At 34.5% G+C, this 54,790-nt stretch overlaps 2 protein-coding genes and 3 non-coding genes across 5 annotated transcripts; all 5 read left to right on the top strand.

Moving 5' to 3' along the window:
• Positions 1-6,215: 6,215 nt before the first annotated feature.
• Positions 6,216-18,366, top strand: LOC132560403 (TPR repeat-containing protein DDB_G0287407-like). Its single transcript, XM_060225070.1, has 12 exons — positions 6,216-6,485; positions 7,015-7,191; positions 9,456-9,593; positions 10,281-10,319; positions 10,926-11,118; positions 11,851-12,000; positions 12,411-12,643; positions 14,395-14,550; positions 14,889-14,993; positions 17,055-17,122; positions 17,829-17,913; positions 18,277-18,366. The coding sequence occupies exons 1-12, from the start codon at positions 6,216-6,218 to the stop codon at positions 18,364-18,366; spliced, it is 1,704 nt and encodes a 567-aa protein (XP_060081053.1).
• Positions 18,367-18,619: 253 nt separating this feature from the next.
• Positions 18,620-35,637, top strand: LOC132560399 (nephrocystin-3-like). The gene is made up of 16 exons (XM_060225065.1): positions 18,620-18,756; positions 19,273-19,335; positions 19,737-19,785; positions 20,370-20,521; positions 21,447-21,651; positions 22,531-22,626; positions 24,627-24,769; positions 25,216-25,324; positions 26,543-26,692; positions 27,749-27,867; positions 30,590-30,734; positions 31,642-31,756; positions 32,402-32,648; positions 33,194-33,419; positions 34,990-35,208; positions 35,563-35,637. Exons 1-16 carry the CDS (start codon positions 18,620-18,622, stop codon positions 35,629-35,631), a joined length of 2,244 nt encoding a protein of 747 aa, XP_060081048.1. The 3' UTR covers positions 35,632-35,637.
• A 6,994-nt stretch (positions 35,638-42,631) lies between these two features.
• On the top strand, positions 42,632-42,703 carry Trnah-gug (transfer RNA histidin (anticodon GUG)). The gene has a single exon. It is a non-coding gene; the product is annotated as a tRNA-His (tRNA).
• Positions 42,704-43,992: 1,289 nt separating this feature from the next.
• Positions 43,993-44,064, top strand: Trnah-gug (transfer RNA histidin (anticodon GUG)). The gene has a single exon. It is a non-coding gene; the product is annotated as a tRNA-His (tRNA).
• Positions 44,065-44,896: 832 nt separating this feature from the next.
• On the top strand, positions 44,897-44,968 carry Trnah-gug (transfer RNA histidin (anticodon GUG)). The gene has a single exon. It is a non-coding gene; the product is annotated as a tRNA-His (tRNA).
• Positions 44,969-54,790: the final 9,822 nt, after the last annotated feature.

Raw genomic sequence — 54,790 nt, 5'->3', positions numbered from 1 at the left:
ACAACAGAACAATGGTCATGAATTTATCACAACAGAACAGTCATGATTTTTTCGCAACAGAACTCAACAATGTCTGTTAACATATCACAACAGGGGAATGTTTTTAACCAAACACAACAGAACAATGACCGTGAACTTACCACAACAGAACAATGACCGTGAACCTACCACATCAGAACAATTACCGTAAAATTACCACAACAGTACAATGACCGTGAACTTACCACAATAGTACAATGACCTTGAACTTACCACAACAGAACAACTGTCGTGAACTTACCACAACAGTACAATGACCGTGAACTTACCACAATAGAACAATGACCGTGAACTTACCACAACAGAACAATGACCGTGCACTTAAAACAAACAGAACAATGACCGTGAACTTACCACAACAGAACAATGACCGTGAACTTACCACAATTGTACAATGACCGTGAACTTACCACAATAGAACAATGACCGTGAACTTACCACAACAGAACAATGACCGTGCACTTAAAACAAATAGAACAATGACCGTGAACTTACCACAACAGAACTGCCGTGAACTTACCACAACAGAACAATGACCGTGAACTTACCATAACTGTACAATGACCGTGAACTTAACACAACAGAACAATGACCGTGAACTTACCACAATAGAACAATGACCGTGAACTTACCACAAGAGAACAACTGCCGTGAACTTACCACAACAGAACAATGACCGTGAACTTACCACAACAGAACAATGACCGTGAATTTACCACAACAGAACAATGACCGTGAACTTACCACAACAGAACAATGACCGTGAACTTACCACAACAGAACAATGACCGTGAACTTACCACAACAGAACAATGACCGTGAACTTACCACAACAGAACAATGATCGTGTACTTACCACAACAGAACAACTGCCGTGAACTTACCACAACATAACAATGACCGGGAACTTACCACAACAGAACAATGACCGTGAACTTACCACAACAGAACAATGACCGTGAACTTACCACAACAGAATAATGACCGTGAACTTACCACAACAGAACAATGACCGTGAACTTACCACAACAGAACAATGACCGTGAACTTACCACAACAAAACAGCCGTGAACATTTAACAATAATACAACGACTGCGAACAAAGCACTACAGAGCAGCAGCTCGAACCTAATACAATATAAATGACTTCACAGTTTAGTCTTGCCATCTAGTCGATTCATTTTGGCAGAAGCCATGAGATCTGTCATGATATACGAAGTATAATTTTGCTCAATCACGTTATTTGTAAGAATGTCCATTGACGTGCCAAACTATTAAGTCACAATACGTCCTCAATAGTAGACGAAAAACATAAAATATGAATTCTAGTAAAACCGATCTTGAATATCTTTCATTTATCAAGGTGTGATCAAAATCTCCAACTTCACATCGTACGGTTTTTCAAAATATTCGAACTTGCGTAGCGATAGTGCTTTCTAGAACAGACTGTGCTATTGTATGGTTTGTTATTGTTAAGTGTTATTGAATTGGAGTCAACAAATACCCGTTGTTTTCACATGTTCCTGAATAACCACTGTTTCGATTTTTCCTCGTTATATCATTTTCCCATTGGAACATCAGAATGCTGTCTGATATGCACGTGTCGTTTGATATCGCGAGTCTCCCTTCGCTTCACGCCCTACGGCTAAACCATGCATTGCCATTATTTGCATGCAGAGTTAACTCCCTTGGTAGAACTCCCAGGAAAATGATGGCGGCCTTATTTTGATGAATTCATTTATCGGGACATCAGTGTTATCCCATGCCCTTAACTTCATCGGAGGCTCTCAGACGGAAATGTTTTTGATATTTGAAAGATTATGACGGAACGCCGCATTTTAAAACAGAAAGACGACTTGTTTTTGCTGGTGATCGTTCACGATAGCAGTAGGTGCACACCTCTGTCCCAGACGTTTAATTTACTCATGTTTTGTGTAATTACATACAGTGTCAAAGATTCTTTTATTGTCTATATCAAAGACCGAATCTTTGTCACCACACACACACAGGTATCTCATTTCTGTGATTAAAATGTTCTATAGGGATGTTGCACTGATTGAATGATTAAATATATACTTTGTTGAAATCCCCTCGGTGTTATTTTGAATAGCAGATGAAAATGTGGATACTACAAGTAATACATTTTATAAGCCTATCAAAATTTATGCTTTTTTTGGCGAAAAGACAGATTGTTTCACAAATAAAGTTTTCTGACCAAAAATGGATGGAGTAGTAACTAGGTAGGAGATAATTTAACCAGCCGGCAATCACATACATAGGATTATAATTGCCCATATGAAAGTTTTCGATTAGACTTGCCTACACCAGGGACGTTAATATATAGGTCCCTGCCTACACGAAGCTTGGAGTTGTAGGTTCGATTCCTGGTGCAATCAAACGGTCTACCATCTTAGTAAACCGTATATTTATATAGGTTTTGAAAGCAGGACGTCGATAACGTTGATAAGTTATTTTTGTGTATCAAATGTTTTGAAGCTCTTCGGATGAAATACACCAAGGCAATTACAGTTAGAATCGTGGAATATAAGACATTACATGTGTCTAGGTCTCTTGGGTTATGTTTAAAATGGATATTTTCAAAATTTTGGAAAATAATCACAGAAAATAGATGTCGATGTCAAATCATTGGCATAATTACACAGATCTTTTTTCAAGTTAGCTAGTTAGTTTCTTTTTAGATAAAATACTGTCTTGTTTTTTATACGAAGATTATTAAACTTTTCAAATGATCAAAAATGCAAGCATATTGAACGAGACCAACGTCTTGGTCCTCCTCTTTCAAATCAGTACTTGAATATTTTATATAGCTCGGCGATTATCAACATATTCGCCAATAATAAGTTAAAGCAGAATTAGAACCGGCGTCCATCTTCTAAAGTTATACGATTTGAATACATCAGTGCAGATGGTTCCATCCCCTGTAGGGGCTGATGACCACACCGTCACACCAGAACACAGACGCTCGTCGGCGAGATGATGCTTAAGTGATAGGAAGACACGGACATGGGGGATAACTTGAAACCAACCCAGAGAACACGTTAAATGCACAGACCAACAGTGTAAACTCTCGTTCACTAGATCAGTTCTGTTATTTAGTATTTACTGGATCAGGCATGGTGGTTAACGTTCATTTCTCTATATGCAACCTAGCATTCGTACTCTATAGACTATCAAGTCTTCATGTTAAAGGTTACCCAAGACAACAAGGCTGCAACAAGTTAGCTTTCAATAGCAAGATTGCAAGTTATAGTGTTTGTTACACTCATGTTCACAAGTCGGCAAGATAATATCCAAAAGACCAAATCATAGCGTTCTCATATCAGTTTTGCCAACTATCGTTCACCACACCGTTTCTGTATTGAAAACTCGACATTCTCTAAATCAAGCTCGCAGTCAAATTGGTAAACTTGTGTTCACTACCACAATGCTTAAAGCTATAGCAGTTGCCAGATCAATGTTCCATTAAAGCTTTCATCAGACCAATACTGCAAGCTACCGTCCACCAAATTTCTTTAGGCTAGAGTATAGCACCAAATCATTTTAAAGCGTTCGGTAGACCATGGAGGTCTGTGGGGACTGCCATTCAAAGCTACGTATCATTCAGTAATAGGCAGTCTGTAGGCTGGTAAAGCACTCGCTCACGTGGGCAAGCAGACTTCAATGGGTACGACCTATCCGAGCACTTCCGGTTTTCCTTTTTTGAATTAACTATGGAGTTTTAGATGGACAGATGAAAAATTATTTGTACGGTTTGCGGTGTAAAAAAGGTTAACTAAGAAATATGAATTATTCGAAAAAATAAGACCAAACCATAACAACTGAAATATATACCCTTCAAAAAACGTGTACAATGGTTTTGTTTATAAAAATACTACATGGAAATACCACACCCGTTCTGACGATGATTCTGTGTCTTGTCTGAGCATGATGCTAAACAGACACGCAGTCGAATTTTCGAAATAAATACTCTCCATTTTCAAGTGAGCGAATTTGAAGTTGTATCTATGGATATTGTTTTGCAAAATTGAAAAAGCCTTATAGAATTTTGTAGCTTAAAAGCTAACGAAATACGAATCTTTATGAGTCCGAAACCAGTTACATAATGCACCGAAATACAATATCCAACAATTATGTTTTGTTTCACTAGGAAAATGGTGCATCCTCGCTTCTGTTTTTGATTTACATTTTTTTTTAAAATTTCTCTGTTACTAATGTAATTGTTATATACTTTATAACTATATCTAAATGTTAGGATGTGTTTCTCATAAACAAAATGCTATACCTGTACATCTCAGTCGGGACCAGTGATTTCAGGAAAAAATGCAAATTAATTGTTTCCTGTTACAGATAATTCCAAAATTGTATTCTTGTTTAGACATAAACTGTATTTTTTATTCAAATTCATGATCGGTACAGGCTCTAATCACACGTGTGCAAATTAAAGATATAAGAAATGTGCACTCAGAAATCACTGAACCCTGCATAGTTATGCCGGGGGATTTATATTGCCTCATATGGTGCGTATTCATCACTGCAGACAACACTTGAAGATCGGGTACTTGAAGCATTAGAGAGTGGCAGAAACCTCTATCACCCTTTCTCTTTATCTTGTTTTTTTATCCATGATCTCTATCTTGTATTGTTAAAATATTTTAAGCGGTTTCATATTTCAATATACGCCCAGTGTATGTAACGATGTATAGTAATTATTACACTACGGAATCTGCAGTGGTGCCTCAAATAACCAGCTCCAAACGGATATAATGACACGTTCACAAACAAGAGCATGGTTATTAATCAAAGGTTGTGAATTACATTGTTAGTTGTCGACATCTTGTATGGAAATCGTGATATCGGGATCAAGTAATTGAATTAAGATTCAAACGTGACATGTGAGCAGCATAGGGTTGAGATGCAGGAAGGTTTCTATCTCGAAAGGGAAAATTCACAATCGCAGATCTAAATAACCACTCTTAATATATTTATATATTATCATCATTACAGTTGGTTGGAAAGCTGTCCCTGTATGTTTTATTTTGTAGGAAATTATCGATGTAAACGGCTGATAAAAGAATTCAGATAAAAATATCAGTAGCCGATCTAAACAAATTTTCAACAAAGGATATATTCCTGTGAAGTAAGTGATATCATTAGGTATAAGAAATTACAAAATTTCTTCAACTGTGGAGCTAAATCTCTTCCTTTCCCTCATCCTCTAGATAAAGTATTCTTCGATCACTTTGGATTTAAGCATAGTCGCGTCTGAAGTTTCGAAATTCAGGTCTTTAACATCACTGTTTCAGCAGTACTCAGTTTCTCGGAGTGGCAATGAGTGATATTTTAAAAATAATATTCAGAATTAAATCCTTGCTAAAATTGGTTCTGTCATGTTGAGGTGGACAGTGTGGGTTTTTCTTTTTTCAGAATAACGTTTTTACATTGTGTTGGAGATTACTGGGCAGTCTCGAATCTGTGTCTACACACAAAATACGTGCATTACAGGAAATGAAATTTCCATAGTCTTTATATTTGGTCATGTTTCAAGGCGTTTCAAGTTGGAATTTACTGAAATTAAAGTAGTTAGTTACCTTGTTAGCGTTGTTTGATTTAAAGACAGGCGTTCAGAAATAAATTTCTTCTATAGAATTGCAGTGTTAGGTTCGAATTAAAAGTATTTCTTGCATTTTGAGGTGGTAAACATGGCAATCACATGTCAGAAATCAAGGGATTTTTTTTTATTTCAACAATTTTTAATCCTTGATTTTTAATGTAATTGTTATGTAGTTCATAAATATGTATATATATATAAACATGTAGGGGTGTATTTTTCCTAACATATCTACTTTACCTGCATATCTCAACCATGACCAGTAATTTCAGGAAAAATGCAAAATGCCGAACATATGGCTAAAGGGACATAACTCTAACAAAATTAATTTGACTCGCTTCAAGTGCTACTCAGTTGGTTGTATTAGACGCGAGAATATTTTGTTTACGTTCGCTGTTATTTGTTAAAATTATGTGATCGGTTGGTAAGGTATCGATGTCCTAACATCTCATACGTCTAATGTACGCATGTAGAAGTAAACATTGATACTCGACTTGGAAAAATTAGGTACAGGTATTTATATATGTAAATTAGAAAAACTTTGATCATGACAAATTACCAGAAAAAGCTTAAAGATCCGAGCACCTTGCGGATCTTCTTCTCGTCTCCGTTTGGAGGGATGGAGGAGGAGAGAGAAGAGCTAACACGACGCTACTTCCCCCACATTAACCATATTTGTAACTCCCGAGGTGTCCAGTTCGTGGCTGTCGACATGAGATGGGGTATCACATCGGAGGCTTCGGCCAGCGCACAGGTCATCAATATATGTCTCAAGGAGCTCGACAGATCGGACATGTTCATCGGGTTCTTTGGACAGGCAAGTATCGATACTGTACACTTCTACATATACAAAAGTACTTATATAGTGTATTGATCTTTGTATGTGACATCTGTCGATAAATGAATGATAAACATTAACAGGAAGGTGACAAACTATATTAGATTATGCTTCTTTCAATAGTACCAAATATGTAATGGGAAAGAGTTTCTCCCTCCTGGACTGGAACGATAGTGAAACCACCTTGGGGACAGCACAAAAATGGACTTAACAGCAAGGTGGTCTTAACTTTGCGGTAGTTTTTAAAAGAGTTTCCACAGCGCTTAAAGTGACCCCCCTCCTCTTAAAGCAAATACTTTACTGCTCTATTATAGGGAAGTTCTCGCTAACTAAGATTTATTCACGTGATATATACATGTATGTATAAGTTGACCTACAGTGTGTATACACTACACTTCTAAGGTACAAGTATATTATGCATCGTGCACTACTATCTAGATGTATTACACATTTTTTAGCATGTGAAATATACATGTAGATTCTAAATATAGTTTGTTTTTACAAACAGAGGTATGGATGGCATGGATCTGATGACAGTGCCCTCCAGGAAAACTTTGACAATGCAGCTAATACTTATCCATGGGTGTCCTCTGTCCGTGACAAAAGCGTGACTGAGTTGGAGTTTCTACACGGACACCTCAACAATCCAGGGGCCCTGCCAGCATACATCTGTTTTAGAGACGAGGTACTAAGGATTTGCAGATTGTACATTACCATATTTATTTGGCAACAAGCACATCCCTGGTAATAAGCCCAACATGCCGACTACAGTTTTATAAGAAATACCATTAATACTTTATCTTAATCCTGTAATAAGCCCATTCATTGACGCTGAATTACAATTATTGTAATTTGTAGACCCCCCCCTAGATTATTGAATGCTTTTAGTACTGAATTTCTTTACTGACTCAAAGATAGGGGATGCGCTTATTATTATTAAGGATATTATAAGATTATTTGTTGGTTATTATTCTTAAAATAATAGGTTGTAACTCCTTAACACAAAATTAGAGATAACATGTTTAAAGGTTAGCACCTCCCTAACCCCTCCTGCTCAGGCTCATTACAGGAAGAAATGGGAACATCTTACAAGATATTTTGATTTTTATGACTGTATAGTGCATAATTTTCTCTCCTATGTTATTTTCACTTTTGTACCATTATATATGAATTTGTGTCATAATCATATCACCCTATAAAGATTATATAAAAGGGTTATATAAGTATAGCAAATTTTCATCCCCATCTTGAATTTGCCAGTTCCTTTCAAGGGCAAAAAGGGTGAAAATTAAAGGGGGCAAAATATCCTGATACACATATTGTCAATAATTAAAATAACATGTGTGGGAAATCTGTATAAACTAAATAGCATTGCATCATTACTTCAAATGGTGAAATTATTTGTTATTTGCATTTAAGATTGGATTTAAGAAGCAGTTTCATTGTTGATATATAAATATCACTTTAATACTGATATCTGAAGTAAACAGAGACATACTGTTAATCATTTAGATTTTCAGAATACTGTTTGTCGTGAACTCTTAAGGATGTACACTGCAGTCCTCTGAGAAATTTAAAACAATATTTTTTTCTGATGATGTTTTTGTGAAAGGTTTGATTTTAGAAAGCAGATTAAAAGCAAAAAAATAAATATGTTGCTGCACTACTTTGTCCGGTACAGGCATCAGAATATGTGTAACAGGAAATAATTCATGTTCTTATTTTTTTTCCTGAATAACAGATGTTCACTGTTATTTTACAGGCAATAAATAATTTTTTGTCTTTCATTACAAGGTAAAGATATAATACTTGGATATTAAGAGAAAAATAATGTGAAGTTTTCATTTGATATAACAAGCTATAAACTGCATAGCCACCAAAAAAATGAAAATGATATAAATTCTTTATCTGAACATATTCTAGTGCGGAACATTGTTGTAGACTTAATGTAAGGATGGAGAAATTTTTGAGGATACTTTTCACAATGAAAACAGAAAAGGTCTCTGTGCTTTAATTTTTGAAATTTTCACCCAAATAGCCATTTTTTCTAGGATCAAGAAACAAGCTGAAATACTTTCAAAAGAAGTAGTCCACAAGGTATATTTCTTCTAAATGTCATAGAAATTGCCCTTTTAATAACTTTAACAGTTTTTTTGGCCTTTAGACATTCATCAGCATAAATAGTTACAACATATAATAATACAACAGTGAGTGATTACAGTGATACAGACATATTATGGAGGATGGACAATAGAACACTTATAAATAACAAAATGAATAAGACCACTAAAGTCCAAGATATTATGCTGGAATTAATTCTTCTGATCAATTGTCAGAGGAATACATCCTTAAGAATGCTGATCTAAAATGACTTAAAATTTATGATGATAAGCTATTATAGACCAAGATTCTTCAAGATTCCAATATCAGTAAGTGAAGCAACATAGATGCCATTCAGTCTTATTTTTTCGTACAAATAATCACAAGGGATTTAAATTTGCTGTTGATTCTCCTGGCATAGAAATGGGAAAATAAAACCCACTCGAAGTGATTAACATTAAATAATTTTATATGAAAAATGCTGTTTTATTTGGATTTCTAGCCATTTGCTTTATCATCTGATATCTAGATAAAGGAATATGCATACTATTTATGTCTGTTTTCATTAAGTTTAATATATTTTCATTTGATAATAAACACTCCTGAATATTCATAGAGGTCACTCAAATACTGTAAGCTGGAAATTGCTCAATTGCAAAAAATTGTAATTTCCCTTGTTTTTTTTTCCATAAGCACATTGATACAATATATGTATATATAACCGGGGCAAGCATCAAAATAACACTCATACCATTGCATTCATTGTCTTATGAAACACATTTTCTCTGGTAGTGCCTGTATATATGATTGGTTGCAGCATTAATATCTATATATAAACTTATTTAATAGGCTTATGATGCTAAAATCTGTGAGGAGGCAAAGAAGAAAGGAGACAAGAAGATGGTGTTTAAATACTCTCCAGAGAGTGACCAATCTGTTGCGATGTTAGATGACCTGAAACGCAGGTGTATGGATACAGAAAGTTTGGTAATACATTATCAATAGTAGAAATTTATACATATATCTTACAGAATTTCCTGTTTTAGAAGTCCCAAAATTTCTGTTGACTTCTGATTTCAAAATATGTGTTTGTGATATTAGTTTAGACTCTCTACATTTTGAGGAAAGATAAGTTGACTTTGGAATTTTCAAGTGTCAAATACAGGGTCTACAACTTATTTGAGTTTGTCAGATGAAGTAATTTTTAATTGATACTTTGGCATGCTCATGATTTCAAAAAACAAAATGTTTGGATTAAATAATTTTTTTATTAACTTTGATCAGAATTAGAAAAAGTAAATAAGTTATTGGAAGCTAAACTACGGGTAATCTTTAAACAAAAGCATTTCAATATCATCACACAACAAATGTAATAACTATATAATTTGATTGAAAGGCCTTTTTAATTGGTGACTGACAAGACACTTTTTCTGCCTTGATTTGAAATAAGTCCTACCAGATATTTGTAGGTTGGGTAATTATTTTACATTAAAATAATTTGATAATTCTATTTTGTTTTGAAGTGTTTTAATATATTATCAAAATAGACCTACAACAAAGTCATATGAAAATTATCTGTTTCAATTGCAATCATTATGCATATTAAATCAAATTATGTTTAAATTTATCATTGTATGTGTATTCTGAATTTTGTTTTTTTTTGTTTTATTTCAGACCTTGGGTGTCAACTTGTGTTACAAAAATCCCAAAGAGGTAACTTTACTTCTTAATCAGTTTAGGAATCAGGCTAAGAACATGACCATTAGAAATCCATTTATCAGCAATTAAAAAGTTACGCAAGATTTCATTAATCCTGTATGTCTGTGATGTTATGGTGAGATAGTGCAGTGGTAACACACTCACTTTTCACCAATTGCTAGTTGACCAGGGTTTGATTTCCCACGCAAAGTCACCTGCCTGGCAAGGTGGATTTTCCCTGGGTACTCAATATCCTCTCACATTACAACCCCTTACATGTTCGACCTGGGCCAACAGAGTGACGAATGTAGACTGTAGGCTTGTTTTGTTTCAAAATAAATAATGTTTATCTATATTTATAACCTGGGCTAGCACATTTCGTCTGACTCATATTAATTCCTGAATCAAGCCATTAAGAAAAACACACACTACCTTCTACCTAGCTATATATGTTTCATTGAGGGAAACCTTGGGGCCTTTACTTTACTTGGGCTGAAAATTTTTAACAAATTTTGAATCTGTATTTTGACTGTTGATTAAAACTGAGAAACTAAAGAAAAACTTGAACATTTTTTAAAGGAATACTTGATTGTGTAATTTCATTTATTTTTTATTACCAAGGGTGCAGAGCTCATGTTTAATGCCATTCACAAACACCTGACGAAGTATCTGATGATCAGCAGTGTACATGTGGTACAGGAAGATCGACGCATGCTGGCAAAGTCCCTCCACAGTGCCTTCCTTGCTAACAAGGTCAAGCTGTATGAGGGCGGGGACCATTATATCACACAGCTTACCCAAAATGTTGATGCAGGTAATCTGATTGATACAAATAACATGTCAAATTCAGATTATAACAGGGACTGTAAAATCATGAATTTTTGTGGAAATTTTATTTTCACTGATTTTGTAGGTAATCTTTAGATTCATAAACTGTTCTGCTCACAAAAAAGGCAATTAACATTAATTTAAGTAAAATTTATGAGTACTGATTATCCACTAAATCAAATGCCGATGAATAATAATGGTTTTGATAAACCATGAAAATCAAGTCCCACAAAAAGAAATGATTTTGCTTTAATTTATGTATTATAACATAGAACAGGGATCTGAGATATGACTGGGAACCTCTGACTAAAATATATGTAACAGTTTTCTATATTTTGATTAAAATATGGTAAATGTTGAATTTAGTCTTATGTCTTACATCTAGAATGTAAAAGTTGTGTTCATCAAACCACACATGAAGTTGAAGATAAGAGGTGTATGGTTTGACAATCCCCATGCATGGCAGTGTGTGTTTCTCGGGAAGCTGAAAAGCAGACTGACCTGTACTGTCTATGTTGTGACCCTGGGCAAGACATTTTACCCTAATTGCTCCGGGTGGACTGCAAGGGGCCTCCAGTATGTTGTTCAATAACGTACCTACTAGCTTCTACAGGAAAATTCTGCCTCAAAATCACCCTGGCTGTTGATGGGTTGATAAATCCAGCTCACAAACAAATCCTAAATTTGACATATATATAGATATTTTTATCCTATTTAGAAGATCCTGTTCCCTACCTGATCACTGGACCTGCTGGCTGTGGTAAATCAGCCCTGATATGTAACTGGATCCATAGATTGATGAAGAATCCTGCCTACAGCCATTGTTGTGTTGTACACCACTTTGTAGGATGTGCCAGGGACAGTGGGAGTAAGTTTGACAGCATGTACATCCAACATTAATTTATCATATCACCTTTGTTAACTCGCCATCTCTGTTTAATACCGTAGTTTGCTGTGTAGAAAGACCACCTGTGTATAAAGACCACATGTGCAGAAAGACCATCTCAATATTTCAGCAATATCTGTAACATTACCCAGTACATAAAATCATTTTCAAGATGACCTCTTCTGCGTACAACATTATCTGTAATTGTACCTTGTGTATTAAGACCACCCATATATAAGGGCCACATCAACTGAACAATGTGTTTAACAATATCATATGTATAAAAATCACCTGTATATGATGACCACCTCAACAGAACAATATCTTTATAATTATACCCCTGTATATTACAACAACCTGCATATAATGGCCACCTCTGTATGTATATCCAGGGATTCAGAATATCTTAACAAGGGTAACAGAAGAGTTGGAAGAAAAATATAACGAGCTGAAAGGAATTGAGGGTAACAGCCAAGTTGAGTCACAGAAAGCAGATTATGATGAAGTGCGGGAGCTGATGAGGAAATTGTCTGTTGTCCTGGAAAAGCTAACATCACTTGGTAAACAACCGGTGGTAGTCATTGATGGTCTGGGCAATGTGAAGAAGTCTTCCAAAGCTGAAAAGGTAAAACTCTTCTTTCTGTAATAGTTTTCTCTCTTTGTCAGCATATGAAAACATTATGAATCCATGCCTGATAATAAACCCGTCTATAAGTGTGGTCATTTCATCATCAGAAATTCCAACAGAAACCTCATCATTGATAGGCAAGTAGCATGTTGATGTGTTATCAATGCTACTGAAGAATAGCCACTTATGAACAGTGGGGAAACCTTTGACAACCTTTCTCAAGTTTTTAGGAAATGTAGATGTTTTAAAATTGAGGATAAATGTTTATGACACTGAAAGTGCCTTCTGATTATGAAAAAGCTTCAAGCAGCATGTACAGACACCTTCAACAACAACATCTTTCTTCTTAGCTGGACATTTCAGGAAAACACTTCCTAAATCAGCTACAGTGTTGTCCTGTAATAAGCCCACCCCCTGACTTTCAGTCAGAGAATATATGTTGGAACCTGTGCTTAATGTAGGCTTAATACTGTGAAATGATCAGTCATGATTAGATCCCTTGAAACATAGTCAGAAAACACAAAAAGAGGGCTTTTCCGGGCTATAACTTCGAAACCGTTCAATTCAACTTCACAAAACTTCCTATATATATTAAGTTAGTGCCCTAGTTGTGCCTTTTGCTAATGGCGACATTTCACTATATATATTTTTTTCTGTTACCATGGAAACATAGTCAGAAAACACCAAAAGAGGGCTTTTCCGGGCTATAACTTCGAAACCGTTCAATTCAACTTCACAAAACTTCCTATATATATTAAGTTGGTGCCCTAGTTGTGCCTTTTGCTAATGGCGACATTTCACTATTTATATTTTTTTCTGTTACCATGGAAACATGGTCAGAAAACACCAAAAGAGGGCTTTTCCGGGCTATAACTTTGAAACCGTTCAATTCAACTTCACAAAACTTTCTGTATATATTAAGTCATTGCCCTAGTTGTGCCTTTTGCTATTGTCGACATTTCACTTTTTATATTTTTTTTTCTGTTACCATGGAAACATAGTCAGAAAACACCAAAAGAGGGCTTTTCTGGGCTATTACTTCGAAACCATTCAATTCAACTTCACAAAACTTTCTGTATATATTAAATCATTGCCCTAGTTGTGCCTTTTGCTATTGTCGACATTTCACTTTATATATTTTTTTTTCTGTTTCCATGGAAACATAGTCAGATAACACAAAAAGAGGCTTTTCCAGGCTATATCTTCCAAACCGTTCCACTCAACTTCACAAAACTTTCTGCACATATTAACTTAGTGCCATAGTTGAACCTTTTGCTATTAACAACATTTCATTTTTTATGATATTTTTTCAGTTTTTGCAAAAATATAGTTAAAAACCTCAAAAGAAGGCTTTTTCTGAGATACAACTTCAAGGCATTGTGTGATCATTATCATTATTATTACATGTTTTACATCTCTTACATAGTAAATCTTTTGTTGCCTGAAGATAGCTGTTATGCCTGAAAACGTTACTGAAACACATTTGTTGTGTTGATTCTATATTTTCAATTATATCTCTATATATATATCTATAATGTTGAAGTTGAGGAGATGTGAGTTTATTATTTTCTACTAGTGCTTTCACTGTAATAGACCTTCACGTGCAAAGTACTGATACATAAGTGTGTGAAGTCTCAAATTATTAAAGTGCTATATATAGCATATTTGGGTTCCATACCAACACCTGTGCGCGGGGGATAATGCCTTGCTTTGCGGCATCTTGTTTTCAATTGTTTTTTCTTTTCCAGACGGTATATTGGTTGCCAGAATTTCCAAAGCAATCTGTACTAGTAGTTTCCACCAGAAAGACAGATGAAGATATCGTCAAGGAATTGGAAAGTCGCAACTTTAGTGTGATAGACTTACCTCCCCAAAATCTGGAAAATCGGCGTTTAATCTGTGTGGTACGCTCACAAAGTTAGCTGATATTTTGAAACCCTTTCTGGGAAACACCCTGTTGAAAGTGAAATGGAGAGATCTCATCTCAAGGGGGGACTTTAGTGGGCGAAACTGAGCCTTGCTTAGTATTCTCAAACTAAACAATCTTTCCCTCTGCCAAACATATAGCAGAATAAATAGTAGTTTTCTACCAAGGCAGTAGTGATAGGCATAGCCTAAAAGCAATTAAAAAACATGGAACTGGTTTCTGAAGCAAAATTTTGATAACTAAAGATCATTGCCAATTTTTCTATTTTGTTTTGTAACTTTGTTCTTCATGTAGAAATTTCTTACTATTTCGCAGAAAACACTACAGAAAGCTGGAAAGCAGCTGTCTCCAGCCCAGATTGACAAAGTTGTACATGCTAATCAGACAGAGATTGCCCTGTTTTTGACAATTGCTCTTAATGTAAGTATATATGATTTACCTGAAGTCAAAATAAAAAATCTGTGTTTAGTGATACTGTTGTACATATGACAGCAATGGTGGTAAAATTGATGATGGAAAGTTTGTTTGCAGAAAAGGTGGTTTTATTAGAAGAGTGGTTACTGAAGATAATTATTTTTGTTTGAAGGGTCACAGGTCACTCAAGATAATTTTTTGTTTGAAGGGTCACAGGTCACTCAAGATAATTATTTTTGTTTGAATGGTCACAGGTCACTCAAGATAATTGTTTTTTGTTTAAAGGGTCACAGGTCACTCAAGATAATTGTTTTTTGTTTAAAGGGTCACAGGTCACTCAAGATAATTGTTTTTTGTTTAAAGGGTCACAGGTCACTCAAGATAATTGTTTTTTGTTTAAAGGGTCACAGGTCACTCAAGATAGTTGTTTTTGTTTGAAGGGTTACAGGTCACTCAAGATAATTGTTTTTTGTTTAAAGGGTCACAGGTCACTCAAGATAATTGTTTTTTGTTTAAAGGGTCACAGGTCACTCAAGATAATTGTTTTTTGTTTAAAGGGTCACAGGTCACTCAAGATAATTGTTTTTTGTTTAAAGGGTCACAGGTCACTCAAGATAGTTGTTTTTGTTTGAAGGGTCACAGGTCACTCAAGATAATTGTTTTTTGTTTAAAGGGTCACAGGTCACTCAAGATAATTGTTTTTGTTTGAAGGGTTACAGGTCGCTCAAGATAAAGTTTTAAGTTTCAAGAGTGGTCACTAATGATAGCATTTTTTGTTTGAAGGGTGATTACTCTGGATAAAGTTTTTTATTTGAAGGGTGGTCATTCAAGATAAAGTTATAAGTTGGTTACTCAACCAGTCTGTGCTGACATGATTGTGTCCTTGAACAAGACACTTTACCTTAGTTTCTTTGAATGGTATGTGACGAGTCTCCCATATGTTGTTCAGTGAGGGTAGCCACCAGCTTATGCAAGGAGACCCTGCCTCAAAATAACCAAGGCTGTTAACTGGATGATAAACCCAACAATTTTATAGCAATTGCACTAGAGACATGATGTTCCACAAAAATTTTCAGGAGAGCATATAGTTGTCTGTCATTATGTCTGTCCTTTCTTGTCCGTAACAGGTTAATGAACTTTGATGGATACATCAGTCATACTTTGGTGATGCATGGTGTGCAACTCTTTTGTTACAGTTTTATTGCTCGTTGATAAAATTTTATATTCACCACTCTATGGCATTTCCACTGTATTACATTAATAATAATAGTTGCGTGTTATAACCTCGTAACTGCCAGCTGGCCTGTGAATTCAACAGTTATGTAAACAAATTGAGATTACCTCCCCATGTACAGTTATCTTAAGAAATAACAGTTGTGTATAATTTTAATGTGTATGCAATTGTAGAAAACATAGCTTTTTTGCATTTAATAAACAACTTGTATATTAAAATAAAAAAGTAACGCTAACTTTATTCTTCAATATCAAATGTGAAAATAGCGGTGTGCTCCAAGAAAATAAAAGAATGTACTATTGTTTACAAAAGAAAATTGAATTTAACATTGTAATTTGTGTTGCCCTCTTTTTCAAGTTTATTGAATATTATTATTACATTGATAATTTTTGGTGTGTATTTTATCATTCAGTGCATTATTGTTTTTATGCGGAAGTACACAGTAGGTCTGTTAACAGGTTTCATAGCCGTCAAGCTGGAAAATATGAATTATTTTTATAAATAAATAGAGAAATTAGATTTAAAACCACGAGTGACAAATATTAGCATTGAACTGCTTGGACAAGTTGTAGTTGGGTTGTTGGGTTAAGGTCAAGGTCACTGCTACTAGAAGAAAATCATTATCAGTGCTCTAGTATCTTCATTCCTTGAAGGAGTTCGAGTTTCAAGATCACTGAGTCGCAGTTTCTATTTTAAGAAAATTGTTGTGAGTGCTGTAGCTTTTGGGGGAAGGTAGGGGAGATGTTTTGCCTCAGGAAGACTCAGATTTTTTTTCTTTTTCTTTTTTATTCTTTATTTTTATGTGAAGCAATGTAAATGTTAATTTTCTACAGGAGCTAGTGTCATTTGGTTACTTCCGTCTCTTGGACAAGAAGATAGATTCCCTTATTTCATGCCAAAGGTGAGAGAAACAGCATGTAGAATTTACTCATAAATAATTGATCGAATTAAGAAGCAATGTTGCAAGTTGCAACTGTCCTCCAATGCAAATACAGGGCGAGGCTTCAGAGTTAAAAAAGTACATTTTTCTCCTGTAAAACATATATATGTGGTACAACAAAATCAAAATTTATTGGAAACAGTTTAAGGACAGTTAATCTCTAAATTATCTCCGCTTTGTAAAGAAGACCTCAGATGGTGAGTGGAATATCCCTCTGTGTTGACTTGTAGGTATGTTTATATAAAGAATGACAATCATGGGTAGACTCAGGCTAACAATCTTTATACAGTTGTCCACTTACGGTAAAATCATGTTTTCCTTGGGTGCAATTTTTGTGATTTTTCAATACAATTCTGTTCCATGAAGTCTGGATTTTGTGGATAAATATAGATCAATTAATCTACTCATATTTATTTTGATATTTCATGGACATGTGAATTCTTGGATTATAAGAGTACCCATGAAATCAACAAAAATAAAACACTCACGAAAATGACCATTTCACAGTATATACACAGGTGGTATAATATTTTATCTATTGATTAATAAGCTCACCACTTGACTTGAATATCAGTAAAAAGTAATGTGTTGGCTGCTTGAGCTTATGACTGAATGTTTATTTCTATAAAGTAAAAATAAACCTGATTTGAATGCTGATTGGTTATAGTGTCCACGATTTATTTGGGAATGTCCTACAGAGGCTGGAGGAAGACTACAATGTGTCGGAACATGAGGGAAACCTTGTGGAGCAGGTAATATATATTGTAGTAGTAGTAGTAGGGTCTGTTTACAACCTCTGGGGATGGGACTGATGGATCAGGTAACACAGGTCTGTAGTAGTAGTAGGGTCTGTTTACAACCTCTGGGGAGGGGACTGATGGATCAGGTAACACAGGTCTGTAGTAGTAGTAGGGTCTGTTTACAACCTCTGGGGAGGGGACTGATGGATCAGGTAACACAGGTCTGTAGTAGTATGTAGTAGTAATTGTAGGGTCTGTTCACAAACTCTGAGGGAGGGTACTGTTGGAGCTGATGACATAGGGATTTAGTAATGTATACTTAGAACTCTAGGAGGATGTGATTGAGGGTGTATCATTGAACTTTTGATTTGATAGAAAATGATTAAAAGTAAAAAAGCTGTCAAAATTTCAAAACCAGCATCTAATATTAAAGTTGATGTGTATAAGTTTTTATCTACATACTAAGTTCTCAGTACTTGTGAAAAGTAGCAGCTCCTTGAGTTGGATTTTCTGGTTGTATTCTAAGCTGCTTTTTCGATGTCCCATGAACACTGTACTGATCTTTCTTATGTTTGCTTAATGTATTCAATGTAAAATGTGTATGGGCATTTTAGATAAAACTCATCTATAACACCAAATTAATAATACATTTCAAATGATGAAATGTTTGAGCCATTTATGAAAGTTAAGTTTATGAAGAGAATTTGTCCCACAGGTGATGTGCTCCATCTACCTCAGTAGACAGGGCTTGGCAGAAAGGGAGGTAACTGGGATTTACGGAATCACATGGCCAGTCTGGTCTCCACTGTACTTTGCTGTAGAAAACTATATCATTGATCAGGCCGGGCATTTGTAGTAAGTCACAAAGTTTTACAACAGAATGTCTGTAAAATACATCTAGGATGTATTCCATTAGTCTAGAAGGATATTTTTGGGGTTTGCATGTTGATAATTTAAACATGAAACAGTTTCAATCTGTTTCATAATTGTGTTCCGCTATTTTATCAAGCAATAAATGTTTTCCCAGGTATTTTTATTACTGAGTGATTTTCCTGAAGGTCATGATCATCCTTATTGTTGATATAAAGCTATATTGTGGGTTATTCCAGGCAACAAGCAAAGCCTTGGAATAGAGTAGGTTAACTTGACACCAAAATGACCTCATATTATTGTTTTATGATCTAGAATGTATTTACACTCCTGGAAATAAAATCTAAATGAACATGCTGGAGTGAATCACAGGGCACATTGCATGTTAAAATACACTGATATACATAGAAAAAAATTATCTTTGCCGATGGAATTGCATACAGATTTTGTTAATAAAATGCCCAATGTTAGATCAGATATATTTTTGTTGTCTGTTTGCAGTATCGGACTTAACGACCTCCGAACAGCAATATATGACAGATATCTACACAAACCAGAAACAAAGTAAGTACAGTCAAACCTGTCTATAGTGGCCACTCAAGGAGCAGAGAAAATGGTCTTTATATGCAAGTGGCCTTTATATAAAGGTGGTCTTTATGACAGGTTTGACTGTAGCATATTTATTCAGCAATAAGGCAATCCCTAGTAATAAACACTCTCAGATCTTATTCCAGTCTGATAAGAAACACCAATAAATATTTTATCATTTACTTGTAATAAGCCCACCTCCCCAGTTTGTGTCACCAGTAATTTGTTGAAACAGTTAAAAATATTTACACTCGTGTCAAAATTGCCTTGAATGGACTTTAGTACCAGAATCATTCTTCTTTGTAATATATTCCATCACTGATGATCAGGATTTTCTATTTCTCATATGATATATTTTTTTTTCTGATTTTTAACAGGTCATACTACTTGAAGAGGGTTATTGCTTATTTTCAAAAAAATAGAAAAGTAAGTTTTTAGCAGACTTTAGTAATAAGCCCAGTCCTTGTAATAAGTTGATGTCAGAAATAAGCCATTACTTGGCATTACACCCATCCATGTCTATTTCTGTTCCATAATTATCAATATATGTTATATAACTGTCCTGTAATAAGCCCACCTCTGAACTTCTACTGAGAATTGATGTTCTGACCCTGTAGGCTTATTTCAATTTATATGAGATAATCCATTGTGCATGTTGAAATGGACAGGTGATGAGTTTTTTTTCGATGATATGTCACATTATTACCTGTTTATATCTACCACACCTACATTTTTCCCTGTGGAGCATTCCAAAATGTTTAATGTCATCACCTCTTAAACCTATTTTTTGTATAATTCTGGCATGGTTTAAGAACCTGAACCAGTATATCATCTCTTGCATTTTTCATTAAAAATGAATCTATTTAAAATTTAAAAAAAAATCTTCCCTGAAAAATATTTTGTTGTATTATTGGCATATTATTTGTATATCTGCCTTCATTTTCCTTAAAATTTAGCCTTGCGTGAAAAATTGTAAAACTCAATCTTCCGTAAAAAAATTTCTCTTGCAGGGTTCAGGACATTTTTCTGGAAAGAAGAAAGTGAGCTATACTGAGTCACGGGTAGCCTATGAACTGCCATACCTACTGAAGAGTCTGGGAGACTTAGAGGGGCTAGCAGATGCCCTTCTGGACTTACAATTACTACTTACTTTACTGGATGCGTAAGTGTTTGTTGAAAAAACTTAATTTTCTCTCTGGAGATATTTTTTTAAAAGGAAAAACATGGGATTTAATTTTCCGTTCATGAGGCACACATTGCATACATTTTGTGTTTAGGTCTATTTTTTAATTGGTGAATTTTAGAGATGCTGATCTTTTGCAGCAAGTTTTTTTAATTCATTATTGGTGTACTGTAAGTTGTAAAATAACCACATTTATTGTTATATTCTGATATATTGATTTGTAAAATCTCATACAGAGCTTGCTACTGTTAGGTTGATTATTTTTACTACATATTCAAGGTTTATATCGTGTACATGTACTTCTGATATAACGGTTATTTGTAGTCACTGAAATACACAAACAATAAAATGGAGCCATCGAAGTTTAAGGTGGAGTTATTCCCCTTCATTGAATCTCGTGTGAATGCTAAAATCTCATCAACATACCACAAAATTTCAGGGGCTTACCACTTTATCAAGCAGTGGAAATCATGAAATCAGAAAAATCAAATCTATCAACAATTCAACTTCTTAAAATAATCTCAGAATGAATAGAATCTCATTGCAATCAGAGGATGGAGATTACATGACTTATTTCAAACTAAATTAAGGAAAATATCTGTAAATTGTTCAAAGCTTCTTAATTCTTTGTGTAAAATACCTGTATAAATAGTCTTTTCTTGCTAAAATCGCTTACATCTGAACAAAACAAGATAATGTTAAAAAAGCACAAACAAGCACTTTGATATTTGCCTTTATGCTTGATAGTACAGAGTTGCCCCATTGATATGTCTAAAATCACCTTCCTTTCAAAAGAGTTGCTAATTGAGATAACTACTATTATAACTGGTTATGCTAAATCTAACTTATTTCAGGTATGTAGTTACTTACTAATCTAAAGCAAGTGTATCATTTTGTTATACAGGGATGGAGGGCTGTACCTTATAGAACTTTGGAAGGTGACTGGTCTACCATGGCTAGAGGTGGCCAAGCGGTACATTGATGCTCTAAAGCAAACAGTAGTCAACAGTTACATAGAAATAGAGGAGGAGAATTTAATGGACAGTGACTCCGCTGGGGTGAGGGTAAGATTAGGGAGGGTGGGAGGGGGTGGGGGAGGGAAGTTGTGTGTAAAGAAGTAAGAAATTGATAAACACCTGTCTATCAATAAAGCCAATATGACAATTAGCTCTCCCACAAAAATTCAAACAAATACTATTTCGTTGTCCTAAAATAAGCCCACCCCATAACTTTGAGTCAGAAGTACATGTGTTGGCCCCCTGAGGTCCTGTAATAAGTCCATCAAAGGACTTTGATTCAGAAATACATATATTAGCCCCTGTGGTCCTGTAATAAGCCCAACCCCTGAGTTTAAGTCAGAAGTTCATTTGTAGGCTCCACAGGCTTATTATATGGTATAATTTTAGTAAATGTATTGTAAAATTGGTTTCCTTTCCTACTTGAGTTGGAAAGAAAACTAAAATGAAAATTTTTAGATGGACTCCGTGTTGCCGTCCCACAGTTTGATTTTAATTACTGAATATCTAAATGCTTAGTTTCTATGGCCTCCAAATTCGAGCATCCTGATACACAATCATATCAAAATTCATTCTTTGATTTTCTTGTTGCAATAAATTTTACAAGAGGTTTTTTGATATAGTAAACTAATGGTGAAATTGAGACCATTGATTCCATTTGCCTAAAACAGGCAGCCTTAGCTGTCACACTTATATTATAATAAGCAATGTCACCTTGAATAATGTGATTTAAGAGTGGTTGAGTGAACAACACACTCATCTTTCACCTCATGCAACATCTGGGGTTCGATTCAATGATCTGATGTGAAAAGTTATATGAGTTCACCTGCCTGACCCCATTTCTCTATATGCTTCGGTTTACTCTTAAAGGAAGACCCATGTTTTTATAAGGGCCATAAAGAGTGTTTAATATAAATTAGTATAACCTGTTTTTCAATTGTTGAACAGTAAATAAAATTTATATAATTTCAGATCCTAGATACGGTGGTGACATTGCAAAATTTCTTTTTAGAAGTTGGAGATTTCCATGCAGCAAAAATGATTATGGAGTACCACATTAAATTATGTGTAAGTACAAAGAAAAATTCCCCTTGAAGAGGAACCATCAGAAATATTATCAAAACACATCAATTGAAATACTATAGACTGTCTTCTTATAAGTTGTTGTTGGGTCAAGGTCAGTGTCACTTTCTATTTTTAGAAGATCATTGTCAGCTTTCTAGTGGCCTCTCTTCTTGACTGATTTCTATTGAACTCCACACAGGTTTAAAGCACCAAAATATACAAAAATTGATGATGATAAAAAGGATATTAAACTTGTTTCCATTTGATATGTTATATATGTTTGTAAAAAAGTTTTTGTTTTAGCCCACCAAAGGCTAGCTAAAATGAAATAAAATATATATATATATCAATTTATATATCAAACGGCTCCGATGTAAAATTCTATAAATATCTGATGGTTTCCTTGTTATCAGTGTAATAACACACATTACATATTTTTTGCTATCACACATGAATAACATGACTTAGCACAGCTATGATTGACTGAATGTTTGCATTGTTTCTATTGTGATGTCATAACTTCATGATGTCATAAGCATTGTGACGTTACCAAAGAAAGAAGTATTGAATGAAAATATTTCCACTTTAGATTCTGGTGTAAAATTTCACTATTATTCATGCATTAAAGTACCTACTTTATATGATAAACAGAATCTTGCATTTGTTTCGATTTTATAAAAGAATTATGAAACTAATTTTTTCATTTAGTCATTCTAGAGGCATAATGGTTATAAATAAAAGAAATACAGCAGAGTCTCATTTTAATTTATATGTAGATATGTATGTAAAATCCTTCATCAAGAAGAGGCTTAGCCAGGTGAAGGCAAATGTGGATACATGTAGATATGTATGTAAAATCCTTTATCAAGAAGAGGCTTAGCCAGGTGAAGGCAAATGTGGATACATGTAGATATGTATGTAAAATCCTTTATCAAGAAGAGGCTTAGCCAGGTGAAGGCAAATGTGGATACATGTAGATATGTATGTAAAATCCTTCATCAAGAAGAGGCTTAGCCAGGTGAAGGCAAATGTGGATACATGTAGATATGTATGTAAAATCCTTTATCAAGAAGAGGCTTAGCCAGGTGAAGGCAAATGTGGATACATGTAGATATGTATGTAAAATCCTTTATCAAGAAGAGGCTTAGCCAGGTGAAGGCAAATGTGGATACATGTAGATATGTATGTAAAATCCTTTATCAAGAAGAGGCTTAGCCAGGTGAAGGCAAATGTGGATACATGTAGATATGTATGTAAAATCCTTCATCAAGAAGAGGCTTAGCCAGGTGAAGGCAAATGTGGATATCATGTGTGGAGATATGTATGTAAAATCCTTTATCAAGAAGAGGCTTAGCCAGGTGAAGGCAAATGTGGATACATGTAGATATGTATGTAAAATCCTTTATCAAGAAGAGGCTTAGCCAGGTGAAGGCAAATGTGGATACATGTAGATATGTATGTAAAATCCTTCATCAAGAAGAGGCTTAGCCAGGTGAAGGCAAATGTGGATACATGTAGATATGTATGTAAAATCCTTTATCAAGAAGAGGCTTAGCCAGGTGAAGGCAAATGTGGATACATGTAGATATGTATGTAAAATCCTTCATCAAGAAGAGGCTTAGCCAGGTGAAGGCAAATGTGGATACATGTAGATATGTATGTAAAATCCTTCATCAAGAAGAGGCTTAGCCAGGTGAAGGCAAATGTGGATACATGTAGATATGTATGTAAAATCCTTTATCAAGAAGAGGCTTAGCCAGGTGAAGGCAAATGTGGATACATGTAGATATGTATGTAAAATCCTTTATCAAGAAGAGGCTTAGCCAGGTGAAGGCAAATGTGGATACATGTAGATATGGGTAGACTTCAGGTTGTTGTATAATGTTTTGCGTACTACATTTCACTGCGGTGAATGGAGATGTAATTAGATTAGATGCACAATGTGTAGGTTATCAAATGTGTTAAAGGAAAAAGTTCTTGTCTTAAGCATTTCACTTATACAGGAGGAAAACCTAGCAACTGGGAAACTTCAAGACAAGAAAACTCTGATGAAAGAGAAATATTCTTTAGCTTGTTTGATGGTGGATCACAGTCAGTTTACTGCTGCTGAAAAACTCCACAGAGAAGTCTTTGAGTTTCGCAAAAGGTCAGTACAGAAAAATTATATAAATGTGTAGCATAAATCATTATCATTAAGTTATTTAGATAGTGTCATTGATACGATAGACATTTTAATTAGGAATATTTAAAGAAGCTCACAGAAAATTTATGACAATACAAAATGTGAGATATCATTGAAAGATTAATTGTAATATGGAAGTCATTTATCAGCCTCAGTGATATTGACAGGTTTGGTTTCTTATCATCTTGGTGTTTTGTATTTCTGGGGAATTGCAGAAATAGACTGGTTAGGTTCTGGGCAAGACACTTTCACCTAATTGCACTGGACAGCATGAGAAGGGACTTTGGTCAGTGGGGTAGCCAGGAGCTACCCCTTTGAGACCTCACCTGAAATTGACCCCAGTTGTTCATGGGTTGATGAATCCAGCAAACAAACTGTTCTGGATTTACTTTACTTTGTTGTATTTTTAGAATTGTAGAGGAGGCAGGTGATGCTGTGGAGGAGGACGACAAGTTGGCCTTAGGAACGTCGTACCATGGTCTACATGTACTGTACCTACAACTACAGGATAATGATAAAGTAGGTTGTAAGGTTTTACTGATGTCTATTACATCTTCCTCCACTTTTAATCATTAGCCTTACTTATCATCAGATACATTTTTTGTTGGGCTGAAATTTTGTGTTTTTAAAAACTTTTCTGTGATGTTGATTCTTGCTTGTGTGGATGTGTTGTACTCGTGAAAAACAAACTGGATCTGAAAATGCAAGTCAATTTCTGTCTGCTTATCATTTCAAAGACATATTAATTGGTGGAACATGATATCAATGATATCATGGTTGTTGTGTTGTTTAGTAAATACGCACATAAGTCAACTTTAACAGTTTTTGTGTATGACAATAATATGACCTTTATTTGTCATGTCATGAAATGATAGTGAAACTTCATAAACCTAAATATTGTAACAATACAATGGAAACCTAAATATTGAGCAAAGATGTATTCAGCAATATCTACAAAATAAAAGGGAAAAAAGCATAAACAGTGGTAAAGTGATAATTGAAAAGATCTTAAGAGACCAGTATGGCAATTTGGGCCATTCTGTAATAATAGTAACTTTTTAGGGAGACATTTCAAGGGTCAGATGCATATAGAATGCTATGTAAACCATCTCATTTTTGTTTAGTCAGGAAAACTTGGGGGTTAATATGGAGTGAAAACTGTAGTTTTTGAAGTTTGCGATCAGGTCATCAGTAATAAGTTCATATGGATTGTCAAAAACTGAGATAGTAGATCAGTCACATCATTTTATTGTATCAGAAAGATTGAAAATAAGCTCTAAAGTAACATTTTCTGTTCCAAGAACCAACCCTTCAAGATATCTTCACAACAATGATATATCATCATCAGGAAATCCTAACTGACATACTTGGTGACATTACATATAACTCTTGAGGGGCCTCAGGTCATGGCACCTCAAACAGGTGATAAGTGCATCAGCCCTTCAAAATTCTGATGTTTTGAATAATATTTTACTATATACAGCTGACCTGAACAAAGTCAGACTCATCATCAGTTGGTTACTGGATGGTTCAAATTGGCACCTCTTTTTTTTCCACATCACACTTACAAGACTTTGGAAAATTCTCAGGCTCATTCCGTGAATACCATAAAAACTCTCTTGTAAAATCCTATACATAAGTATATGATAATTACAAATACACAATATGTTTTAATTTACTTCTGTGGAGAAAACAGGTGTTTAATCTTGATCCATTCCATATTATTTCTATTGATAGGCCATGGAGTACTTGGTAAAGTCAATTAAATTTGAAGAAAATGGTATGCACAAGAGTGACTTAGCTGCTTCGTACACCAACATGGCCACCATTAAAATGAATTTAGGACTTCTGGATGAAGCACTGGAATATGCCACAAAAGCTTTGAAAGTAAGATTTTTGTAGAATGTTAAGCTGGGGGCATGTACAAAATATATTACAGTAAGAGACCTTCACTTTTACTGGTAATTACTCTGACGAAGAATTGTGATACAAACAAATTAAATAAATGTGTTTTTTCTTTTGGTCTTGTATAATTTGAGGAAAACATTGTTCCAGAGATATTGCTTAGTGTCCATCAAAGTCAATAACACAAGTATTATTGATACCTGTTATATAGGTAATTACAGTGTATAACCATTGTATACACTCACTCTGTATTTAATTGTAACTGGTAAGAACATAGGAGTTACTCCCCTTTTGATTATTCTCCATTTCCTGAGTTAGTGTATTGTGATAATATAGGGACTGATGGGATAGCATTAAGTGATCTACAAAGAACAAAGTGATTTTGTTCTTTTCTCTCTCTTCTTTTAACCAAGGAACAGTTATAGACATTATTCTATTTGTCTGTATCCCAGATTGCATTAATTTTTGTCAATAAATTAATTCTGACAAGCATTTTATAACTACTTATACATTTCAGATATTACTTTAATAAAACATTGATGTTTCATTTTAATCAAGTTATTAAATGAAAGAGATTCCTTAAAATCATAGTCAACTGAATGATTTACTTGAAGCTATTAGGTGTGTTATCTGAGGCAATGCACAGAATTGATTGACATATAAGTCAACATTGCACCAAAATGATGGATGTCCCATTACTTTTTTGTGTTTTTGAATATATTATCCTATACTCCTTAGAATTTGATTCACTAAGACAATGAAAGGCCATCATATTAAACATGTAGATGTGTAAATACAGCAATGTGCGCAATCTTTTGTCCATTATGTACCTAGAAAAAGTTGAGGATGGACATGACATTATGTAATTACAAATGTAACTGGAAAGGCTTGGTGTGTTTCCACGTGGGTTTGAGCCCACAACTCTGGCTTATTGGTCCACCATGGGAATTCCATCTAGTGCCAAGATATAGAAGGTGACCGTAATGCTATGTTCAGTTAAAATCTGCTCCACTTAAACTTTTGTATTTGTATTAACAGCTGGAGGAGGACATCAGTTTTGGCCACTTACCACCAAAGATAGGTAATCTCTTTACCAACATAGGCCTCATCTACAGACGAAAGGGTGAGCTGGACAAAGCAGAGAAGTTTTACTTCAGGTAAACTAATTCACTCTCTTTACTTACATTTTAACTTTATTTACTTTGGAATAAAATCTTATCTCACTGGATACTTGATGTCAAACGCTGACTACTTCTGTTTCCTTGTTGGTAACAATGTAACATGATAGTCAGCAGTATGGCAATGATGTCACTCAAATGAGACAGAAATATCTTGTATACTTAACACCCACAAAAGACAGAAATATTTTGTATACTTAACAACCGCAGAAGACTTCTGTTTCCTTGTTGGTAACAATGTAACATGATAGTCAGCAGTATGGCAATGATGTCACTCAAATGAGACAGAAATATTTTGTATACTTAACACCCACAAAAGACAGAAATATTTTGTATACTTAACAACCGCAGAAGACAGAAATATTTTGTATGCTTAACACCCACAAAAGACAGAAATACTTTGTATACTTAACACCCACAAAAGACAGAAATACTTTGTATATGTAACACTCACAAAAGACAGTAATACTTTGTATATGTAACACCCACAGAAGACAGAAATACTTTGTTTATGTAACACCCACAGAAGACAGTAATACTTTGTATATGTAACACCCACAGAAGACAGAAATACTTTGTAAATGTAACACCCACAGAAGACAGAAATACTTTGTATATGTAACACCCACAGAAGACAGAAATACTTTGTATATGTAACACCCACAGAAGACAGAAATACTTTGTATATGTAACACCCACAGAAGACAGAAATACTTTGTATACTTAACTACCACAAAATACAGTAATACTTTGTATACTTAACACCCACAAAAGACAGAAATACTTTGTATACTTAACTACCACAAAATACAGTAATACTTTGTATACTTAACACCCACAAAAGACAGAAATACTTTGTATATGTAACACCCACAGAAGACAGAAATATTTTGTATATGTAACACCCACAAAATACAGTAATACTTTGTATACTTAACACCCACAGAAGACAGTAATACTTTGTATATGTAACATCCACAGAAGACAGAAATACTTTGTATATGTAACACCTACAGAAGACAGAAATATTTTGTATATGTAACACATACAGAAGACAGAAATATTTTGTATATGTAACACCAACAGAAGACAGAAATACTTTGTATATGTAACACCCACAGAAGACAGAAATACTTTGTATACTTAACTACCACAAAATACAGTAATACTTTGTATACTTAACACCCACAAAAGACAGAAATACTTTGTATACTTAACTACCACAAAATACAGTAATACTTTGTATACTTAATACCCACAAAAGACAGAAATACTTTGTATATGTAACACCCACAGAAGACAGAAATATTTTGTATATGTAACACCCACAAAATACAGTAATACTTTGTATACTTAACACCCACAGAAGACAGTAATACTTTGTATATGTAACATCCACAGAAGACAGAAATACTTTGTATATGTAACACCTACAGAAGACAGAAATATTTTGTATATGTAACACATACAGAAGACAGAAATATTTTGTATATGTAACACCAACAGAAGACAGAAATACTTTGTATATGTAACACCTACAGAAGACAGAAATATTTTGTATATGTAACACATACAGAAGACAGAAATATTTTGTATATGTAACACCAACAGAAGACAGAAATACTTTGTATATGTAACACCCACAGAAGACAGAAATACTTTGTATATGTAACACCAACAGAAGACAGAAATATTTTGTATATGTAACACCCACAAAATACAGTAATACTTTGTATACTTAACACCAACAGAAGACAGAAATACTTTGTATATGTAACACCAACAGAAGACAGAAATATTTTGTATATGTAACACCCACAAAATACAGTAATACTTTGTATACTTAACACCAACAGAAGACAGAAATACTTTGTATATGTAACACCCACAGAAGACAGAAATACTTTGTATATGTAACACCAACAGAAGACAGAAATATTTTGTATATGTAACACCCACAAAATACAGTAATACTTTGTATACTTAACACCAACAGAAGACAGTAATACTTTGTATATGTAACACCCACAAAATACAGTAATACTTTGTATACTTAACACCCACAGAAGACAGAAATATTTTGTATGCTTAACACCCACAAAAGACAGAAATACTTTGTATACTTAACACCCACAAAAGACAGTAATACTTTGTATATGTAACACCTACAGAAGACAGTAATACTTTGTATATGTAACACCAACAGAAGACAGAAATACTTTGTATATGTAACACCTACAGAAGACAGAAATACTTTGTATACTTAACTACCACAAAATACAGTAATACTTTGTATATGTAACACCCACAGAAGACAGAAATACTTTGTATATGTAACACCCACAGAAGACAGAAATACTTTGTATACTTAACACCCACAGAAGACAGAAATACTCTGTATGCTTAACACCCACAGAAGATGGAAATATTTTGTTTACTTAACACCCTTTGTATGCTTAACATCCACAGAAGACAGAAATATTTCGTATACTTAAAACTCAATGAAGACAGAAATATTTTGTATATATAACACCTACAAAAGACAGAAGTATTTTCTATACCTAACACCCACAGACAAATATTTTATTATCTATTTATTTCGTCTGATGTAGATTTGATGAACCTTCTATATTTCTCCAGATCAACTTTAACTAAGCTAATATCGACTCATTTACACACCTGTAATATTCTCACCTCACAGATCCTTACAGATCAAGAGACAGGCTTTTGGTGAGCTTCACATTGACATTCCATTATCGTTGATGAATCTAGGCACCCTGGAAGGCATACGAGGGAACCTTGAAAAATCATTGAATTACTTCCAAGAGGGTCTCAACATTTACAAGGTCACTACTTCATATCTTATTTCTAAAAAAAGAGATTATTCTAATTATGCTACCACATCCCATTATGAATTATTGTAAGCTGGAATACTGTATGCCTCTTTTAAAACTACATGCTGGAATGTACAATAAACAAAAAAAAAAAAAACAAAAAAAAAACCCAAAGAAAAGAAAAATATTAGATTTTAATTTATAATATATGAATACAGAATTAAAACATAATTTTTAGGACAAAATATAATTAATTCTATGGCGATGGTAAGTTTGGCATTTTTAAAAGTTATTGTTTGTCAGCTTATCTCATTTACATGTACTTTCCATGTTTTGTTGACTACTTTACACCTGTATATACCTATCTCTAATAGTCCTTGAGGAACCTTTATCAAATTTTTACTGTAAGTTTTTTTCATTAACTGGCCTTAAGCTATGCATGTTTTACTGATTGCATTAACAGGAATATTTATAGTTCAAAAAGTTGTCTTTGTATGTTTTTGTTTTTTGGATTTATCATGATGTTTCAGTCAATTAGGTATAAAGTTTGAATGTTGTTTTCTAGTGACTTCGTGGTTGGGGTCATGATAGTTCTGCAAGTTAGAGTGGTAGCTTATGTATCCCATGGAGAAAATCCGAGGTGCATGGTTCAACGCCTGCTACTGTGGTGGTTTGTGTTTCTTGTGAAGCTAAGAAACCCACCAGTATGTGCTATCACAGTTGTGTGCTATTACAGTTGTGTCCAAGGGCAATATATTTTACCCTTATTGCTCAGGATAATATTCGAAACGCCTTCATATGTTGTTCAGTCAAGTACTACCCCACAAGAACATCCCGCCTCAAAATGACTTTGGTTGTTTACCACTTGACAAACCTAACAGACAATTTAACCTGTAAAATGTTCCTGTTGTTTCACCAGGCACTGAACGTGTTGCCAGGAAATGTCCAGTATCTCATGATACAGGAGAATGTCCTCCTCACCAAATGGAAACTGAGCAAATTTGAGGAAACTCTTGAGGAATTTTTCCCTTTTTGTGAGTAAATAGCTTCATGAATCATTCCTTATCAACATGCAACATATTTCTTAAGCCTGTTGTGGTACAAGTTAAATAACATTGATGTAATGTTCCACAAATAAGCCGATGTCTGGTAATAAGCCCATTGATATGTATTGCTATTAACTGGTTTTATACAAGGATTAACAAAATAGATAGTATATCATAGTCTTGTACATCAACTCACTCCCAGACTACAATATGTGCCTTGTGAAGTCAATTTACATCCCCCCAGCCCCCATTCTGGTCTCTGATAAATTTTCACCAGTTTTTGACCATTTTCATGGAGTTTTGACCACATTTGATATAAAGAGGTCATTGCATTGCATCTGCAGTGGTTGCCTCCTGGGTTTATCATTTCAGTAGCTGGGATTATACAACATTAAAAAAGAAAACTTTCGAACTCAATCTTATGGTGTGGGAACACATTGTTCTTACAATAGAACGAAATCTATTTGCATTTCAACATTACAGTAATGGAAGATCCTATCATATATGTCTGACAGGATGGATAAACTGTTATATGCTTGTGTGTACCTGTAGTATGTTCTTGCCTTGTTTGTAATGTGTTCTCTGACATTGTGTTCCACAGTATAAATATCAGCGTGACTTGTCCTGTTACAGTTGAAGTTGTAGAGAAAGAAGAGAGAGTGGACTTCTGTTTAGGATGGTTTCTTACTGATGTTGTCAAACATCTCATCTCTGCAAATCGCTATTCAGAGGCCTTGAGAATCACTTTAGCCCTCATCAACAGTAAGCTGGTCAGTGCAGTCAATATCGTCCATTTAGACCATCTAGATACGGAAATGCAACCTCCAGACAAACGTCCAGAACGTCCAGACAGTATGTCTCTAGATCATGCACTTGAAAAGTAAGTTAATCTTCATAAGCAAACATTGTACAATGTAAATATGGTAATATATAAATCCTTAATGACAGTGTATCTGTCAATAAGCCCATGTGAAGTAATAGAGATAATAAGCCCAGGCTTTTTAATGCTGTATCATAGAATAACCAACAAATGCTGTTACATTGACCTTTTATAAGAGCATGCTTTATAATAAGCCCACTTATCTTTTTGTGATAGTTGTAAAAAATGATGTTATATTAAGCATTGTCCGTGTGAAAAATGATGTGATATTAAGCATTGTCATTGTGAAAAATGATGTGATATTAAGCATTGTCATTGTGAAAAATGATGTGATATTGAGCATTGTCATTGTGAAAAATGATGTTATATTAAGCATTGTCATTGTGAAAAATGATGTTATATTAAGCATTGTCATTGTGAAAAATGATGTGAAGTTAAGCACTGTCCATGTGAAAAATGAAGTGATATTAAGCATTGCCTGTGTACAATATGTTTCTCTCAAAAACAATGCATGCATATCCATGTCTGTCAATTTTCGGTTTCAGATGGCCTGAGAGCCCTGATCTTCTGCGCCAGAAAGCTGTGAATTATTTGATACCAAATAGAGATGCACAAGAGTTTGTGAGACTTCTGAACACATTTCATGACTGCACGACTCACGGTTCAGCAGTTTACGACTACGGCCTGGAGATGTTAGATAGTGATAATGTTGATACAGTGATGCTGTTAGCTGTATCAGAGGCAGCCTTGGAGAAATATCCTGACAGTGTTGTAAGTTATTAAGAAAAATACTATAAGGTGATCCTAGATATTTAGTCCAACAACATGTTGGAAGATACACTTTAATTAAAACAGTAAAGAATTTCTTATTGTCAAGCTTGTCCTTTTTGGGTTAGAGGTGTTGTGTTGACCACAGGTTAATTAAAGAGAAATAATAATTTAACTTTGATGAGATTTCAAGATGAATTCTATAAGAAGGAAAATTGGTCAGGTTTATTATTTTTACAATAATTTGAAGGATTCTCTCACTTTGGTAAGATTTCCTGTCAATTTTTTGGTCACCTGAAACAAAGTCCCAGGGTGACCTATTGTAATCCCTTTTTGTCCAGCATCGTACGTTGTGTGTTGTAAATGTTTAACATTTAAGACTTCTGAAAAACTCCAGAACTGATTTCAATGAAATTTTACAAAAACCTTTCATGGCTAAAGGTGCATGAAAATTGTAAATTATATGGTCCCGATCCCCCCAGGGGCCTGAGGAGTGGGTCCAAAAAGGGTCACATTGATTGAAACTTCAAAAATGTTCTTCTCAAACCCCGGGTATCATAGAATCAAGTACTCTTCATTGATATAAAGGCCTTCAGATGCTTTACCAAAATTGTAAATTTCGTGCCCCTGGGGAGGGGGTAAAATTAACAATAATTCATATACGTAAACAATATTTTTGAAAATGATTTGTTTATTTTCTATTGAAAATAGTTCAAACCTGGTTAGTATTATTTGTTTAAGATGATAATTTAATGGGATGCATATATTGACCTCGGCTGACCCCCAGGGGCTGATGGGCAAGGCCAAAATTAGGACAAATTGATTGAATTTTCAAAAATCTTCTTCTCAATACCAAGATAATGTAGAGTGAAATACCCATCATGGATGGAGGTGTTGTTAGGGTGCCTTATAAAAATTGTGAATTTCATGACCCCAGGGTCTCACATTTCCCCGAGGGGAGGGGGTGAAATTTACTATATTTTGTATAGGAAAATTACATTTTTTCGCATAATTTCAGAAATAATTCAAAATTAGGTTCGAATTTTATTCGTTGGTAAAAGCTGACTGTTTCATGAGATGCACATATAGACCTTGACTGACCCCCAGGGGATGATGGGCAGGGCCAAAAATGGGTCAAAATGACTGAAATTTATTTCAAAGATGTTCTGTTGTTTTTGGATGGAAGATTTTATGTAGGAAAATTCCCATTTTCTTGGGGGATGTTTTTTTATTGATTTTGTTTGTACTCTTAAACCACCACTAAAGTAAGATTCATTTCATCATGTATTTCTGAAAAATGGGTGAAAACTCTCAAATCATCCATATAATACAGACTTTTCACTAGGGATGACATGTTTTTCACTGCTGAGACAATAACGTGACATCATTAAGACATGACTTTATTTATAATGTCATAAAAAGATTTATTACATGTCTTACAATAGTTATGACATGGCTGTATTGCATGACACAACAGACCAGTTATGTGATAAATACATTTAGTAGTAACATATTGTTCTACAGGTTTTGTGTTTAATTTTGAAATAATGTAAGTGAGCTATGTATGTTTCAGGCTTACCTTAGAAATATGGTAACTTGTCGTAGAAAAGAAGGTCAGCACGACATTGCCCTTGCAGGGGCAAAGAAATTGTTTGAACTTGCACCACAGGATACTGACATTGCCCTCTTAGCTATTTCACAAGCAGTCCTTGCATGTGAGATTGATCTTGGTCGAGAATATGCTTACAAAACAAAGGAGCATTTCCCCGACAGTCAGGAATTGTTAAGCAAGGTAAGAAATCATTGTCGTCATGGGTATATAAGCACCTAGGTAAATTTTGGTTTAGTAAAGAAAACATTTGCTGTAGATATTTTAAGTAAGATTTTGGAAAACTAAAATTTTGGTTAAGATAATTTTTGATATGGCTAATGTTAATTTCCTAAAGATCAAAGTTCAGTTAAGACAGATTTCACAGAAGGTTTTGATAAAATTTGAGTTTAGGTTGCAGAGTTTAAGAAATACTGAAGTTTTAATTACAGATTACTATGTTTTTTTGTTTAAGCCTACACAGTATACACAGGCTTCACTAACTAGGATTAGATTTCTGAAAAATTCTTCATGTTTTTGTTTTCCAATATTGTCTAGGTGGATAATATGCAAACTCTGATGGATGAAGCAGAGAAAGAATTGAAAGAACAGAATAAAGGCGAGTGAACTGCACACAGTGGAGAGAAACACAGCTGAATGAAAAGGAGAAAAAGGAAACAAAATATTTTTTGAATAATTGAAATTGAACTGAAGAGGATACTGTTTTAATTTTAAAAGATGAATGTTAAGTTTGATATACTTTTCAACCTTCCCAATTTTGGTGAGAGTCTCAAATTTTTGCTTAAAATTCTTCAAATTCAGACACTTTTAGATTTTTGTAAAACTTGCATCCATACTGTTAGAATTTAAATCAGTACACAGTATAGAGTACCTAAAATTTGAAATATTGCATTGTCAGAATATGTATTACAAATGGATTTCGGAGACAATACTGACCACATGGTTTCTATCAGATTTGAGATTTGGGAAGTCGACAGGTATGAATCAAGATCAATATTGTAGTAATGAAATTTGGTGGAAATAGGGTTAATATTACAATATAAGGAGGATTAATTAGCTTAAGTAAGTAAATATTTATTTGTTTGAGAGTTTTTAGTGATAGTCTGTGTGATGTCTGGATTGAGATGGTATATATATGTATATAATGCATATACACTAAATATATACATGGTTTTAACACTCCGTGTTAATTATGTGCTAATAGAAGACTTTTGTACTCATTTTTATGTCCAAATTGCATTGAATCTAAAACGAAAGTGGGAAAATTTGAAACATATAAAAACAGCATCTCAATGTCAGTTTATGAACTTCTTATTTTTATGAGCTGTGATTTGGGATTTTTTTGTGTGACTGACAATTGATTTGTAAGTAATTTCTATCCAGACTGTTACACTAAACATATCACAAAATACTTATCTGTGATATAATGTAGGTTTTGATTTTACATAAGCTATTTTTTATATAAAATTCCAGTGTCTGACACTTCTTGTGATGTTTTGGGGTTATTCTATGATATTTGTTTCATGTGATAAAAATGTGGTATGTAGTATTTATATATAAATGATATACATACTCCGAAGTTTGGAAAGAATGGTAAACTATTTCTTTTCTCTCTTCTGTTTTTCATATTTTTGTACATGTTCATATTTAATAACTATATGATATAAAATATTATTATTAATTCACAGTAGTTTCTTGGCAATTCAAGATTATAATATATTAGATTATGTTAATTATGTATTTATGTAATTGTACAGATAGCACCATGATCACAGCTGAAGTATAGAGAGTTTCTAATGGAGGTACCTTTGTATTGATCCGGAAATAAGACCATTCCTAGTAATAAGCCTAGCCACATCAAAACACATCATAACATTGTCAGGAAATAAACCTACTTCTTCCATGATATAAACCTATCATTGTCATGAGATAAACCTATCATTGTCATCAGATAAACCTATCACTGTCATGAGATAAACCTATCACTGTCATGAGATAAACCTATCACTGTCATGAGATAAACCTATCATTGACATGAGATAAACCTATTACTGTCATGAGATAAACCTATCACTGTCATGAGATAAACCTATTACTGTCATGAGATAAACCTATCATTGACATGAGATAAACCTATCACTGTCATGAGATAAACCTATCAATGTTATGACATAAACCTATCATTGTTATGACATAAACCTATCACTGTCATGAGATAAACCTATCATTGGCATGAGATAAACCTATGACTGTCATGAGATAAACCTATCAATGTTATGATATAAACCTACATATCATTGTCATGATATAAACCTATCATTGTCATGAGATAAACCTATCATTGTCATGAGATAAACCTATCATTGTCATGAGATAAACCTATCACTGTCATGAGATAAACCTATCATTGTCATCAGATAAACCTATCACTGTCATGAGATAAACCTATCACTGTCATGAGATAAACCTATCACTGTCATGAGATAAACCTATCATTGTCATGAGATAAACCTATCAATGTCATGAGATAAACCTATCACTGTCATGAGATAAACCTATCATTGTCATGAGATAAACCTATCATTGTTATAACATAAACCTATCATTGTTATAACATAAACCTATCATTGTCATGACATAAACCTATGATTGGCATGAGATAAACCTATGACTGTCATGAGATAAACCTATCAATGTTAAGATATAAACCTACATATCATTGTCATGATATAAACCTATCATTGTCATGAGATAAACCTATCATTGTCATGAGATAAACCTATCATTGTCATGAGATAAACCTATCACTGTCATGAGATAAACCTATCATTGTCATCAGATAAACCTATCACTGTCATGAGATAAACCTATCACTGTCATGAGATAAACCTATCACTGTCATGAGATAAACCTATCATTGTCATGAGATAAACCTATCATTGTCATGAGATAAACCTATCACTGTCATGAGATAAACCTATCACTGTCATGAGATAAACCTATCATTGTCATGAGATAACCTATCACTGTCATGAGATAAACCTATCATTGTCATGACATAAACCTATCATTGTCATGAGATAAACCTATCATTGACATGAGATAAACCTATCACTGTCATGAGATAAACCTATCAATGTCATGAGATAAACCTATCACTGTCATGAGATAAACCTATCATTGTCATGAGATAAACCTATCATTGTTATAACATAAACCTATCATTGTTATAACATAAACCTATCATTGTCATGACATAAACCTATCATTGTCATGAGATAAACCTATCATTGACATGAGATAAACCTATCACTGTCATGAGATAAACCTATCAATGTCATGAGATAAACCTATCACTGTCATGAGATAAACCTATCACTGTCATGAGATAAACCTATCACTGTCATGAGATAAACCTATCACTGTCATGAGATAAACCTATCATTGTCATGAGATAAACCTATCATTGTTATAACATAAACCTATCATTGTCATGACATAAACCTATCATTGTCATGAGATAAACCTATCATTGACATGAGATAAACCTATCACTGTCATGAGATAAACCTATCAATGTCATGACATACACCTATCATTGTCATGAGATAAACCTATCATTGTCATGAGATAAACCTATCATTGTTATAACATAAACCTATCATTGTTATAACATAAACCTATCATTGTCATGAGATAAACCTATCACTGTCATGAGATAAACCTATCACTGTCATGAGATAAACCTATCATTGTTATAACATAAACCTATCATTGTTATAACATAAACCTATCATTGTCATGAGATAAACCTATCAATGTCATGAGATAAACCTATCACTGTCATGAGATAAACCTATCATTGTTATAACATAAACCTATCATTGTTATAACATAAACCTATCATTGTCATGAGATAAACCTATCACTGTCATGAGATAAACCTATCATTGTTATGACATAAACCTATCATTGTCATGAGATAAACCTATCACTGTCATGAGATAAACCTATCATTGACATGAGATAAACCTATCATTGTCATGAGATAAACCTATCATTGACATGAGATAAACCTATCACTGTCATGAGATAAACCTATCAATGTCATGACATACACCTATCATTGTCATGAGATAAACCTATCATTGTTATGACATAAACCCATCATTGTTATAACATAAACCTATCAATGTCATGAGATAAACCTATCATTGTTATGACATAAACCCATCATTGTCATGAGATAAACTTATCATTGACATGAGATAAACCTATCATTGTTATGACATAAACCCATCATTGTCATGAGATAAACCTATCATTAACACGACATAAACCTACTCCTGTCATGAGATAAACCTATCATTGTCATGAGATAAACCTATCAATGTCAAGAGATAAATATATCATTGTCATGAGATAAATCTATTATTGTCATGAGATAAACCTTGACATGCCCACAAAAGAAATTCCTTATGACATCTCTAGAAATACAAAATGTAGATCCCATCCCATGGGAATTCCCCTTTATCAGTTATCTGTAAATATTCATATCGATAATGGAATTCCCTAGAGTGACATCACTAGAAATATGGCTCTAAATATATCGCCAAAGGAATTCCCTTCATTAACATCACAGGTTCAAACATTAGGGATATTCCATTCTTAAACCTATCAAAACAGCTTATTGCTCTTTAAAGGTTTATTAGATGATATTCCTGTGTTGATTCCTGGAATAATATAGATCTGTGGTAACTATATAGGCTCAGAAGGAAGCTTATATTTGTCCCATACTGTCAAATTGAACTTGTGTTGTATATCATGCATCATCATACTTAGTCAATGGCTAAAAGTGGCTGTATACTGCAATGTCTGTTTTCCTTTATTTGTAGTTGATATTTGTTCACTATTGTTTTTATGCCCCCACCATTTCATATGGGAAGGGGGTAGCATTATAGTTACTTGTATAAAGGTCTGATACACTTGTGATAGCATTGTGTTGGATCCCCATTCAATATCATCAGTCTCAAGACTTGATGAAAAAGTCTGTCAAAATTAGATTTCTAAACTGTTGGTCGAAGTTGAAGTAAAACAGGTCATAGTTACTATTTATACAAATTTGTCAAATACCCATACCCAAATACATGGCACTCAATGAAGTATGAAGTCCCTGATTGCTATTTTCAACAATTCTTGTAAACAAGATGGTTTTCATAGTGTGTTATATTCAACATATTGTGACATCGTCTGTATTTCTTAGAGAAAAAAAATGTGCAATGAGAGAAAAAAATAGCATATTCAGATCTGACATTTTTGTTTCCTTAAACATAGTGTTAATTATTTTTAAATTTACAATGTACATTTTAAACAGTATGTTTACAAATTAATGCCTGTTTTAGATTCAATTTCTATGTCTCAATATGTAATATCATTTTTTGCTTTCTTTTTTATGTTTTTTTTTTTCATTTCCGACTTATTTTTTGTATCATTATTTATATTTAAGAAGAGATGGCACCAATATGGCGATCATGGAGTTTGGAAATTTATTTCAAGTCCTTTAATGTTGGTCCTGTTTTGAAGTCTAACTTCAACCATGTTGTACTGTCATTCATTCTGTTGGTATTGCTCATATATACATTTTCTGAGTAAACGATCTGTAGGAGAGCCACTCTCTTGTAGGAATCAAGATGGCAGCAGCTTGGTATCATCAATAACTTTTTTCTTTATATGACTCACAATTCAGGTGTCACTTAATTTATATACAGGACAGTATATTTGTGGCAAGGAACTGTTAAATTGCAAAATCCGTCCTTTATACATACATACATATGTATCATATATGATTACTTTTATACTTAAGTTTGTTTTGATCTGACACATTTTACTGTTAATGCTATGTTAGAACCAATAAAATCAAAGTTTGAGCAATTTTCTGTTTTGTTTTAAATTTCTGATAACATCATTTGTTCAAAAAACATTTACTAAGTATATTTAGCACACAAATCTGAATACAACAGGCTTAAAAAAACACTCTTGACTTTCAAAATTCCATTATCTTTACACAACTGAATTCCTCTTTCTTCAACAGGCAATCTTTTGTACTGTCCACTGATGTATTTCTTATGGCTACACTGTACCTGTATCTGGCCAGGGTGCATACACTTTTATGTGAGATAAACTGTTATCGTTAATAGGAATAGTGTAGAACCTGATGTTATGAACCAAATTGTCATGATGAAGGCGATATATGGTGAGGAGGGACATGGTTTATGTTTTGTTTCAACTATTTTTCTATGAGGGTTATTGAACCACTTACCAAATAGGTAAAACAATGATTTAAGATGAGCTGATATCTTTTGATTTTTGGTCCTGCTGAGCATCAAAAGCCTTTGAGAAATACATGTGAAATTGGTACTGATTTAACCAGAGACGTATATATATGTCTGACTTAACTAATAATGATACAAACCCAAAGTGATGCTTTTGCTTCAGGAGAGACGTTTATAACACACGTGTTATATATGTCTCTGGCTTCAGTAAACAGAAAAAACTTATGATATGTCAATATTACACATGTATTTTAGAGAATATAAAGCAGTTTTAAAAATAATAAAGTTAAAAAGGAAAAAGATAAGATAAATAAAAACATTCACCTAGTACAGGGACGTATAATACATTGTATTATATGTCTCTGCCTAGTATCATCACTAATCGTCTAGAGGGACTTGGCCGGAATTCGTTCTTAGTCCATCTTTGAGCAAACACACATTACATCATGTACTTATTAAACTACATACTAGGGTATTGTAGGAACAACTAGTCGGTATCTCTGGTCAAATATCTACGTGTCGAACATCTACTGTTATATCATGAAAACCGACGTTGATTTTTGTTGCAAACGTCTCTGCAGAAGTGTACTAGAAACCAACAAACGACATTCTTTTAAAACTGAAAAATAAGTTGAGTGTGAACCCATTCTTAGATGGTAATATAAATCAGCGACCTACATACATTCGGCTACGTACCAGTAAAACCAACTCGTGGATAAAATTGTCAATATTGTCCAATCAAATTGTCGATAGCAAGCAGTCTTTAATCCGTGCACAAATGATTGTATCATGTCTAACAACGTTCGGCTCTGATTATATCCGAGCACTTTTGTAGTGCGGTTGTTTGAGTTATCGCCCTTAGACCAGTCTCGCTGAACTATAGCTACGACAGAGAGAGATACAGTGAATAATTTAGGTTACTGTATGAAACGCAACATACTGTTTTATACAGAATTCTTAAAGAAGGACAACAGAATATTATAAAATTAACAACTGCGTGCTCGTTGCATTGGTGTACTGATTTATACGCGATGGACAGAGATGTTGTTACCTGTATAGTACTGTATATATCTGAGTCCGTGGTGTTTTGATTGACGTGCTAGAATAACGGAATTACTGATAGGAATTATACATTTCCAAAGATATCAAACATTCACTCGTGTTACTTTTCAAACCCTGAAACCACATCATTATGATGCATTTCCGGTTCTTTATTTAGGTTGACTCTGAGTACTGGCTAATTTTTTCATCTACATAACGTATCCGCCAATACAGCCGTGATCGTATAGTGGTTAGTACTTCGCGTTGTGGCCGCGACAACCCAGGTTCGAATCCTGGTCACGGCAGCGAGCTGTGTCAGTCGCTGTTACGGCACGGTGGATTATTTTTTTCTCATATTTATTTTATTTTAACAATATTTAATAAATTATCTTATTAACTTAACGGATATATAACTATTTTTTTTATTATGAACTATTTTTAATTATGAACTATTTTTTATTCGTCATGAAGTTATACATTATTGGTATTCCTCGAATACAGTTCAGTTTTTATTCATTGTATCAGAGACGTATATACGTCTCTGATTGTACAATGTAATATTACAGTGATGCATACACTTACAGAACATATTTCGACGTAACATTTGAAATAGAAGAAAGATATCGGCAGTAGTGTAACGGAAATAATTAATGTTTGAAAAATATGTGAAATCTTCTTACATGATAAAACCACGGACTACATGATATAACCATTGACCCAGATTCTAAGTCGGTTATGAAACCGTGAATCTTACAATTTCTTAACCCTTTCACATGCATTTTTTCCAGAACATTAACATTGCTTTTTTCAATTCACTTTCAATATTGTAGCATGTTCTTAAATCACGGTATTTGTTAACACCGTAGCATTACCGTGATTTTATTGACCTATTGTGACGTCATACATTGAAAACGCTATTACGTCACACTTTTTCTTATGATGTTATAACGTCAGGAAGGTAGTTACCGATTCGTTTTTATTTTATGATATTTGTTACACGATTCGTTTATATCATGTCGGTGATGTGAAAAAGGAATTCATCTAGAATTTGCAAAACAGAAACCAAAAGATTTGGCACAAGTTATTATGTTATCACCGTCCTCTCTTTCAATAGATACATATACATCAAATTCAAGATCAACGGATGTATTCAGACAAAAAAAACCGAAGAAAGAATATTTATATATATTATTATGATCCTAAGAGAAAGAATGAAAAGGTTAATCAGAAGAAACAATTCACGAAACAAATATTGCAAATGAACAGATAGTTTAGGCTCTGAATGCATTATATCTATTTTTGTTATTAACATATTCTTTGCACCATTACGGAATATTCCTTTGCTACGTTCGATTTTTGAACTCGATATTTTATAGAGTCTAAAGTTATGTCATATTCATGGATCTACAGAAAAAAGTTGAAGTCCCTGGTTCCTGTATTATACAAATACATAGTAGGACTTCTACGATTAATTTATTGAAGTCTTAAATCTTATAACATTATTAACGAACAATTTCACAGATGTGGTTTTTTCTTTGTTGACGTAATAAATGACGACAGAATTGATACTGTCCAATCAACATCCGCCAATACAGCCGTGATCGTATAGTGGTTAGTACTTCGCGTTGTGGCCGCGACAACCCAGGTTCGAATCCTGGTCACGGCAGCGAGCTGTGTCAGTCGCTGTTACGGCACGGCGGATTGATTTTTTTCCCTTTTTAATTTTACTTTTACAGTTAATATGTAGTTATTTTTCATCATGAAATATATTTAATAATGAATATTTCTTCACATGACTGCGTTAGTCCATTATTTCCCTAATGTTAAAACTCAACTTTTATTGATTGTATTATAACATTAATCAACACATTTACATATTATATTTCAATGAAACACTTAAGACAATAGAATCTGAAGAAATGTCGGCATAAATCTTAAGGTAATAAATCGTGTTTAAAAAAAATATGCAAAATCATTTTACATGATAAAACCTGTGATATTACAATTTCCAAACCCATTCATGCGAATTTTACAAAAGATTCATAATTCTTTTTTTTACTTCACTAAAAATATTACAACATATTTCTGAATACACGTGTGGATAGTGTAATATTATAATTTTTTTTTTTGTTTGATTTAAACTTTATTTGATCATTACATTTCATTAAATACATACATTTTGAACAACAAGGATACAGAAAGAAGTTAACAAACTTATGTTAATCTGTCTCTTTTTTTTGTTTACATATCATGACGTCTAACAAAAGTAAAATGATAATGCTTTAGTGTATTATGTTTTAAGATTAAGTTATGACGTCACAAAAGTAATTATTACGTCATGTTAATTTTTTTATTGTACTCATTACACGATTCCTTAATAGCATATCAGTGACCATGTCCAAAACTTAGAATAATTTATGTCCCTGGTTGCTACGATTTTATTGACTTAATGTCTGGAAGAAAGAATTTAAACGAAACAATCATTAACCGCCAATACAGCCGTGATCGTATAGTGGTTAGTACTTCGCGTTGTGGCCGCGACAACCCAGGTTCGAATCCTGGTCACGGCAGCGAGCTGTGTCAGTCGCTGTTACGGCACGGCGGTTTCATATTTTTCTTTCTTGTTTTTTCTTCTCCTAATTAAACAGTGCCAAATTTATTCTATTATTCTTTTAACTGTCCATAAATATATCATTGAATTCTTGTGTATGTATATATAGAGCCATTGTTCGATGTGATATTTCCTCTATCTATACGTCCAGACTTAATGATCTCTGTAACCAGATATGTCGAGGAGGCATACTTTCCAGGGAGAGCATTGTTTTGATAATTTCATTATATATTACATTTACGGTTAGACTCTGGTATGAAAATATTTTTAAGGCAAAATATTTCTTATTTTAGAAAATCTTGGCCCATGATAGCTCTGTGCTCCAAAAAATAAAACAAGACAAAACAAGATATGTTTATGAAACACTATGTCCCCAGTTGCAAATGTACTGTGTAAGACATTGGACATATGCTAATTGCATGCACACTTTGTGAAACACTGATGTCTGCTTTGTGCAATAGTTAAGGCCAATGTTTAATTTTTTTCAAATGTAGGTCAAATGTCATGTCCAAGGTCACATAGTAAAACATTTTGGTCCCACCGGAAAGACCTAGTCACGAGGAACACATTTGGCAAATGTGCAAAAAATATAGGTATATTATTAGTATAAGGTGACAACAGACAAACAGACAGCACAAAAACTATTTGCCTTCGATCTTCCGATCACGGGGTTTGAAAAACCACGAATTAGCAATTTAGGCAATGACGTCATGAGATAGTATTTCTTGTGTAAAAGAGTAAAACTATATCCAGAATTTGTCACAAAAAGAAGGCAGAATTCGTATATAATGTAGCACTATCATTTTATTTTGATATCACTATCGCTGCAAATTGAGGTAGTGCCACTGATTGGAAAACTTTTGAGGTTGTGTAATTGTCTTAAAATAAATGTACTTTTCAGGTAATACCACTATTTTGAAGTAGATGTATTTTTCAGGGCGTCCTGCCGTTTTGAAATACATGTACTTTTCAGGTATGCTTCTGTTTTGAAATAGCCGTACTTTTGAGGAAGTGTTCCTGTTTTGAAATCGATGTAGTTTTTAGATATTGCTACTGCTTTGAAATAAATGTACTTTTAAGGCTGTGTCACTGCTTTGAAATAGAAGTACTTTTAAGGCAGTGTAACTGTTTTGAAATAGATGCACAGAGGCTACAGCAATGTTAGAGTTGCCTCCCTTCAATCGGTTTTTTAAAAGTACGTACTATCTTGCTAATTCGGAGAAGTGATTTTGGGGACGTCAAACGAAAATCATAAATAAAAAGTAGTGTCTACTGGTTCTATAAGACACATTTCCCCAGAATAAACAAACTGAAAGAGTTCAAAGTCAAACGATGAACAATTACTTGGTGATTCACAAACTTTACTTTTGATAACATACGATTGAAGGATAGTTTTTTTGAACATGATGCTTCACTTTATCAAATGGTGATAGCTACATGTACTGGAATCCGTCTTAAAAGACTTGATGAGATTTTCAATTGGGTCTGGTTCAATGAAAGATCATGAACTCTAAAATTTTAAAAACAATAATCTTAAATTAAAAGTACATTTATATTTGTTTCCGTATGTAGTGATAATACATAATGGACGTCACAAATGTTGCCATGTTGATTTAAGCCAGATATCAATTTTCTTTCTTTCTTTGCACTCGCATAATGAAAACTAAGTTAAAAAGGTGAAAAAGGTGCAAAAATTCAACCAAATGACAAGCAGATCAGAAATTAAATAAAAACAGATAATGAATTAATATATAGATAGATAAATGAGAAAATTAGGATTTAAATAAAATATATATATATATATAAAATAAAAATGGAAAATACGACAAAAGATAAATAAAAAAGAACGAGGGATAAAATTGGGAAACAGAGAAAGTAAATAAATAATATTGCCAAAAAGTGATGACGTTGTGGTACAGATATACCTCCGCTAACATCAATAACCTTCATCGTTCGTCACGTTTACACAAAAGACCTTGTGAGAGTCCATCTGCCCAGCTGTTATCTACATAACAATGCGATATGTATATATCTCTGACAGAACACGTGGGTACGGTCATTATCTTCTCTCTGTCAGCGGCCTGAACCAATAGTACTTGACCAAACTTGGCCCTTGATATGACCGGAACCTTTGGTACTTGTTCTTTGCAACAAGACCTGGCCAAAACGCTGTCAGTCACTCTCGAGTGTTGGAGACTGGATGGATAAGAACATATAAATATATCGTACCATTTAAAGCAATAGTGGACCAAAAAATCAGAACAGAAAATCTCTGGCATAGTATTACTATTACTTTATATTTGTTAGATCAATATTTACGAAGTGTATGTTAAATTAATATATATAAAGTAGCACAATGTGACATATGCACGTGATTAGACAGGTAAATGTTCAAAATTACATACTGTTATTACTTCTTACCGTAGAATCATATGTTTTCGTGACTCTCAAATTTCGTGGTTTTGTAACAAAATTTATTCTACTAAAATGATTGATTTTGCAGTATCATCGAGGTATGTCTTTGCATTGATCTGGGGGGGGGGGCCCTCCGAGATATTCATCACTTGCTTGGTATATTGAAAGAGAACCTAAAAATGACTGGGCATTTATTCCCTCAAAAAGATAATCAGATGAAATGTTGATCTAAAACAGCATTAAAATACAACGAATATATATATTTTTTTACTTTTTAGCGTTCATGACGGATAAGTTAGATATCTTAATATGACGTATTACCATTTACGGGATTTCCATCCACAAAATTCCTTCCTGTGTTCCTGTGAGGTGTGTCATGCATGAGTGTTTCATTAACGAGATAAGCCCAGCAAAAACAGCACGTCCAGGTTTCCTATCACCTCTCAAATCTAGGTGCCACCATCCCAATACAAGCGTTTTTAGAATTTCTCGCTAAAATACCACTATGGACATCCCTGGCACTAACAGCCAACATATGCATTTCTCTTGTTTTTCGAGAGTTCAGGTGAAAAGAATATACCACCAAAGAAGCTGTCATCTTCTGAAATTCAGAAATCGCGCTACTGACATTTGTTCCTCATTGTAACAGAGTTAAAAAAAGTGATCGTAAACTTTCTTATGGCGCGTGTCAAACTCGTCACAGATAATAAAAGTGACACCAAAAGGACTTAATCTCTTTTCAGCCGCGAATTTTAATAAAAAGGAAAGTTTCAATAGCTAATTATACAGAAACAGAACCCAAATAAAAGAAAATATTTTCAATAATATATAAATAAATAAACATCGAGCACATTTTAGTTACAATGTATTGAACCTTTGGCTCAAATGACGGTCAATAAACACTGCATTGTATATAACATACATGTAATTATTCATATCCAATCACTAGAACATGAACAGAAAAATAAACACAGAAGATACCAGACAACACAACACCAATAAAAGCGGACATAATAAGACAACGTCATGAACACTGGAGACACCAATCGACACAACACTAATAACGACGGGTCAACCGAGACACTTACAGCTTCATGAACATAGGAGACACCAATCGACACAACACTAATATGGCGGTCAACCGAGACAACTACAGCTTCATGAACATAGGAGACACCAATCGACACAACACTAATATGGCGGTCAACAGAGACAACTACAGCTTCATGAACATAGAAGACACCAATCGACACAACACTAATATGGCGGTCAACCGAGACACTTACAGCTTCATGAACATAGGAGACACCAATCGACACGGCACCAATATGGCGGTCAACCGAGACATTTACAGCTTCGTGAACATAGGAGACACCAATCGACACAACACTAATATGGCGGTCAACCGAGACATCTACAGCTTCATGAACACAGGAGACACCAATCGACACGGCACCAATATGGCGGTCAACCGAGACATTTACAGCTTCATGAACATAGGAGACACCAATCGACACGGCACTAATATGGCGGTCAACCGAGACAATTACAGCTTCATGAACATAGGAGACACCAATCGACACGGCACCAATATGGCGGTCAACCGAGACAATTACAGCTTCATGAACATAGGAGACACCAATCGACACAACGCTAATAACGACGGGTCAACCGAGAGAATTACAGCTTCATGAACATAGGAGACACCAATCGACACGGCACTAATATGGCGGTCAACCGAGACAATTACAGCTTCATGAACATAGGAGACACCAATCGACACGGCACCAATATGGCGGTCAACCGAGACAATTACAGCTTCATGAACATAGGAGACACCAATCGACACAACGCTAATAACGACGGGTCAACCGAGAGAATTACAGCTTCATGAACATAGGAGACACCAATCGACACAACGCTAATAACGACGGGTCAACCGGGTCAACCGAAACACTTACAGCTTCATGAACACAGGACAATGACAATGACATAAGGAACCGACGACAAAATGAAACTAACAAAACGAGGAGGGTAAATACCAAACCAAACAGCAGTAAAAACAATTGTCCAATAAAGCAGTCACTACGTGATTAGACACGAATCTATTGTACAGGGGAAAAGATTAAAAGGAGAAAAACTTTGATCAGAACGGACAGATCAGACACCAAACAATACTAAATCAATAATCGAGGATACACAGTAGGTACCATGAACAATACAAAATAATGAAAGTGGAGACAAGCAAAAACGAATTTAAAGCACATTGATCAAATTTGAGTTATAAATGAACTACCAATCCTAAGTTTTGTATAATATTTCCCTTCTAATTGACACCACATCCGGTGTCTGTGTATCTCATGTCGAGGATGACCCTCAGGGTTTCTGTCAGTTCAATAATGGATGGGGATTGTCAAATGGACCACTTCATTAGTCGAATCCTCGCCGATCTGGAAAGTTCGTTTGGAGCAAAGACATGAAATGGTAATAACGCGTTTATATTGAGGGAAAAAATCTCTAATTCTGATAGCCAAACTCATCATCACATTTACATTAGACCGATAGCATGATTAGAAATTAGCCTGTTTCTTATGTATATATAAACTATTTGGATGCCTCTCAATCTCCATTGCCACATCATTTGTTTCTTCGTCTCAGCGACTCTGTACCCGTCTATCCTTTCACCCACAGATAGGCGCGAAATTACGCGTGTGCACCTTTCCCCTTGTCAAACGTTTTTCATGTTTTGACAGATTATTTGAGGTGCAAATGTTTCATCGATGTAGAGAGAGGAACAGATAGCAATACGTTTGGGGTCGAACTTATCAAGGCAACAACAATGTTCACTCTGTCAGGTCTATCAACAGGGGCTCCGGTAGGGGTCGCCACCGTTTACTTGTACCATAATATATACATAATGCCCCATAACGATAACTTCCCATGGCCTAGCTGACATATACTGATACCAACGAAATCGATGAGCGATGAAATCGTTCCTAGCCATATATTATGTCAGGGATATAAATTTTAGACTCGTGTGTTTAGGGATATCATAACGATAATTGCACGTGTTAACTCTGTAAGTAATTCAAGTACAATAAAATCTATATCATTGTTTATCAATTCGTAAAACGCCAACGACCGAAAAAGATATTATTTTAATAAAGCATGATGACATGTTTAAAGGACACAGGTTTTCGATCGAAAAGGAAATGAACAGCTAGCGGCCAAGGTTCAGTATTCAAATTGCCTTTTTGGAAAAATTTGAGTTAGAAACTCCAAAAGTTTTTTGAAACAAACATGCGTGCCTCCTTTTCCTTTTAACTCGATTTCTGTTTAACGAGGTCAATTTACTCCTAAAATCCTATGAATACCGTGTTATGATCATAGTTAAATACATTGTCGATCTGTTTCCTTTTGTGGTTTAACCAGGGAGCCCGCCAGGTACCCCTTTTTATCTATCATTGGCAGTGTATTGGAAAACTGTCGGTGCTTTGTAAATGTTGCGAAGCCAGTTACTGGCGGGGGATAGAGCTAACGAGCAATTAGATGCCATTTTAGTCTTATTCCAGTGGAAATTACAGACTAACACCTGCAAAGTGTGGACCACCATATTGAGATAGGTATCAAACACACTCCTCCCGCCAGCTTCGGCAACTATGCCAACAAGCCTCATCCGCGCATGCGCTGTGATGCAATTCTTCCCTCATTAGCACCGACCCGTGACCGTCTATAGGTGTCTAACTACCTTAAGTAAAAACATTGGTCTTTTGCCTTATAGGCAATAATTCTAGGTATAAAATGCACATGCTTGGTAAGCTTCATGCAAAATCTAGTCATAGAAAATGTCTTTAATTTTTTTATTTGCATGTAGTTTTAAATCAAAATTCATTCGAGAAAAAGATAATAAGGTGTTCATATTCACAGTTCAAGTTAATGTGTATATGTAAGATTAAGGGAAAGAAAGTTATTTTCGTAGTTAAGCGGTTAATGCTTAAAATAATTGCAACCAGAACAGCTCCCTCCTTTTCCACGTGGTTAAAATGTACAGCTGTGGGGGAGTCTTCTCTGAGGTGGTATTCCTATTATTATTATAACAACACTATCAAACAACAGCTTGACATGTAAACATTCTTTTTATCATAAGCATGTGTTTCTGGATATTTACAGCGTTTTATTACTCTGGGGATGCCATCTTTGTATACCATGTGCTTGTCTCGATATTACGCCCATAACATTGACACTAGGTGGCACTGCAAATCCTTCCGGTTGTAAAAACTATTTCAGTGAATAGATATACGTACTTGAAAATGCGAGAGGACAATAAGTCATCAATTTGGTTTTTAGTGATTTCACATTATACAAGTTTGGAAGATATCTGACTGGACAATGGGATGTTAAGATACTGGTGTGGCGCCAGGACATGATAATTGGAGGCTCATCTCAGGACATGGTACAAGTACATACCGGCGTGGCACATTTTCGCAGTCGGCACAAGTACTGTAAGATACTGACCAAGTTTCTACGACTGGGAACGTAACTGTAGAATCCTGGAATGGCGACTCTCACAAGCTCACAGGGACTTTGAGACGCTGGTTTGGTGCCTTTTCTTATGGTCAGGGATTTGGAAATTCTCGCGTGACGCCCTTGACTGCACACAGGACTGAGATATCCTTACGTGGTGTCCTGGACAAATGGAATGTGTTCCTTGCATAGCCACTCTTACTGGACACAGGCACCGTGGCGCCTCTGGTCAGGGCCTGTGGTAACCTGGCGTGGTGCATTGCCCTTTCTAGGCCCTTCTTTGGCGACATCACACTATCCTTACTTCATTACCTTCTCAATATTGTTTCCATCTCCTTATTCACATTCACAACAAAACAATTAGATCTATCTTTTCTCAGCCACAAGTCGGCTGTTCCCGTTCAAATTTTCCCCATAATTGCCCAGAATCAGGTTTATGTGATATTTGTCATCTTCTCTCGCCTAGACAATGATGATTTGACAAAAATAAAGATGTGCGTTTAGGTACAAATTCACTGAAACCGTTTGTAACTTAATAATGTTTATTTTTGACGTGATAAGGGTAGAGGTGACCCGAATGTCGACTACATGGCGCTGTTGGGGAAACATACGGCGATTAATTATCTCGTTATACCAGCTTCATATTCAAATACATCTCTCATTTCAAAAGACTTTATGTGTTGACTATACATCAGGGTCGGCACAAAGATGTCCTTTTTACTTCATTACTGTTGACACTAACGATAATACTACGTTTGATTTCACCAGCCACGCGACCACACTGTGCACGCAATATTATACTGTGGAATCTATGCGCATCTCTTGTTCAACGCCAGTAACTAGGATATCACCTCAGGAGAAACACTCCTCAGTATTACCCATCTGCGATAAAAAAAAAAAAAAAATCAAACACCACTCGTAACTAGTTTCGTCTTCAGGCACATTCTTCAGCTAAAAAAATAAAACAACGAAAAACAACACCTTTCCGTCTTTACTTGAAATCGTTGATCGTAGAAAAATATATCATTTTCCAGCGTTTGATATAAGATTTTATATTGTACACAATGTTAAGTTGATTCTTCAAGAGGCGCATAGGTCTTGTATCTCAGTGAATATTTCAGCTTTCACATCGAACTTTTTTGCTATCATTTTGTAGCTGCATTTGTCTCGAAAGATGAGAAAGTCTCAAACAAAATTTGTACAAAATTTCTTCATCCAAGCAGAAAAAGAATGATTTAAAACCCTTAATGAAGTTTAACCTTTTGGGCGCTACCTCTCCGAAGACCTTCGATTTACATTAAATTGAGTTCCCTTCACCGACTGATATTTGTTACGACGTTTTGTCAAAATACTTTAATTAAACAGATGAAGGTGGATCTCAAAGATTGAATTTATCTGCCCTATTGGTGCAGTCAGGATGGTGAAACCTACTGTTTACACAAAAGAGTAATGATTTTCTTTTTCAAAGGATACTTCGGCAAAATGTTTTAACAAATGGCTAAATTTCAACTTTTGGGCGTCAGCCCTAGATGAAATAGGACAAATGTCCACTATCTATACGATTTGGGTCCCCTCAACCATGGGATAAGTCTAAACAATTCTGATTAAAACCTCTTTGCCCTAACAGAATAACAAGGGCCTTTCATACAATGACACTGTAGGTCTTATTTGGACATAATCCTGTCATTTCTACAGCAGAAGGATTTGAAAGAGTTTACAATGAATACCGTTTTAGGCCACACCCGTCAGGTCCAAGGGTTCGAGACCCATCAACTAAACAAAATTGGTTACCTTTCCCAAGGACGTTACTGGCCCAATTCTGGGTACCTGAACAGCAAAAAGGATATGAATGAAATCGTTCTATTTCTCTTATTGGAGCCACTGTTTATACTTCCACTCTGTCTCCTCTATTGGGTCCATCCCGCCCAACGTTTATACGAAATTGGAAATTGAGTGCCCTTAACGAAAGGATGTGTAAGCATGGTAAGTACTAGCCACAATATACCGTTCGGAGAATTTCTCTCTAGTAAGCCAGAGGCCACGCCCTGCAACCAACCCCCCCCCCACCCCATGGATTTCAGTCCCTACAATTGTACAATTTTGAATCTTCACTTACCCTGAATGTTTCAAAGTGTGATGAGAAAACAAGACTTGATGGACACTAAACAGAAGAACGAAACGGCCATATTATGCAGTTTAATTCATTATTTGGCTCAACTGTATCTAATATTAAAAATGTTTTGAAAGCTAGTATCTACTGTGTCTTTTGTACAACTTTAAAAAAAGAAAATCATCATTTAAAGCATCTATTTTTTTCTTTTTAGTTCGTGGTAGTAATCACGATATCCTTTAGCTCTGAAAACCATCTTTTTGTTTGAATTTGCAGACAAAGAGAACCAACAAAAATGATAACAATGATTTTACATTATACTGTGAAAGCGCTACTCCATGGATTTAGCACAACAAATGACAGGTTCTTCGTGACGTGGAAGGGTCCAACCAATTACACATGTACGCGTTCGTTGTTGTAATTTGTGTAGTGATTTGTATTACGCTCATTTATCTTCTATAGGGAGAAATACATCCACCAATGACTTTGTAAGAAAATCCCCACCCCTCCTCATTTATCTTTCCATTTACAAGTGACCCTAGTACACTTCCACATGTCCTTGTTGGTGGATTTTTTTCGCCGTTGCCACAATTTGTTTTAATTTTGAAATATAAAAAAACAGTTATAACTGATAAAAAAAGATAAATATGTAAAAATATTTACATACACGAATAAAACTCGAAGTCAGAGACGAATCTACTATAGGAAGAACCTTGAAAAGATTGAAGACGA

The sequence above is a fragment of the Ylistrum balloti genome, unplaced genomic scaffold (genome assembly GCF_031769215.1).
Source record: "Ylistrum balloti isolate Yb309-2 unplaced genomic scaffold, AGI_CSIRO_Ybal_v1 Utg371058, whole genome shotgun sequence".
NCBI classification, from domain to species: domain Eukaryota; kingdom Metazoa; phylum Mollusca; class Bivalvia; order Pectinida; family Pectinidae; genus Ylistrum; species Ylistrum balloti.
This window is presented reverse-complemented; position numbering and strand designations above follow the sequence as displayed.

What these genes read in the sequence shown, in the direction of transcription:
- LOC132560403 (XM_060225070.1), top strand. Translation starts at nt 6,216, where the DNA reads ATGACAAATTACCAGAAAAAGCTTAAAGATCCGAGCACCTTGCGGATC. An exon ending in AGTCTTCCAAAGCTGAAAAG is followed by an intron (nt 12,644 to 14,394) that starts GTAAAACTCTTC and finishes TTTCTTTTCCAG; the next exon opens with ACGGTATATTGGTTGCCAGA. An exon ending in TTTTGACAATTGCTCTTAAT is followed by an intron (nt 14,994 to 17,054) that starts GTAAGTATATAT and finishes AATTTTCTACAG; the next exon opens with GAGCTAGTGTCATTTGGTTA.
- LOC132560399 (XM_060225065.1), top strand. Translation starts at nt 18,620, where the DNA reads ATGTGCTCCATCTACCTCAGTAGACAGGGCTTGGCAGAAAGGGAGGTA. An exon ending in CTACTTACTTTACTGGATGC is followed by an intron (nt 20,522 to 21,446) that starts GTAAGTGTTTGT and finishes TTTGTTATACAG; the next exon opens with GGATGGAGGGCTGTACCTTA. An exon ending in CTAGATCATGCACTTGAAAA is followed by an intron (nt 32,649 to 33,193) that starts GTAAGTTAATCT and finishes TTTCGGTTTCAG; the next exon opens with ATGGCCTGAGAGCCCTGATC.